Consider the following 72,089-nt stretch of genomic DNA (forward strand, 5'->3'; position numbering starts at 1 on the left):
CATGATCGGATATTGGATCTCCATAGCTGTCAACATTGATTCCCTAGATTTCCTGCTCAACGCATCAGCTACCACGTTAGACTTCCTTGGGTGGTAACTGATAGTGCAGTCAAAATCCTTAATTAACTCCAACTACCTTCTCTGCCTCATGTTCAATTCCTTCTATGTGAAAAAGTATTTCAAACTCTTGTGGTCAGAAAAGATCTCACACCGCTCGTCATATAGGTAATGTCTCCAAATCTTCAATGCATGTACAACTGCAGTCAATTCAAGATCATGGGTAAAATAATTCGTTTCATATTCTTTTAACTGTCTGAAAGCATATGCCACCACCCTGTCATGCTGCATTAACACACAGTCAAGTCCTTTCAAGGATGCATCATTGTAAATGACATAACCCTCGCCCCCTGACGAGATGATCAATATTGGTGTTATGACTAGCCTCTGCTTCAATTCTAGGAAACTCTGCTCACAGCTGTCGTCTCACTCAAATCTAACATTCTTCCTAGTCAGTCGTGTTAGAGATCCTGATAATACTGAGAATCCCTCAACGAAACGACGATAATACCCAGTTAGCCCCAAGAAACTCCTGATTTCCTTGACATTCCTCGGTCTAACCCAATTTACAACCGCCTCAATCTTACTAAGATCCATAGAAATACCATCTCCAGAAATAACATGTCCCAAAAACATGACATTCTCAAGCCAAAAGTCACATTTACTGAATTTAGCGTTCAACTTCTTTTCTCGAAGTGTCTACGGAACCTGCCTCAAGTGCATCTCATGCTCCTCATAGCTCCTCGAATAAACTAGTACATCATCAATAAAAACAACAACAAACTAATCTAGATATGGATGAAAGATCATATTCATCAAATCCATAAATATAGCAGAAACATTCATCAGACCAAATAGCATAACAAGGAACTCATAATGCCCGTACCTGGTCTTGAAAGTCGTCTTCGAGACATCTTTGGCTTTCACTTTTACTTGATGATAGTCGAATCTGAGGCCAATCTTCAAATACACCCGTGTACCTTGGAGCTGGTCAAACAAATCATCTATACGGGATAGAAGATATTTATTCATGACTGTCACTTTATTAATTTCCCTATAATCTATACACATCCTCATAGACCCGTTTTTCTTCTTTACAAACAAAACTTGAACTCCTCACGGTGATACACTGGGCCGTATAAAGTCCTTATCAAGCAAATCTTGCAGCTAATTTTTCAATTCTGCCAATTCTACTGGCACCATTCGGTAAAGTATTTTAGAAATTGGCGTTGTACCTAGAAGTATATCAATAGGAAAATCTACCTCGCGATCAGGTGGCAAGTCTGGTAACTCATCTGGAAACACATCTGTAAACTCTTTTACTATAGGCATGCTAGCAAGTTTCAATTTATTCTTTGACATCTCCTTCACAACTGTCATTAACCCCTGACAACCACTCAGTAATAGGCGTGCTAGCAAGTTTCAATTTATTCTCTGACATCTCCTTCACAACTGTCATTAACCCCTGACAACCACTCAGTAGTAGTCTTCTGGCCTGGATAGCTGAAACTAGCTGAGACAGGGATTGCACTCACGACCCTACGAACTTGAATTCTGTTCGTCCTGGAGGTCTGAATATCACTTCTCGTGAATGACACTCTATGTTGGCAAAATTAGCCGTTAGTCAATCCATACCGAAGATCACATCGAATCCATGCATATCCAGCACTATTAAATCGGCCAATAAGATTTTTCCCTGAATCTCTACTAAACAACCCTAGAGCATCCTATTACACCTCACTGCTATCCCAGTTGGTGTAGATACCAACAGTTCAGTATCTAACAACTATGTTTTTGTCTCACATAGTCTAGTGCACTCCGAAGACACAAACGAGTGTGTAGCTCCTGAATCAAAACAATGCAATAACTTTAAAAGAAAGCATACTAACCATACCTGTCACCACGTCACCAGCTGTCTCACCATCACTCAGGGTCAGAGCGAACACTCTGGCTGGAGCCATATTCCTCTGCTGGCCCCCATGTGGTGCTTGGTAACCTCCTCAGTACGGTCTAGGAGCAAGAGCTGCATTTAATGGTGTAGGAAAATCTCGCACCATATGCCCCGGTCTACCGCAGCAATAGCAGACCACTCCACCTGCTCGACACTCTCCCCAGTGTCTCCTCCCACAAGTCTGGCAGATTGGAGGACCCTGCACTACCTGAACCTCACGACCTCCAGTCTCCTGCCTCCATCATCTACCATGGTTTCCTCTCCTCCACTAATTCTGTCTAGGATCCTGCTGATAGCTCGAAGATGCAGATTTCTTCTTCTGTCTTTACTCCTCCGCATCCAGACGTTGATAGCCCGAAGATGCAGATTTCTTCTTCTGTCCTTACTCCTCCGCATCCAGACGTTCACCAACCTCCGCTAAGGCTGCCCGGTCGACTAACTCAGCAAAATCCTGAATCTGCAGCACTACCACCTACTTGAAGATACCTCGCCTCAAACCTCTCTCAAACGGTCTCGCCTTTTTCGTCTTATGAGGAACAATATATGGAGTCAAGCAAGAGAGCTCGATAAAACACGTCCAATACTGCTAGATTGATAACTGTCCCTACTTCAAACTCAGGAACTCTTCCACTTTAACCTCCTTGACAATAGTTGGAAAATAACTGTCAAAGAACAACTATTTAAACCGGTCTCATGTCATTACTATCGGCGTCGTCCTCTGTTGCTCCTACAATCTCACAGCAGTACACCACCTCTCGGCCTCCCCTATCAGTTTATAGGTGGAGAAGAGGACTCTCTGTTCTTCCGTGCACTGCAACACAACCAAGACTTTCTCAATCTCCAGCATCCAGTTCTCGATGACTGCAGGATCGACCCCTCCTAAAAATGTTGAAGGATTCATCTTCGTAAACTTCTCGATAGTGCATCCATGGCCAACCAACGGACCACCCTGCTCCTTAGAGCTTCTAGCAATCTCAGTCCTAACCTGCTGAGTCATGCAACGTAATACCGCGTCAGAGTCAGTCCCACCTGCACCTAAGGGCCCTACCCGATCACTGCCGCTCGCATGCGCACTACCTCCTCCTGGATCCATCCCGAAAAAGAAAAAATGCAAGTTAGTAATCCTATCCTTATAATTTAACCACTTAACTTAGCCTCTTATCTCAACACTCTCAACTTATTTCTAACCCACAGTCCTACATTGACTCACTCGAAAAATGAGCAGCTCGGAAGCTATTCCAAGTATAGGAGTTATGTCGTGTAATATTAAGCCCAAGGGCTAGATCGTCTCCTCAGGGAATGCGTTTTAATCTCAAAATTTACGTTCTTCCAATCAAAATTAAAAAGGTACTGAACTCAGTTCAGATTCGGGATTTTCAAAATTGTAGAGACCTAATTTAACAAATTAAATACACACGCAAATTAAAGTCCTAAAACTAGCATGCACTAAATTAAATAACAATAACGAAAATCCTAGTCTACTTAAGGAAACACTGAAACACGCTTAATTAAAGATGACAACTTTGAATAAAGAATTATAACACGCAGGAATGGAAACTCAATCAAACACACACACGCGCGGAATAAAAATCAAATCTTTAACATGAACTAAAAATTACGAACCAAAATCACAATTTAAATGCAGACTAAAAACTGAACTTTTATTACGAACCAAGAACTCGAAACAAAGTTTAACTATCAATTGACTTAAATGAAAATAAAACACAATAAAAACATAACTAAAAGGAACTAAAGGAATGATAAATAAATAAAAGGAGTTAAATTAAATCCATCCAATCTAATAATAACATTAATTAAAAGAAACATAAATAAATAAATATTAAACTCCACTAAACAAATTAAAATAACTTAACACTCATTCAAACAATCTTTCAAAATTCTAACAAACAACTAAAGGAGAGAAGAAATATATTGTTGCAATTGAAAACAAAAGAAAGAAAAGAAAAGAATAAAGAAGAAAGAGAGAGAGAGAGAGAGAGAGAGAGAGAGGTGGCCATGGCAGCAGATGCAGCTGCTGTGTGTGAGTTTGGAGCTGCTGTGTTGCTACTCTGCTGGAGGAGAGCTGGAGCAGGGGAAGCTGGTGCACGGGCTGCTGCTGTGGGTGCTGGTATGGGGCTGCTGCTATGGCAGCAGCAGAGTGCTCGGCTGGTATTGCTACTGTGCCGTGAAGCTGCTGCGGCTGTAATGGTGTTTGTTGCGGGGAGTTGCAGAGGGAAGAGGAAGCTGAGTGAGAGAGAGGCTGAAAAACAAAGAGGTTAGAGAAAGAAGAAAAGTAGAGGAAGATAAGGTGAAGGAAAGAAATAACTGAGATGCAGAGAGAAGGAAAGATTGAAAAAGAAGAAGAACAAAAACATGAAAGAAATAAAAGAAAGAAGGAAAAGGAAGAAGAGAAAGGAGAGGGGGAGCCCTCGTGGGCTGCTGTGTGTGGGGAAGAAACAAAAGAATAAAAAGGGGAAATTGGATGCCCTAGGATTCGTGAAGCCACGACCCGACCCGTTCGGAAAGAGTTGACCCGTATTGTTATATTTTTTCATTTTTTTCATTCTCTATTCATTGCAAATCTGACTCTTCTGGAGCCCGTATCTCATAAAACTCAAGACACGAAAGTTGTAGATAATCCTTTCCTCTTTCTCCAAAAATTTGAATCGTCTCGATCGGAGTTCAGACGGAAAAGTTATGCATGAAATACGAACAAGTGTCGATTTTGGTTTCCGGGAATTTTCCTGCGACAAAAAATTATCAAAACTTCATAAATAGTGCAATATAGTTCAAGGATGATAATTTTGGTACTTTATTAAAATATTGGACAATTTTAGAAATTTAATTAAAAATATAAACCATAAAGTTCGGGTTAAGTTGCCCAATTACGCAGTTTTGACGCGTAATCATACATTCTAGGAACATACCCGACAATAGTTTACTATGATTTTCCTAAAATCATCACCCCAGGAAAAACACAGAAACCATCACGGAAGTCTTGCCTCTAGACTGTAGAACAAAACCTTAAATCATTTTCCTATACTCTAGTATCGTTTCCGCTACATTCTAAAGTTTACAAAACCTAACAACCTAAGCTATGGTACCAAACTGTAACGACCTGCTTAATTTTCATATATATATATATATATATATATATATATATATATATATTTCTTTTTATAATAAAACCAATATAGTAAATCCAGCATATCATAATCAACCTGAACCCATGGGTACCAGGTATATATCAGAAACACAATGCGAAAGCCTAAGCAGCACAAAACATTAAATCGTAATTAACCTATAAAACCATCTACTATGTCATCCATCACAATACCAGAGTTACTTTATCCATTACATTTACATATAAAACCACTTAAAAGAATCCTAGGGTTACTTCCCACAAAAATCCATCTGACCCTATCACAAAATACATACCCTACAGAGATGGTAGATCAACCGTAACTATCTCAGCGGGGCTTTATCCGCTCTCCTATCAGGAGCTCCTGAAATGTTGTAAAATTTGGGGTGAGACACCTCTCAGTAAAGGAAATAAACTAATACTAGTGTGTGGCAACATGAGTTTTTCTGTGATATACATATAATCATATACATAAACATAACCAGTAAAACTGTATATATCATTTCTGGGAAAAACATGTATAATCATAGCATAGCAGAACATACAAGATTTCTTTAAGCATAATTCATCTCATATAATAATAAGAAGAAGAAAACAACCCTAGTAGGTTAGCTAACCGTTGTCTCGTATTACTCCCACATGACTGGATTGTGTGGCTCAAAGACGGGACTTGACAATGGTTAGCCGACCACAACCAAGTCAAAATTACAGTCAGTAAGTCCGATGGGTCTGCCAAACCTGGTCCGTACACTAGGGGCGTCCACACTTCTTAAAACCACATCGACTATCCGTCCTCACGCTACTCCATACAGCAGCGTTAACACAATATCATGATGATCATGAACACATAGCAGCGGTATCGTGCAAGCACTAGCCTAAACCAAGCCAACCAAGTTCTGATAACGTATAGCATATAATCAAACTATGATACATGGTTATTTCATACTAATATTTACCAAGTTAATATCATCACATCATTTTGCATATATATATATATATACATCATGAAAATCATCGGCCCGTACGATGGCATTTCATATTTTTACCATAGTTCGCCCCGTACGCCGACAAATCATATCCATAGTTCAACTCGTACGCCGGCAATCATATTCATAGTTTAGCCCGTACTCCGGCAAAACATGTAAAATTCTTGGCTCGTACACCGATTTTTCATTATAAAAATCCATATCATTATCATATTCTCAGGAAACAGTTATTTATAACAAATTCTACTCATGCCACACAAAATGAGTATTTTGTATATTTCAAACATATCGTCATTTTTAACAGTATTTTCCAACATCATGCATAAATATATATAAATACATATATTCCCTTGAAATCAAATGCTATTAAATCATGCTTATAATTTTCATAATCAACTAGCTTAATTTATCCCCTTACCTGGTTCCTGAAAAACCCATAAGAAAAACAGTCTTGCACCTGCAGGGTTTCCCGTTCAACACCCTGAAAATGACATTTTCCAGAATTAAACTTCAGTATTTCTATACGTACTATGCTTTCTACAACTGCTAAGAAGTCAAATACTGAGTAGAAAGCCTTACCCTGAATCTGGGATGGATTTCGAACTAACCCCACCAACAATCCACTCTAGTAGATATGCAGAGAACTTCCCTAAGAGTGTCGTGTTGGCTTCGGATCGTCGATTCGGCGGAGAACGGACCTAGAAACTAAGAGACAAGAGAGAGAAACCGAAGAGAAAAGAGAGAGAACTGTTCTGCGCGTAAAATCTATCGAAAAATCACGTTTAGAGCTATTTATACACTAGCCCTCGTCGACGAGCCACGTCACCTCGTCGACGAGGTCATGAAGATTTTTCATCGATGAATGCTGACCCTCGTCGACGAAATTAAGAGATGAGAGAAATGGTCTCTCAGTACTTTCTCGTCGACGAAACGCGCCCTCGTCGACGAGCCCAATGTGTAACTTCATCGACGAACACGATTCCTTTTTCAATTCCATTTTATTATTTAAAATACCATAATTTCTCTGGGTCATTACAGTCTCCCTTTTAGCACTTGGAGACTTGCACCAAGTCCAAGCAACACCGCTTGAACTTGTTGATGGCAATTTTAGCTTCTACCATCAATCCCGATACAATTGTAAATGCAATACTAGAAGACTTCACCTTAGGCTTTCAATAAGACTATCCCACAACAGTAAACACAAAAGTTGCTGCAAGTCTTATATCACCAAAGCCCCCCGCATAGTCTTCAACAAAACTAACAACTGATGGTCCACTATGTTGCCTACTGAAACACTCCATTACACAATCATGGAGGACCTTTGACATATCCCGAACATCATAACCCATCCTTGGGTACCGAACGGTAGATATTTCACAACGATTCTCCATAAAATTTCCCTGAGACAACAAATAAAGTCTCCCTGTGGTTCCATCTATAGAGCCACCCTGAGATAACGTCAATCTCCCCGTAGCCCTATTCACAAAACCACCCTGAGATAATACCAATCTCCCTATAGTTTTGTCCATGCGAATAAGCAAACCAATACCCATCTTGGCCGTACCCAACACATTTATTTCAAAACCTTTCAACAGAGTTTCCAACTGATCAGCCTCAATCAAAGCCTTTCTAACCAATAACATGTTATTCACACACAAGAGATACATCACTCTAGAACATCCTATCATCCTCTCCCAAACTAGAAGCTTCACCAACTCACACACCTGAGTTAGTGGTCTGATAGTACACATGAGCTCACCATGATTCTACTGGTCTCCCGAGCTGAAACTCGCTGCAATATGAACTATGTCATCTCTGCCCTAAGTCTATTGCTCCACCTGCATCACATACTCATTCATACCGTGATACTGTTGACCCGAGATAGAACTCCCCGCATTTCTACCCTGAGTTCCTAACTCCACCTGAATAACATGATTGCTACTATTGCAGTTTTCTAGCATTTGTTTCTCTTCCTTTACCTAAGTACGCTACCCCATGACTTTATCACCAAATGTCATATCGTCGATCACCCCTTTGTTTTCCATAGGATCACCCATCTTGCACCCACCTTTCTTATACCCTAGAAAAGTGTATTGTCCGAACATCACACCAAGCCGAGATCCTCTATCACTAGAATAGTGCACTAGTGGACATCCACTCACAACCCAGTAATCTACCATAAATCCTGTCCACAATTCACTTGCAACTTTCCCATCTAGCGATATCTTTGGCAATCGGTCACACGAGAAACGCGCCATACTCACTAACTTCATCAAGAAGTACCCTGCAAGCCCTGCATATAACCTGCCCTGTTCACAACACTTCTTAAAAGAAACCAACATACTCAGCCTCAATGTTTGACTTGAGAATCTCTCTTTTGGTCTGGTTCTCTACCTCAGCCACTGCATGAAGTACACCAAAACCCTTTGTGATAACTTCACGAAATACATATGTCTATCCCCTGATGATATCATCATTGGTTCCCAAACATCTGAATATATGTAGTCACCAATATGTTTTAACTGCATATGCCACAAGATATTCGACTCAGATTTAACAATTGCAACTCCACCTACAACCGTAACATCCTGCAGTGCATAGATATTTCCCGCTACTTTATCTCCTTTCATCACTATCAAATTACCTTCACACACTTTCGTTCCTCCACATTCAGACTTGTAACAATATCCATTACAGTTTAAAGTTCCCAATGAAATACCATTCTTCCTTAGACCCGATTCATGCTTTACATCACATATGGTTCTTACAACACCATTATACATTTTTAATTTTGACATTTCCAATAACAAACAATTTACATGAAATATCATTTTTCATCAAAATACAACTAGTATAAACTGACTTGTAAATGTCAAACCATTTTCTAAGATAAAAGCATCTAGTATCTAAGATCCAAGAATCACCCGTGAAGCTCTCAGAACTCAATGAAACACGTAACATATCTCTATCACTACATTCTGAGTCTTTCTCCACTATACTTGTAGATTTTGACGAACCCTTAGACATATATCGGCATTCCCATTTTCACCAAACTAATGCTGGAGAATTCTTATCCATGACGTGATACAACACGTCCTTAGCCAAACAAAAACGAAGGATTTTCCCAATTCATTCCAAGTCGTTGCATCCATACTATCCAGTTGAATTTTGTATAAACCTTTCACCAAACCTTGTTGCATTAAGAGATCCTTCAAAGTAAAGGCCATACAACATGCTCTGATACCAATTGTTGTGAAAATATAGCCACTTCCAATAATGCACAGCGAAACAACAATATTGTTGTAAAATGATCAATCATACACTTGCAACAATATCAATGGCGAATACAGAATCATTCCACAACCATAGCAACATAAAGAAAACAATAATAAAGGCAACGACACCAAGAATTACATGATTCGGCAAAACCTACATCCACATAAGCAATCGCCAAGAGATTTCACTATGAAAATCAAAGATTACACACTGCAACGATCTTCTCTCCTTCTCTTACTCTCTCTCATTCTCTTACATATCAAAATATGCCTAGAAGAACATATATAATAAGCCCTCAGAGGTTCCCTCCAATAACCCAACCACCCCAACATTGAAATTCAAAATTTGAATTTCTTCTCGCAGCCCAGGCGTACTCATCAAAGAGAACAGGGGATTCATCGACGAGTCAAAGAAGCCTATTCATCAACTAATCTATCCTCTCGTCAACGAGTCTTCTGCTATAAGATTTTCTAACTCTCGGTATCTACTCATTGACGAGCACAGGGCACTCGTCGACGAGTCTTCTGCTGCTCTGCACTAACATATGTTTTTTACCTCCCTTTTGTTTATAAGCCCCCCACGAAGTATAAGAGCCACATCATAAACAACAGTGGCAAACGTCAGGGAGGTTTGTGCTACTTTTGAAACCTCAAGGGAGGTCAATGGAATTTTGGAAACTTCAAAGGAGATCTCTGTCCTTTTGTCAAATCTTTTAAGAGGTGAGTGTCTTTTGCCCTAAATACAACTTCCAGTCTAAGAATGCCACTGAATTGAAAAAAGTATCTCACTAATTATATTCTCTTTTCACTTCCCTACTTTCATTCTTGTCAAATTCCCACCTTTTTACCAATTAATAGAACAATTTGATAATTGTTTGACCCAGCCCCTTACCAATTAAAAACAGTGTGACAACTATTTGACTTATCCATTTCACAACAATAGTGTTAATAAATGTAAGGGTTAAATAAACATTCAAAAATACGGAACTAATGATAGAAGGCATCACAAAGTAATCATACAATACCCTTAATACAAAACATTATAATCCAAGGATTATCAATTACAGAAGGCCAACTACATATCCAAATAAAATGGAAAAAAAAAATGAAACAGATATATGTTGTTGCACTGAAAGGTCCAAAATTTCTCTTGCTCAACTTCTTTGAGATTGTATATGACTAATGTAGAGAGAGCAATAGCCAAGTGATGTCTTCATCAAGAGCAAGCTCTTCCTTCGTGATTTAGGAAAAATCACTACACGAGCACTACACGAGCACAAATGTAGGCCTTGAGCTCTAAAATAGAAATATGTTGTTGCTCTGAAAGGTCCAAAATTTCTCTCACTCAACATCTTTGAGATTGTATATGACTAATTAGAGAGAGCAACAACCAAGTGCTTCACTACAAGATGTTCCTTCATGATTCAGGAAAAATCACTACACGAGCACAAATGTAGGCCTTGAGCTCCTTGTTCCACTCCATGTCATCGTACATTGTTCTACACGCCAATATGTTAGGGTTGAAATTGAAAGGAACGCCAGCTCATTGAAGAAGATGGTGGCTAGGGTCTGTCACTACCTAAAGAGATGCACATTTATATCCAATTGGGAATAAGAATATTGGTTTGCAAATTGGCATAGGAATCAGTGGCCTTAACCCGATTTGTATCACTTAAAAATAGGTAAGTACTTAGTCGTATCCATGCATCATAAGTCAAGCTTGTTTAAAGAATTATGCTTGCCTGTGACCACTTGCCTTGTGTATGTGGGATGGGTAACCATAATGTAAATAGTAGAATAGGTTTTATTCATTGAGTGTGATAGTGCCCTAGTGTAAAATGGGAGAATGACTCAATTAGTTTTATGTTTTCTAGTGCCAAAGCTAAAGTCATATAAAAGGTTCTTTATGGGAAGGTGAGTGCACATCAATCATTGTAAAACTAATTAACATGTGTAAATAGGCTAGCCTTCTTGCCTTCTTCACTAAACACAGGATGCCTTCAGAGGTGTTTATAATGAATTGCTTTACTTATAGTTTGCCATGTGACTCTCATTTTCTTCCATGAATGTTTACTACTTCCGCTTTACATTTGATGTTTATGAATTTGGTTATGTGGTGAAACTAGGATATTCTATCAGATGACTAGTTAAGCAAGAGTGCTACAACTAGTACCGCATGGTTCTTCATAAGGTGTGAAGTGTTCATCCCGTGCCAATTGATATCAGAGCCTAACTATCATTTTGTGAATTTAGTTCCTTTATATTGTGGGATTGTGTGAAGAATCAATAAGAAACCCCGCCAACCAATACCGAGAGAATTAAAAAACTAGAAGCGTGAGTTGAGACAACCAACAATGTAGCCATGGAGTTGGCTATAGACTTGTTGAATGTGTTGATGTTTTAAAAATACCATAAAAATATCAACAAGGTTCTATTATGGAGATGTTAGAGGACTTCCACACTACACTACAAACTTTATAGATCCAGATGGGAAATCTTAGTGCCAAGATGAACCTGATGGTTTGTGTTATAGGGAATCCCAATTCTATGAGGGTAGAGTACAGAAGAAAAAGGGAGCTAGAACCCCAAAAGTATAGGGGTGCTCGTTGTACTAAGAAGTTAGAGAACTTATTTTACATAGAACAATACTCTCACCAAGCCATTAAGTACGACAAGATATTGAATGTATAGTATATAATTAATGGTTGAGAAGACTTGAATAGAGAACTCAAGGCCCCATTCTTTCCTAAAATTGGGTACAATGCTCGGTGCATGCTGTGAGACCCCAAACACGCTACTACAATTAAGGAGTATGTGAAGACAATTCTCTACTTTGAAGTCAGATATCCATAACATGTTAGAAAAAATATAAGCTATTTTATTTTCTTAAAAGGGTTGAAACCATGGGCAAAACAAGAACTTCATTGATAAAGAGTTCAAGACTTGCATATTGAATAGGTTGTTACAGAATGTTTGATTGACTATGCTAGAAGAGAGTTCCACAATTAGCACAAAGAGGGGAATGTTGGATGGAAAAAACAAAAAATCTTTCAAGAAGGGCAAACCTAAAGGTGGGGGAGTTGACACCAAGGCAACAACTTTAACAAAAGTTTCTTTGTCTTAGTCTTTCAACACATCCAATGTTAAGGGTTAGCTCGCATGCTCTTTATGTCAAGGCTTTTATAGAGTTGATGATTGCCCTCACAAGCCATCATTCAATGCCTTTGCAAGCTTCCATTGTGGAGGGGACACAAGGAGATGATGAGAATAAGGAAAAAAAACCTTGATGATGGGTGCAATGGGTTACTAAAGGCATTGGAGAGGTAGGTAAAACAACCAAAAGTTACCCAGGTGAAAGGATTAATGTTTGTGGATCTATGAATCAATAGGAAGAGCAACCATGCTATGACGGAAACCGGGGCTACCCATAACTTTGTCTCATAGACGAAAGTGTAGAGACTTAGGAAGAATGAAAGCGTTGAACTTGACAGCTCAACTTACTTAGGAGTAGCAAGCAACGGTGAAACTTGGACAATGGGCAGCACATGTGAATTTCATAATCATGCCAATGGATGATTTTCAAGTGATACTTGGAATGAAATTCTAGAGAGAAACTAAGGTGGTACCAATGTCATTTACATATTCCCTTTGTCATAGGAGACCCCTATAACATGGTGAAGCAATTGTGAAGAAATGAGATGACAAGAAGTTTCTCTCAACTATGCAACTCATGAAAGGGTTGAGAATAGGTGAAAATAAATATCACATCATGTTGGTGGCAAACGAAGATGTAGGCCAAGGGTAGATGCTCACTACCATCCAAGATGTGTTTAATAAATATAAAGTTGTTATGTTGGATAAGCTACCGCACAACTTGCCTTTATAATAGGGTGTGGAGCATAAGATTGAGATGTACTAAGGGTGAAGCCTCCTACTAAAGAGTCTATACTGAATGACACCTCCAAAGTTAGCAGAGTTGAAGAAGCAACTTGATAAATTATTGTAAATGGCCATATATGTCCTTCTAAAGCACCATTTGGAGCATCGATGTTATTTCAAAGGAAACATGATGAGAGCATGCGGATGTGTACAAACTACAACACACTCAACAACATAATTGTGCACAAGTATCCCATTCAATTGATTGTTCATTTGTTTGATCAACTATAAATCATGCCATGTAATTCACCAAACTTGACTTGCAATTAGACTATTATCATGTGAGGACTTACCTTGAAATGCACCAAACTTGGAAAAGGTAAATTTTAGCTCGTAAACACCCAATAACTTTTAAAAGTTTCATATAAATCCAAAACATATTTTTTGAAAAGTTGAAAAAAATAAATGATTTACTAAACATGTCTTATATAACTTCTGCTTTTAAAAGTTCATAGAAAAAAAAGGGTCAAACTTGTCCTAAAATAAACTAACCTTTCACAAGAATTGTTAAAAAAAATGCAACATTTAAAAAAGGACACAAACTTTTCTTTTTATTTAAATATAATTGCATCCTGAATCCTTGATCATTTCTTGTAAAAATAAAAGGTAAGTTGATGCACATTCTTTTTTAGCACATAGATATAGAAGTGTAATAGGATTTGAAAACTTAACACATTAAATACTCGAGACATTTTATAGGGGTATTGTTCAATGAAATAATTTCATATTGATAAATATTGATGTTCTTATTAAAACTTATCAAAGATTGAAACATGCAAGTATTTTATTTTTTTTAACATCAAGATATCTCCCATTGAGTAGGTCAATTACATTATTAAATTTAAACATCAAACTACAGTATGGAATCAACTAATGAAAGGATAGAAGGATATATAAGTATCATTATATTTAAATATTAGAAGAGATTGGAATCCCAATACATACATTTACGTACATACATATACATATAAAACCAAACTTCCAAATGTGTTTTTAAAGCAATCTTGAACTTAATAATAAGGAAGTTTTACCCCTCGTCGTCGCTGCCGCCCCCGCCGTTCGTCTCCGTTGTCAGACCAGATCTGTTCATTCCCACGATCTTTGAAAGGAAGTTCCTTGAAGCCCTAGCTCTCGCGATTCAGATCTGCAATGGCGGCGATGACCCAATCCCCACAGCCCGCACGCCGTCGCACGACCACCATTGGCCACATTGCTGCCGATCGCCACTCAAGCCGCACCGATATCACTTGTGCCAGCTGTGGTCGCCGTTCCTTCGGATCTGGCTCTTTGTGGCTCTGCACACCGAAGCAAAGGTTGCAGAGGGTTGTGGTCGCCGTTCCTTCGGATCTGGCTCTTTGTGGCTCTGCACACCAAAGCAAAGGTTGCAGAGGGTGGTTTTTCTGGGATTGCAGAGGAGTTTTACGAAGACGGTGGTGGGACGACAGCGATTTCGAAAAATCTTGCGACGACAACGAAGGGACTCTCAGCCCTTGAGACGACAACGACTAGGTGTTGTTTCGAGGTTTCGTAGAAGAGAGTCAGACGGTGCCACTTCCGAGATTTGCAGAGGAGAACTCCCAAGCCTCCTCCTGCTGTGAGAATTTCGCTAGAGAGGAGTCATCAGCTGCAACTACGGTCGCCCACATCGCTGCCTACTGGTTTTCCAAGACTTTGAATTTTGGCAAGCTTTCTTCTGCCACTACTCTGAATCATTCTAAATCAGCCATGAGATATCCAGTTGATGTTGATGGAGATATTGGTTTTATATTCTTGGAGGCTGAGATGAACAAAGTGGCGGCAAATTTTAGGTTTGCGTTGGTTCTGAAATTTTTTCGATCTAGACCATCCATTGATGTTATTCGTTTGAATATTATAAAGTCGTGGGGCCTTTTGGAGATCCCTTCTGTTAGTTTCATGGATGATTTTCACGTACTGGTTCAGATGAAGAATGAACAAGATTTTCTTCATGGATGGTCTCATGAAGGAAGGATTTTGGCTGGATTTCTGTTTCGTCTTTTTCGATGGACAAAGGATTTCAACCTAAGCAGGAACCATCCTTGGCCCCTTAATGGGTATTTCTCACTGGTCTTCCGATGCACATGTACAGACCTGATTGCTTACAAATTCTAGCCATGAGGTTTGGTTGATACCTGGGAACTGACAATGCTATGCTTAATCGAACTAAGGCTACGGGTGCGAGAATGTGCGTGGAGGTGGATTTATTGACAGATCAAGTGAATGCTTTCCCGATTGTTGTTTCTGCAAATCAGAAAATTTGGCAGGAAGTGAGGTACGAAAAGTAAGGATTTTATTATGGGAAATGTCATAGACAGGGGCATTCAAAGGTGGTATGCCGAGGGGGTGAAAGGAAACAAAAAATTGGGGATAGAAATAAGGATACGGAATATGGTAGACAAGAAAATCGACAAGAAGTTTGGCGTGTGAAGAAATTGGATAAAGGGAAGAAAGTTCAAAGAGAATTGATAGATCCATGCATTGTCAAAGAACCTGTAGAGGGGGCTCAAGCTCAAGAGGGTGCAACGACATCACAAATTTTGCCAATGATTGAGACAGTTCCACAATGTGGGATTGAAGAGGGGGAGTTTGTTCCTGAAGATTCGAGGCCTAAAGTGGAGACTTTGCAGCGAAATATAAATCAATATAAGATTGTGCAGAGGGAGGAGAGTGTTGAACCAGTCTTGGGTGCTCTTGATGCTGATATTCTGATAGTGGAAGATGGCATAGTAGTACGTGATTAGTTGATGACATCTAGTAATATGGTTACAGAAATTTTGGAACAAGAGTGTACCTTCATGGCCAGGTGTGTCCCACATAATTGTGAATCGGATATGGAGGTGGAGACAAATAATTTAGAGAAACTCCCTTTGGAAAAAGGCTTTTTTTTCGGATGATGATTTACATGTTCCGATTGTTAAGTTGAAAGATATTAATGGGCAAAGTGAGAAGAAGTTTCAACGGGTTATTACCCATCCAAAGAAACTTGATTTATGATTAATACAATTCTAGTATGGAATGTGCGGGGTTTAGGCACGTCGAAAAATCATTTACATAAGTTAATGAGGAATTTTTCGCCTTCTAGTTTGGTTCTTTCAGAGCCATTTTCTGATGAAAGTCTAATGTCGCAATGGGCTAACTTTCTAAATTTTCCGAATTTTTGTGCAAATGCTTTAGTGGGGGGTAAATTTTGGATATTTTCGGAAGAGGAAGTGCACTTTGAGTTACAACATATGTCTGATCAAGTTATTTCGGGTATTTTTAGTTCTATGGACCAGATTTTCTTGGCTTCTTTTGTTTATGCTAAATGTCGTCAAACAAATAGCCGGGAACTTTGGAATGATATGTAAAGAGGGATGATTTCCCTTGGTTAGTGGCGGGAGATTTTAATATTATCCGTTCATATTCAAAACGTATTGGTGGTCATATGAGGCCGTTATCGGTTATGGAGGAATTTAACAATTGCTTGGATAATTGTGGTCTTATGGAATTAGTTGGTACTGGCAACAACATGTCTTGGTGTAATGGTCACAGTGGTAATTCTCGGAGTTGGGCAAAACTGGATAGAGTGCTCTATAATTCGAATCTTCTCCAAGTTTTGCCAAATATTTATTTTGAGTATGGAAAGAGGAGAACTTCAGATCATAACTCATTGATTATTCGATTTCATAGAAATCTGCATCGGTATGGTCCTTCTCCCTTCAGGTATCAGAATATGTGAAGCACGCACCAGTCTTTTAAGTCTTGCGTGGAGGAAGCCTGGAGGGAGGAGTCTCATGGTTCGGGTTTAGTTAGACTTGCTGGTAAATTGAAACATACGAAAGTTGCAATTTGAAACTGGAACAAACAGGTTTTTGGACATATACAACAAAACATTAAAAAATTTAAGGAAAGTATGGAGGCTCTAAAGGCTCAGCTTCAGGAAAGGTATTCGCTAGAAATGGAGGAAGATTTTTTTCTTACTAAACTCGAGCTGGAAGCATGGGAAAAGAGGGAAGAGATTCATATTTCTCAGCTAGCCAAAAAGAAATGGTTGGAGGCGGGGGATAACAATATAAAGTTCTTTCATGCATTTGTGAACCAAAAGAGGAAGAAGACTATGATTCATTCATTGAAACTTCCAAATGGAGAAGTGTTGGATTCTATGGAAGCTGTTCATGAGGGTGCAGTAAGGTATTTTCGAACTTTCTTAACAAGTGTAAGACCCAATCGAACAACTAACCTTGTTGATATAATATCTCCTATGGTTTCTGAAGAGGAGAATATTGATCTTTGTTGTGAACCGTCTAAGGTGGAGATAAGGGATGTTATTCTTTCTATCCCGAGAAATAGTAGGCCAGGTCCGGATGGTTTTGGCTCGGCTTTTTTCCAGGATTGCTGGGATATTGTAAAAGACGTGATCAATGCAGCTAGAGATTTTTTTGCTGGGTCCCCTCTTCCTAGATTTTATTCTGCATCTTACATTGTTTTAATCCCAAAAGTTCAGAATCCTTAGAGTTTTGACAAGTTTAGGCCTATTAGTCTTTGTAGTGTTATCTACAAAATTTTTTCAAAAATTATTATTGCAAGGATGACAGGTTTATTGTCTGCTTTGATTTCTCCGGAACAGGAAGCTTTCATTCCTGGTAGAAGTATATTTGAAAATATTTCTTTGGCACAAGAAATGGTTCATTCTCTGCATAAGAAGTCTAATGGTGGGAATGTAATGATCAAAGTGGACATAGCTAAGACATATGATAGGGTAGATTGGGATTTTTTAAACTTGGTTCTAGAAAGCTTTGATTTCTCACGAAGATTATGTGGTTTAGTGGCGGAATGTGTTTCCTCTTCTTGGTTCTTCATTATGATGAATGGCACTTATAAAGGTTTCTTTAAACCTTCTCGAGGGCTTCACCAAGGAGATCCTTTATCTCCTTATCTATTTATTATTTTATAGGAAGTTCTCTCTCAGCTTCTAAAGAAAAAATTTATGGAGAATAAGATAGGGATTTACTATCATCCTCGTGGGGTGCCTTTGGTATCTCACCTTCTCTATGCGGATGACATTCTTATTTTTGCCAATGGCAAGAGAAGTTCCATTCGAATGCTTATTAAGACTTTGAAGAAGTATGAGGATTGGTCTGGTCAATTGATAAATAAAGAAAAGTCAAGTATTTTTTTGTCAAAGAGAATTACTTTTACTTGGAAGAGATCTCTATTAAGGACTACTGGCTTTGTGGAAGGAGGTTTTCCTGCTACATATTTGGGTGTTCCTTTGGTATCGGGTCGTCTTACGGCCTGTATTTTAAAACCCCTAGTTGATAAATTGAGAAAAAAGATAGCGGGTTAGAAATTTAAGCTTTTATCTCAAGGGGGCTGCCTAATTTTAATTAAGCATGTATTATCTTCGACGGCAGTTCATCAATTGGCGGTATTGGACTTTCCTACTACTGTCTTCAAAAAGATAAATTCTATGTTATCGAAATTTTTTTGGAGTGGAGTAAATGACAAAAGGAAAAGGAATTGGTGTTCTTGGTCTAATATATGTAAGCCTGTTTGTGAGGGTGGTTTGGATGTTAGGGATTTGGAGGAGGTAAAAAAATCATTGCATATGAAGTTTGTGTGGAGATTGTTAACTATGGATAATCTGTGGACTCAATTCTTTAAAGCTAAATATTTGTATAAGAAACACCACTTGAGAGACATGAAACTAGAGAAAGGAACCAGATTTTGGAGATCGATTGTTTGTGTGATTCCTGAAGTTTTAGAGCATGTTTGTGTTCAAATTAAAGATGGGTCGGCTTCTTTCTAGTTTGATCATTGGTTAGCCTCCGACCCCTTTGTGCTAAGGTTCAGGAAATCAGTAACCATAAGCTTCGAACTCGAGATTGTTGGGACAGAGATGGGTGGAATGTTGATTTATTAATGGATCTGTTGGGTGAAGATCAGGCTGAGGAAGTAATGAACTCTACCATTTCTTGCAAGGAGGGTCCAGATATAGTAATTTGGGAACCTTCAACATATGGGAAATTCACCATGGCAAGTGCTTGGGAAATTATAAGGGAGCATAAAGAGGAATTCTCAGTTGCAAAATGGATCTAGCATCCTATGTTGCCAAAAAGGGTGTCAATTTGTATGTTGAAGTCTTGGTTTGTTTGTCTTCCGGTTGATACTCGTATTAAAGAAGTAGGTGTCCAGATGGCCTCTCGATGTGATTGTTGTTCAAATGCCAAGATTGAATCTCTAGACTATCTGTTTTGCACCGGATCTTTTGCTCAGGAGGTATGGAAAAAAGCAGATGAGGCGTTGGGTGTTAGTTGTATGACAACGAGTACTTGGAAAGGCAGAGTTAATGTCTGGTTTAGTTATGCAAGACGGGCCTCACAGTTAGGCATTTTGGTAGGTCTTATACCTAGTCTCATCATTTGGAGACTCTGGACTCGTCGATGTAGAGTCAGGATGGAATCAATTCATGATTCGGTGAGAACTGTGTGGCTTGATATTAAATATTGGCTGAGATCCATTTCAGACAAGTTAAATGAATGTGCACCTGCTTCTTGCACGGATATTGCAGTCCTTCGTGCTTTGAATATTCAAGTAAAAAATGTGGGGGTCCGCCTTCCTCGTGTAGTCAGATGGTGTAAACCTAGGATAGGTTGGGTTAAATTGAATGTGGATGGGAGCTGTAGAGGTAACCCAGGGAATTGTGGTGGTGGAGGCGTGATAAGAGATGAAAAAGGTTTATTTAAAGCAGTTTTTTTCTCATTATTGGGTTATGGAACAAATAACATGGCTAAATTGAAGGCGATTATTTTAGGGATTAATCTATGCAAAGATCTCGGATTTGATCAAATGGAGATTGCATGTGACTCTGCTTTGTTGGTTCAGTGGATAAATTCTGGGAAGTGCTCAGTTTGAAACTTATGGGATTTGTGGGAAGAACTTATGCTAGCATTAAGAGGCATACAGTTTAAAGTGGAACATGTTTACAGGGAGGCGAATAAAAGTGCAGATTTTTTTACCAAATAGGGTGAATATGGTATTTCTTGATCATATAATTGCCAAGATGATCTTCCTCAGTAAGTCAGGGGAATGATTTAATTGGATTTGTTGGGTTTTCCTTCTTTGCGTTCATGATGTTTTGTGTTATTATACTTTTTTGTGGTTTAGTTTCTTAGTTTTTTTGGTTGCTGGTGTTCGGTTTTTTGGTTTAGTTTATGTTGGTTAAGTTAGTTTTAGGATCTTGAAATTTGCTTTTGTTGTCCCAAAGTCTCAAAATTGTAACCATGGTTTTCCTCCGCCATAAGTGAGGGGTTTTCTAATAAAGTTAGGAGGTGCCGCCCTCTTTTACCCAAAAAAAAAAAAATGTGTTTTTAAAGGAAAACACATCAATAAAAGGGAAAATGAAAAAAATAAAAAGAAAAAATTATATTAATATTTCTTAATTAGTAATTTTATATTAGCAAGGCATCAAAGGGATGCCATCCTATGGTACAAAACATCAACCACTCTATAGAGTGTCGCAAACATTAAGGATTACATTAAGATCATTAACAATTTGCCCACTTAGCTAGGTAGAAACAACAACAATCCATTGCTCTTTGCAAATCTGAAGCAAAGTAGCTATATCTACTCTTATTTCTTTTTTTCTAAGAACACCAAAAATGGTGAGAGGGATGAAATTCAAAGCCTTTCGCTTCTTCTTGGTGGCTCTAATGCCTTTCCAAGCTCAAATCTCCCCTCCAACAGAACTTGTAGTAATCTACAGACATCTTAGTCAAGGATAGAACCATATTCCATAAGTTCCTTGTTTAGGGTTAGTGGAGAAGAATATGATTAATTGATTTTGAATCAACCATACAAAGAAAACACCTATTTGTGACCCCTTTTCTGCAAATAGACAAGGGTTAAAATATTTCCATATGTGGACTCCTAAACTAAAAAGGCAACCTTTGAAGGGGTTATTGTCCTCTAAATATGAATCCAAGGGGAGTTGTTGCAATTTGTTCCCATCGAGTAGAGCTTCTTGTAGAAAGATTTAACAATGAAAACATCATTTTTGTCCAAAGACATTTTGGTTCATTGGGGATGTTTTGGTAAATGAAATTATAGAGAATTCTGTAAAAGTCAAAGAGTACATGAAGTTCCCAATCTACCACATTTTCCAAAAAAAATCCCTAATTAATGACTTGGAGATGATGATTGATAAAGGCATTTTTGTTGGAAATGATATGATCCCAAGAGAGGGTGAATTGGAATTTTAAAATATTTTGGTCAAAGTAAACATTTTTCGATTCACCACAGATCATATCTCATTTGATATTACAGCGTGTGCATAAAATAATTAAACTATGAGTGTGAATATACATGTGCAACATATCTCATTTAAATAAAAGTGTGCATGCAAATAATTAGAACTATGAATAAACAAGCATACACATATGAAAATTTAAAGTACAGTAATAAAATGAGAGAGAGAGAGAGAGAGAGAGAGAGAGAGAGAGAGAGAGAGAGAGAGAGAGAGAGAGAGAGAGAGAGAGCAACACACGATATTTGTTATCAAGATTCAGCCAAACCAGCTTACGTCCCCACCTTGGGCATACCCTCAAAGGATTACACTATCCCTACTCACTTAAATGGGTGAAGCAAAATTCGTTACATCGTCTCCTTACGAGGGAAAACCTCAGCTCAATTACTACGATGAGCCCAACTAATCTCCCTTACGAGGCGGATACTCCCCAGTTCAATTTTCGAACTAAACCGAACCAGTCTCACTTACAGGGATAAGACTTTTCAATTCAATTTCGGGTTGAGCTCAATCGATACAGTAAAAATATTCTTATACATAATAAAATACTTCTAAATACAAATAAAGATGTATACGTCTAAACTCAAAATGCACTCTCTAATAATATGAAATATGCTCAGGGAGTAAAGGTATTTTACTCAAAATAATATTTTCAATATTTGAAAAAGGTGTATATGATAAGCACATAAAAATTTAAACCCTAATAAGATTTTCTCAAACAAAATATTTTTCAATAAAGGATATAGGAAAACCTATGGTTTTTAGCTCAAAAAAAATTTTGTCAATTAGCACAAGTGAGCTTATGAATCTTTGCAACGAGTTGTGCAAAGATTCACAATGCCATAAACAATTTCCCCACAAGAATATTTATCAAAGAAAATATGGGAGAAACCCTAAGTATACTCTCCAAATGATTTTAAAATAAAAGCTAGAGTGAGAGTATATTCTATGGATACAAACTAAATGCCCAAAACAAAATAATCTCTTCTAAAAGGATTTTTCAAAAGAAAGATTGAAAGAGAGTATGAGAGAGTTTAAAACTTTAACCCCAAAAATATTTTTGAAATAGAAATTGAAATGAGGAAACTTTGATTACAAAATATTTGAGAAAATTTTAAAGCTAATTTAAAAAATGAAAGGGGTATTTATAGTTTTTTTTGAAAAAGTGACCTTTGGGAACATGGAGGTCATTTTGAAAAAAAATTAATGATGTTTAATTAAAATTAACTTCAATTAAATGCGATAAAAAATTGGCAACCCGAGAGGTTCGATCGATTGAGGCCAAGGGCCGGTCACCCAAGCCAAGGCGATTTGCGAAACCTTCATAGGTTTGGTCGCCCGGTCTTAATTTCGATTTGCCGAATGGATACGTTCGGTCGATCGAGGGTATTTTGAACTGATAGTTCGGTCAGCCGAGGCAGGTAGGAACCAAGGGCATTAACAATTAATATTTTCCCAAAAAATCTAACGTCGGTCGACCTAAGTCTTTGCAAACCCTATTTTTGACCTTAAGTTATTTTAAAAACCTTTGTAAGAGTTTAGCTTTTAAAAGAAAGGTTTTAAGTTTAAGTTGGGTCCCCTAAGGTCAGGTTTGGATCCCTACGATCAGACTATGGTCATTCTAAGTTTTTAATGCAGATGCATGCATTATTACAGACCAAATTATAAAAATTAAATGCATATACAATTAAAAACAAATGTCTTCGTCTTCTTTTTGCTCTTCAAGACTCCATAAAAGCGCCTAAGTGTATACTCTTCTCGTCCCTCCTGACTTCCATTTCCAGTTCACTTATGTGTGTGTTGAATTATAATTTGTTCAATCACTAAATACACACATAAGTAACTTGTGTTTTGTCAGCATCAAAATAGGGATCAGACTCAAAAAGTTAACAATTTTTGTCACCGACTAAGCTATAGATGAAAGGAAAAGTAGCTCTAAGATTATTAATCTTACGCCATACACATGCCAAAAGTAAACATTAACCCTATTTGCAACTTCAAATTTCACAAATTGGAAAAATCATCCCATCCTTTCTTGATGAATTTCTAAACTCCCACTCCATAGGGTCCCTTACTAATGTTTGTTGTCAAACCATTATACTTGAGCCCATATTTAGAAACAATAATATCCCACCAAAAGTGATATTTCTCCTTCATGAACCTTCATAACCACTTCCCAAGGAGGGCTTTATTGAAAGTGAAGAAAGATTTCAACCCCAAACCTCCCAAACATATGGATTTTTTAACCATTCCCCATATAACAAGGTGATATTTAAACTCCTCTCCTAAACTTGCCTAAAGAAATCTTCTCTAAATTCTCTCTAATCTCCTAGCAACTGAGGTTGATAAAGGAAGGAGGGACAAGAAATATATTGAAAGATTCATCAAAGTGCTCCTCATGATAAGGGTGAGTCTACCTCCTTTTGAGAAATTTTTTTTGATCCTACCTATCTCCTTCCAAACTTCTCAATAATGGGGTCCCATGCTCTTTTATCTTTGAATTTGGCTCCGAGAGAAAGACCAAGGTAATTAATGGGAAAGGATCTCATCTTGCAACCGAGAAGACCAACAAGAATGGCGGGACAAGACATATATTGAAAGATTCATTGAAGTGCTCCTCATGATAAGGGTGAGTTTACCACCATTTGAGAAATTTTTTTTTATCCTACCTATCTCCTTCCAAACTTCTCAATAATGGGGTCCCATGCTCTTTTATCTTTGAATTTGGCTCCAAGAGGGAGACCAAGGCAATTAATGGGAAAGGATCTCATCTTGCAACCGAGAAGACCAGCGAGGAAGGCCCGCCAAATGTTCTCTCCAATTAGAATAAGTTCACATTTACCAAGGTTCACTTTCAAGCTTGAAACAACCCGAAACCCTAACAAAATTGGAGGTTAAGGATATGAAGGGGGAATATCTTCGCAAAAAAAATGATAGTATCGTCTACGAAAAGGAGATTATAAACTTTTGTAAGCCTTCCCTCACTAGTGAAAGTAAACGAGAACTCAAAGCAAACCCTTTATGTACACTTATTTTTATTCAAAATACCCAAGACAATGTACATCTAGTCTCCACATTAGTCATTCATCTATTGAACATATTCTTAATAACATCTATATACCTATTACGTACTCCTTTTTTTTCTTTATTTATTAAAAAAAAATACTCCATACAACTTTCCTATTACCCTATCACAAGCCATTGTAGGAGTGCTAGGCAAATGAAGGCACAAAGGGTATTTGGAGCCCAGGCACAAGGTGAAGGCATGTACCTCACACATTTATTAAAATTGTCTATAAAAAGCTCTATATAATGTACTTTTGATTATAAACACATTAGTATTAATATTTGAATGTTAAATATCAAACTATTCGCCTAACAAAATGTGTGTGTGTGTGTGTGTGTGTGTTTATATATATATATATATATATACATCAAACTATTCAATAATAAAACAAAAATAAATATTGTAATTAAAATTTTCAATAATATGCAAAGTTCATGCCATAAATTCCACAAAATAGGAGTGGCTTTGACTAAGAAATTCTAGAACACCCAAAATTCACGCCAAAAATTCCAAATAACAAAAGAAGAAATGCTTCCATAAAAAAATAGGATAGTTTCCAAATAAAAAAGCTAAAAAATTAAATAAATAAATAAATAAAATAACCACTAAGCCTTGAGTCCCACCAGGTAGATTCACTATAGGAATCATTTTCTACCAATTTCCACAATCTTAGACAATGTCATCTAATAAATTGAGGGTTGTCAATTCCAATTTATTCTAGACCTATCCCTACCCCTTCTATCTCTATTAACAATAACTTACTCCACCTCACTAGTCATTATTTGACCTTTGTTGTAAGTGCTCAAACCATCCCAACTATGCATCCCTTATCTTATCTTCTATAAGTGTTATGTCTAAATTACTATGAACATATTCATCCCTTAACTTATCACTTAGAGTCATACCACTCATCCACCTAAGCATTGTCATTTCATCAACTTTTACTTTTTTGGACATGTTTTCAGTTTCCCAACATTTTGATCCGCATAATGTAGTTGCTCTTATAGCAGTCTAATAAAACTTCTCTTTTAATTTAAAGAGTATCCTACATTCACAAAATACACTCAATGCACTTCTCCATTTTACCTGACCTACTTTAACCATATATATTAAATCTTTTGTTTCTCTTCAACTTGCATAACAAATGAAGGCGCCGAAATCTTTTATTACTATTAATTTCTTGACCATCACGTTTAATCTTTTATTCAATATTCATTCCACCATGACCAAAAAATAAAAGGTTTCATACAGTATGCCCTATTTTTACTTACCTTAAAACCTCTAGATTCTAAAGTTTCTCTTTCTATAATTCTAACTTAGATTTTACTCAAGCTTTGATTTTATCAATCAAGACAATATTAATTACAAACAACATTTATAATAAAAACTCATCAAAAAGGGGGCTTAAAGGCTCAACGCACCTTCAATTGAGAGACACGACAGTCTAGAAGAGGAAGAATGAGAAGAAAGAAAATGACTAAGAGCACCAAAGCCGATGTTTTAAGGAAAAGGACTAGAATCCCCAAAAAAAAAAAAACATTAAAAAAAAAATGAGTTAGCATCTCTGGCTGAGGATAGCACAAGAAGCAAGAAAAAGAAGAAGAAGAAGAAGAAGAACAACAACAACAACAAGAACACAAAAAACAAGGAAAAAAAATAGGAGAAAAGAGCGGTTGCTCTAGTGCACCTCTTGAAAGTCATCTTGCCTCAACTCTTATGAGGCGCAAGCCTCATGGCCCTAGTGCGCCTCGTGCCTAAGCAACTACTTTGTCATAGGCTTTCTCTAGGTCAATAAAAACTATGTGCAAATCCCTCTTATTTTCCCAAAAAAATAAATTCATTAATCTTCATAATAGGTATATAGCTTTCCAATCATAATAGGTGCACATCAAAGATCTACTTTGAACCCTTACCTTTTGTTTTAGTGATTGATGAACTCACTAAGAATATTTAAAACAAGATCCTAGAGTATGTTATTTGCAGATGATATTGTTTTGATCGATGAAAGCAAAGTGAAGTAGAATGTAAGTTATAACTTTGGAAAACAACTTTGGAGTCTTGAGGTTTTAAGATAAGTATAAATATTACAAAATATATGAAATGTAATTTTTGCCATGTAAGGAGGGGTATTGAAGATAAGACTAAACTTGATAAGCAAGAAAAGACCTAAAATAACATGGAATGAAAGGGTGAGGAAGGGTTTAATAGCTTTTTAGTCAAGGAGAATGCCCTCAATTGTACAAATTAATGGAAAATGATTCATGAAGCCGACCCCAACTAGTGGGACTTGAGGCTTGCTAACATTATTGTTGTTTTAGTTCGTCTCCTAGTCGTTATCCGTGATTATCTAAAACCCTTGTTTCTAACCTTAGTTTTTATTCAACTACTCTTTCCCAAAGTTCCATTATATGACTCATAAGTTTAGTTGCATGAAGATAAATCAATGCATAGCAAGGAAAATCCTTAATAACAATAAAAAACAAGTGAGTATGACTGTCAAAATTTTAGAAGCATCTATGTTTTTTGGGGCAGTCTATAAATAAATAAATATATATATATATATATATATATATATATATATATATATATATAATCATAACAAACTGCCATTCAATATTCCAATTCTGAAATCCAAATTTTAGAATAATAATTACTAAATTTAGAATTTATAGGAATTATATGAGAAAATTCAAATAAATTTGACATTAAAAGATGATGGAAGAAGAAAAAACCTGAGTAGGCCTATCCCACCATCTGTGCCCAGGTATAGAAGCAAATTTTCTACTCAAAACAAATCTTCCTAAGGGCCAAAACAAAGTAAATATAGTTAGCGTCCCATAATGATCATCTTGAACCAAATTCTATATTCAAATAAATTATAGCCACCAAATAAGACCTGGGCTTTGGCTAGAGAATGGTTCTCATCCTCGAACCCTTCAGTGAGGATTCCTCCAAATTTCAGAAAAGAGAGGGAGATTTCGGAGTATCGGTAGCAGAGGTATGGGAGGCCCCTATGGACCGCGAATGATAGGGCACCTCAAACTTTATATTAAAAAAAAAAGAGAGAGAATAAAATTTATATTATGAGTACAGAATTTTCTGCTAAAGAATATATATATATATATATATATATATATATATATATATATATAACTCACTTTAGACATGACTAAATTGAAGTTCAAAGAACTGTGTCGCCAGGAAGGTTACACATGACTTTGGAGCATATGAAGTTCTCTAAACTTTCAGTATTAGCATTGGAGATGACAGATGAGAATACTTCATTAACATATATATATATATATATATATTTGTCTCCTTGTCTTCATCTTTTGAGATTCAAAGCACTTGTGCATTTTATGTAGTTGCATTGTGGAAGTACGTTTTGTTCATTTTGAAGAACACACGCAATTAAAAATGAAACAAAGCAATTCAGCAAGCAAAGCCCACTAAAATTGCCATCCAAATAGAGAGGAGGAGAAGTAGCAGAAGTAGAAGAAGAAAGGGGAATAAAACTAACTGTCAACAATCCATCTTCAGGCATGCATTTCATTTGGGTGAGGAGAAGAAGTAGAAGAAGAAAGAGGAAAAAACTATAAACAATCCATCTTCAGGCATGCATTTCATTTGCGTAGGTAACTATCTAATTTACATATGAAATTTTTAAACAACTTCCCTTAAAGATGTATTTACACAAAAGATATAAAAATAGCAAAGATGAAAGCAAAGTGCATCATGCCATAAATTCTAGAAAGTGGGGAATGATGTATATTGTGAGCATAGTTTCAGGGCAGAGAGGCCGTTTCTGTAAACAGTAGGAAACTAAGAACAATGGCATAACACTGACGTTCATGAGCCCTTCTTTTAATGACATCCTGCCAACAAAAGAAGATTCAAAAAAGTTAGGAATATTATGAAGAAACAAAGAGTATCAAGGCAAAGATATTAATGTAGTGTTCATAGAATATGCATTATTTTCAAACCAGACAAACTACAGTGAATGAGATGCTAGAAAATAAAATGAATGATAATGCATAATGGTCCAAATTGAAAGAGTCACTCATTTCCTAATCTTAATTTATGGTAGTCAAATTTTTTTTTTTTCAAGCAAATCACTAAATCAAATCAAATGTACCCAAGTGTAAACTGAAAACATCTCCACTTTAAACTTATTTCAGCAGCCTCCAGGCGAGTTTTGAGTTAATAAATGATTTGTCATAAACAACTACCGAACAAACAAATATTTGAATTTGAATAACTCATTATAAATTGTCAGCAAAATGACATAGGTACCATCAAGGTCATTTATTTAGGCAAAACTTGATGTATTAGAAAAAAAAAAATTTAGTTCTTGTAGGAAAAGTAAATTATTTTCAAAGATATGTTTACTAAAATAACTTCAGAATGCAGCTGAACCAGTCCCACTGCTTAAAGCAATTGACAATAATAAACCATGCAATTGATCGACCTCTCTTTTCCTGTGTAAGCATCTTGTTATGGTGCGTATCCCTTAACAAAGCAAATACTCTATAGCACTGGTCCTGCTAGAAATAGAACAATATATATGTAGTTTTAAGAAACTCATAAACTCAAAAGGATCCGATGTCAGGCTAAACCAAGTGACCTATAAGCCATGTTGTAGATTGTTGACACTGCTTTTTTATGCTTTCATAGGTTATTAATGCATTTTATAAAATAATATTAGTGAGAGGAAAAAGGAAATATCTTTGAATACATTGTTCATGCTTTCCTTTCATTTAGGAAGTCTTTTTTCATGTTGCTTTAGCTTTGACACAAATAAAATATGCCAGACACACAGTTCTCCAATAACTAAGAGTCATAAAAAGCTTTCCACAAATTTGGCACATTTTGTTGCTATTAATAGAGACAGAGCACTTTCAAGGACTATGTTTCGAAAATGTTTTCAGGGAATAACAAAAAACACATCTTTTTGTTTTAAATACTCTTTTGAACTTTCTGTGCTCTTCCTCTGTCCTACCAAATTCTATGTCTCCATAAAGCAAATTAAAATTTTCATCTTTTCCTGTTTAGGATAACGCTTTACAATTCTGAACAACTTCCTTTTCTCCCCTGCCTGAAGAGCTGTGATATTTTTCTTTACCCATAGACAATCCTTAATGGCACATTTCATGTAATATATTAATTTCAAATACTCTAATAGCTAATGTAAAGTTTGAAATATTATTCACAATGTAAAGTTTGAATCCAAAACCCATTCCAAAAAGTAAATTCAGAAAGGTATTGTAATTCTTTCTTAATGCCTTAATTTCTAAGAAAGTCAGTCCCAATTACACAAATTGAACAGGCCAAATATACCAAATAGGTTAATCCTTATCAAAGACAATGAAAAAAAAAGAATAAATTAAAGTGATTAAAAAGAAAAGGGCCATGCAACCAATCATAGAAAAAAGCAAGCTCTAAAATCGAGTGGGGCTGGGTATCCTTTGTGAAGGTGAACCTGGAGAAGGCTGGATGCAATGATGCATGCATATGTTCATTAGGGAGGCCACGAACAAAAATCTGAGAGTTAGTGGTTTGTATTTTTATTTTTATTTTTCAAATTAATAGAAGGTCGAGGGCCTATGAACAACATTGATCGGTTCCTTTGTTAAGATGCTTTGGCAGAAAAACTTTCCAAATTTTTCGTCAAGAATTTCTATTCCATTATTAGTAGCGGACCCATGTTATTTTACACTGGGAATTCATTAGGAAAGCCAGGGCTCTCAAAATAATTGTTTCTTTTCTTCCTCTGAGGCTACCTAAGAAGCCATCTTCATCGAGGAAAATCATCAGAGGAAAGGTGAGCTGGTGGGGGACCAATGTTTCATGTGCAGAAAAGATGTGCAAAATCCCAACCATTTGTTGTTCCATTGTTGGTTGTCTGGGACATTTGAAACTTAGTTCAATGATTTAGGGTGGTTTTGATTATTCTAGGAAGCCTGCTTTTAGTGTCATTGGATGGAGAGAGAGAGAGAGAAGTGGTTTTGAAGGATAGAACTACCTGCACAGAACCTCAGGAAGCAGTCATGAACTAGTTATTTTTTTGGAGATCTGGCAATTTTTAGCCAGACATATAGAGGACTATCACTGCCATTTGGCCAACTATTTGGAAAACCTACTTTACGCATAACTAGGGTGCATATATGAAACTTTGTTTGCTTGTATTCTTTTTAGTTCTAGGTTTTAATGTGTGATTATGTATTTAGTTAACTGCAGTGTATATATATTAGGGTCTGTTCGATTGTGGAAAACAGTTTTCATTTTCCATTTTCAGTTTTTCTAAAGAATTACAAACTTAAGATCATGTATCCACTGTTATGGACAGTGAGAGGTGGAAACGAATCACTATTTTCTTCCGCACTTTCATTTGATGTGGGGATATGACATGCATGCTAGTTATTGACAAGGATAGTAGCATGAATGTGATCTCCAAAGCTACTCTAGGAAGATTGAACCTTAAGGGAGAGCCACATCTCCATCCTTCTAAAGTGAATATGGTAAATAGAAAAAATCTACTTGTCATTGTGAGGTGCCTTGTACCCATTCAAATATGACATGACAAAGATAGGGCTTATTGTGATGTACTCCTAATAAAACCTATGCCCTATTAGGGTGTCCATGGTTGTATGATCACAAAGTGAACAATCATGGTAGGGAAAATAAGATGATCTTGACCCTTACTAAGCCCACTCCCAAGGATCCCAAAACTTAGTAACAATATAGCACTTGGTGTTCTAGTCCAAAGAAGCATGCACTTACTAGATCAAAGGGCTTTTGAGCGAGACAACCTAGAAAATAGGTCTATCTTAGCAATCATTGCCCAAAAAGTTCCTTCTAAGGATCTAGAGTTTCCAAGTGAGTACCCACCTGAAGCAAGGGAATTGTTAGTTGAGTTCTTTGATATAGTACCCGATGAGCTTCCTAGCAAGCTACCCACTTATGCGAGACATTCAACATGACATAGATCTCATCCCATGCTCACAATTACCTAACTTATCCTATTAGATGAACCCTAAATAATGCGCAGAGAGAAGAACTCTTTGTCAAGAGCTTTGTGAGACATAGCCTCGGTCTTTGTGCAACACCATCTCTTCTAACACAAAAAAAATTATGGATATTGGAAGATGTGTGTAGATAGTAGAGCCATCAATAAAATAACTATCAAGTAGAGCTTTTAAAGAGGTGACTAAAGAACCTATATTTAGGCATCCAAACTTTAGTAGAGTTTCCGTAGGATGGCTTACCATACCTCTAGGGGTAAGAATAAGTAGAGTTTTGAGTCAGTAAGGACATCCTATAGCACTTTTTAGTGCAAAACTCTCAAATGCTAAATAAAGATATGACAGATATGATTAAAGAGTTCTTTGTCGTAATGAGATATCTTCAACATTGGAGATATTATTAGTTACCCTGGGACTTCATACTCTTGTCGAATTGTTTGCTTCCGCAATATCTGATTTCATAAAAGAAGTTGCTAAGCACAAATATCTGGGTTCATAGAAGAAGTTGAGTGCTAAGCATGGTTGTGTAGAGTTTTTCTCAATGAGTATACTTGAGAATAAGGTACTTGATTACCTCAGTACAATAGAACTGATTCCCCATATCATGAGAGTCGAGGTCCTCGAGTCTGAATGTTTGAAGGATTAGTATTCTACTTGTCCTAATTTTGAGCTTCTCTTCAAGAGGTGAATAAGGTCATCATAGAGATTTTGGATTTTATCATCCATACGTGTTGCCTATTTAGAGATACTAGGTTATGCATTCCCCGTTCTTCTTTTAGAGAGTCTTAGTTTGAGAGTAGGATGTGTGATGGGTTAGCTGGTCATTTAAGGAGGTATAAAACCACTGCATTAGTCGAGGACAAGTTTTGTTGCCCTTCCATGAAGAGGGATGTTGCTGGGATAGTGTCTCAATGTCATACATATCAGCTAGCCAAATCTAGAAGACATAACAAATTTCTTTATACTACTCTTCCATTGCCACACACACCTTGGACAGACCCAAGTACGGATTTTTTTTCTTAGACTCCCCAAAACAATGTGAAAACATGATTCCATATTTGTTTTTGTTGGTAGGTTTTCCAAGATGGCATGAGTTATCCTATATAATAGGGCTTCTGATGCATCTCATTTGGCTAAATTGCTTTTTAAGAGGTCATCAAATTGTATGGTTTGCCAGCTTCCATAATGTTTGATAGAGATATCAAGTTTTTAACTTTTGGAAGACACTTTAGAAAATATGTGGGACTCACTTGATGCTCTCTTCTGCTTGCCATCCTTGAACTAATGGTCAAGCGAAGGTTGTAAATTGTAGTCTTGCTGATCCACTTAGGTGTGTGATGGGAGAAAAGTAGGGCAATTGGAACTTGGTGCCACCAACTTTTGAGTCTGCTTATAATAATTCTAAATAGGTCCACAAGTAAAAGATCTTTTGAGTTTATATTTGATCACAAACCCCATGCACCCATTGATCTTGTTCCTTTGCCACTAGATGCCTACGTTTCAAAGACCAAGTCCTTTGTTCATCACATTTATGAGTTGCATGTCGAGAATAGGCAAAAATTTAATGAGTAATATGGGTTATAAACTTGCCACGCATGTGCATCGTATAGCTATAGACTTTAATGTGGCTAAAAAATGTCATGGTTCGCATTTGGAAAGCTCCATGCACGTGCTAGTGGCCCTTTCTCCATGTTTAACAAACTTGGACCTATGGCAAATTTACCTAATTTTCCTACTCAAATGATCATTGGGCGAGTTTTTAATGTGGAGGATTTGACACCTTAGCAAGGTACCTTTGAGCCTCGTGCTTTTTCATATGGTACTCATGCAGGGACAACAATTCCTTAGCTTCCTTTCATTTCTCGGTCATGGGAGATAGTGGAGTCTATTTTGGACAATGAGTTTGTAATATGTCCTCAGGGTGGTCTCAATGGTACTGGGTTTAGTGGAGAGAATGTTCCAATTCAGATATTACATGACTTACCATGGATGTTGTCCAAGAATGCATTGTAAGTTATTTGATTCATATTTATAGTCACGATTTCTGGAGCAGAGCTTCTAAGGAAGCATGACATAGGATTGCCTACATCCTTTAGGCCGCCCATTTGACACGCTTATTTTGGGCGTATATTTAGGAAATTATGTTTGTATTCAACATTTCTTTTTATTCTGTAATTTCTTGCTCTGCTTGGGGTCTTTAAATATGCGTTTGCTAGTTGCAAGTATAAATACTTGGCTTGTGAGTTGTTTGGAACAGTTATTAAAATTGAATTCAGAATTTCCACTGTTGTCCCCACTCTCATCTAGGATTCTCTCCTCTTCTCCTTCTTCCTTCTTCTTTCTTCTCTTTTTGTTCTTATCTATGCTTCTCAATTTCTAAATTTTGCTTCAATTCCAGTTCTGCTTTCTTATTCTCTCCATTGTCTTTAATCCTTGCTCTTCTCCCCATTCTTCTCTTCTTCTTTCTATATCTCTCTTCTAATTCTCTCTCTTTCTTATTCTGAATTTCTATTCCAAAAAAGCGATCCCTTACAAAAATGTGAAAGCTAGGACCCATTCTACCTCTTTTGCCTTGAAATAACAAACTACGTCAAGAGATTTGGGTAAACTGGGAATGCTCAGTCAGCATGTTTGAAACAACTTCCAAGATTTTCAGAGGATAGATCAATTCAATTTCTCATTGTTTTCTAGGTGTTAGAAAATAAGAATAACACAAACCCTATCTTTGCGAGAGATTTTGAATTTGGATTTTGTGTGGATTTGAAAAAATGTAATATAAAATTATATTAAATTTTATCTGAATCCGCCCAAATCCAAATCTAAAACCGGAAATCCATACTCCTAAACTGCAACCTAAATATTTGGTGTTTGGGAGCATTAAATTTAGATATTGGAATTGAATTGTTTTAGATTTAAATAAGATATAACATTGCACTAAATTTTTTTCAAATCTATACAAATCTAAATCCAAATCCCAAAATTCATACCCCAAAACTTTTTAAGGAAATAAAAATTACATTATGCATTTAATATGCTGTCAACAACCATAACCATAAAAGCAAAAAAAACAAAGAAGCACTCCCACCGCAAATAGCCCACTACATAAAGAAAGGCGACAGGAAGCACGGAAATGAAGTTGGCGAAGGATAATGAAACGTTAAAACATGATTTCATGCTTAAATGCGCAATTGAAGAGAATAAAATGGCGAGTTCAGTAGTTACATAGCATACCCGTGGAGATGGATTTGAGCCCTAGAACTGCGAAGGCAGATGCGCAGAGCTAAGGTATCAGGTCCTGGCCATTCGGCTCAGTGGCAAAGACTACTGTGTTGGGACTCGGGAGGTGTCAACAAGATCTCTGATGGTTACCCCAATCGGTTTTTCGCTCAATAGGCAAAATTTTACTGAAAATAAGGGATGGTTTGGTATCACAAAATTATAAAAATGAATTATAAAATTTAAAATACAAATAAAAACAAACCAACAACTTATTTAATTAATATTTTAAAATTTAATATAAAATAAAATTTTGATTAAATAAATATTTGTTTTTTTCCTTAATAACTAAAATTTAGTTCAAACAATAAGTTAAAAAATATAAATTAAAAAAATTATAATAAAAATTATTATATTATTTTACTCAATTATTGTATTTTAAAATTGCTTTATTGTACACAACATTTGAAAAGTAGTAAAAATATTTTTTAAAATAATTTTTATTTTTTTGAAATTTATGATTTTTTATTTTATTATATTTTAAAACAATTTATCTGAAATTCAGAATAAAAAATTCACCACTTGAGCATTAAGTAAACAAAAAAGTAATGGTTATAAATATTCAAAGTCACAAATCACAATTTAGAAATTGCCATGTTTTCATTAATATTTTCATTTGGAGAAGTCATATATTAATATTTCTATAAAATAATTTTTTTTAATTTCTTATTTATAATGATATAAATATTAAACTTAATATTTTATGTAATTTTAATCAGTGTATTCTAATTTGATCATATCTTATAGTTTTAAACTTTTTCTTAGCCTTACATTTACGTGGTGTCATAATAGTATCTATGTTCGATGTTTATATTTTATAATTTTAAATAAAATATAATTTTTTATAAATAATTTTAAATATTCACATTTTAATATTTATAATTTTTTAAAAATTCTAAAAAATAGTAAAGATTACTAAAATATGCTATATAACATTATTTAAAGAAATCACGTGCAATGTAGTGACTTTTTTTACTAGTTTTTATTTCAAAAGAAAAAAAACAGGTTTTCACAAGATGAATTTAAGGTTTTTCCATTCTCCCAAATACAATTTTTTGGATGCAATGAAGATATATGTAATATAAGCATTTCTAGTAATAGCAATAACAATAGTAATAAATTTTAATAATTATTATTATCATTTTTAATAATAAAATAATTTCAGTAGTAATTTTCTTGTTTTTCTTTGTTTGATATTGGGCATAGATGAGTAAAATATCATCTTAAAAATATTTTTATTTAAATATATTTTTAAATTATAAAATAATTCCCTTGATGAACAAAAAAGAAGAACAAATTTTATTATTTTTTTTAAAAGTAACACTCTTACTTTTACTAGGAAATTATTTTTTTCTTGCTTTCCCAAAAAAAAAAAAAAATGAAGAAGGAGAAGAAGGTTGTGTTTGGGAAGTTAGATTTAAAGTATATTTAGATATGTGTGGCTTTGAAAATAAATTTTTTTTTAAATTTTTCAAATTCACAAATCTAAAATTAATGCCTAAATTCTAAGCTTCTAAATAAATAAATCATTAATTAATTAAATTTTTCACCTTTCTTAAGACATTTTTTTGTTCTCAGATAATTTATTTATTTGATTATTTGGATGGGAAAGCAATAATTTTTTTTTGTTTTTAATGTTAATCAAACTTGATTTGGATCAATCTGAAGCCAGGAGTGCGTATAGGGTGGTCCCGGTGCCGTTCCCGATTAGGAAAACCTTAAAACATATGTTTATCGAAAACTAAGAAAGAAGATGGATAAACTAGTTCAAAGTATCATGAACAAAGGAAAATTCTTAAAAGAAGATAAGAATAAACAAGAAGAAATAAGCAAAAGATCTGATAAAAAAGAGTTACAAATATCACTTGGCAAAATTGAAAGAAGATTATCGAATTGGAATGGTAAAAGTTTACCAAGTCAAGATTTAAACAAGATCTGGAAGATGACTAGATCAGAAAGCAAAATTATTAAAAATAAAGGATCAATAGAAAAGGATGAAGAATATTTTATAAAAATTATTAACAAATCAGATCTTTTGCTTGTTTCTTCTTGTTTATTCTTATCTTCTTGTTTATTCTTATCTTCTTTTAAGAATTTTCCTTTGTTCATGATACTTTGAACTAGTTTATCCATCTTCTTTCTTAGTTTTCGATAAAAATATGTTTTAAGGTTTTCCTAATCGGGAACGGCACCGGGACCACCCTATACGCACTCCTGGCTTCGGCGGGCTGACCAACGGATTTTTACTACCTTACCAACGCTCAGCGAAAATCAAAACATATATTTTATAAAAAAACTTTGAAAGAGCAATGAATAAAACTTGCTCTGATACCAGATATTAGGGCAAATCGCAATGATGAATCATTATACAAGTTGTTAACACTTGACATTCAAACTAAAGGTTACAATATGAACTCAAGAAGTTCAAATCTTGAACTTATTTATCAAATCTATTATAAGGCAACAACTTCAATAATATTACCAAATTCACTTCAAACAAGTGAAAAAGGAGAAACACTTATGTTACAAGCCAATTATAATAGAAAATCATTTGCCTCTCATCCCAAGAAACTTCTATGGAATGAGATTCAGGCCGGAGGAGATTGAGAATTCACAAACTTAAATGAAACAGATCATCAAATTATTCCAGAAACACAAAAGACAATTGCCACAAGAATTATTCAAGATCAAGAAGGAAATGTTAAAATTAACTTTCAATCTTTACTCACAAGAAGTCATAGTCTTGGACAAACTTCGAGACAACCAATCGATTTAGGAAGAAAAAGTATTTCAAGTCTTTACACTTATGTTGAACCAAATCAAACAAATCTTAAGTTAAAAGGAGTTGATTTTGGTCCTGAAATACCTCAAGGATATTATCAAGAGATCCCTGAATCAAATTCTCCAACAGAATCACAAATCTTAACAGAAGAACAGAGAGAAAACCTTTATGAAGAAAACCATTGAAGCAATGTTATGGTTATTAATGAATTTATTCCTGATATGAAACTTATTGAGAAAGATTTCAATCATGAACTTAATAAGAAAAACAGACAGTTATTTATTAAAAAATTTAATAAAGAAGAAAGAGAACAAATTAAGATAGAATGGTTTAAAAAGATGGAACAGACAAAAGAAAATATTCCTTTCTTCAAATTTGTCAAAGACAGACAAACAATTAATGTTATACAAAATCCCGTTAAAAACTAGAAGACAACTGATAATTATTTTGTCAAAGCAATTCATCCTCCAGAAAATTCAATTAGGTTTAATTACAAAGGAACAGAAATTCTAGCTTCTCCTTTTAAAGAATCAAAAGGAAAGACAGAAGTTGATCAATTAATTAGTCAAAATAATTACACAAATCAGATGTTAAGATCAATAGCTACTCAATCAACAAGGATTGAAGAACAACTTGAGAACCTTGTTGAAATTAAAGGCGATAGCACTTATGAAAAAGGAGAATCAAGTAAATCAAAAGAAAGACTTGAAGAATCAATTAAATTTAACATTGTTGATCATAATCTTAAGAATTTTAACTTTGACAAACAGAATGAATTACTTATCAAAAGAATTGATGAGTTAGTTGGTCAAACCTCAAATCTTAAAATTAATACAATAACCAAAGAAGAAGCAATTAATGCTCTTGAGTCAAACTTTACGGAAGAAACCTTTGACATAAATAAAATCAAAGACTGGAAAAGTCAAAGTCAAAGAACTTATTACAAGAAACTCACACCACCAAGTCTTTTATCAGAAGAATCAAATGATCTTCTTCCTCAAAGAAACTTTCAAGGAAATGAAATTCATGAATGGAGAATTGATGGTCTTACTGAACATCAACTTCATTCCTTTTTACATCAAATGGCTATGGCAGCGACTGCCTATAGACTTCATTCAAATAAAGCAAGTGAGGAACAAATTGTTTCTCTCCTTACTCATGGTTTTACTGGAACCCTTAGAGAATGGTGGGATCATTATCTCACTGCCTTTGAAAAAAAACAAATTTACGAATCAAAGAAAGTTAAGGAAGAAAATGGAATCCCTACTCAAGAAAGTGATGCAGTTGCAGCACTAATTTGGTCAATCTTTAGACAATTCATTGGTGAACAAAGTAGCCAACATGAGAAGAACAGTGTTACTCTTCTTAACCTTACTTGTCCAAAATTATCAGACTTTCAATGGTACAAAGATATTTTTATTGCCAAAGTCATGGGTAGACCAGATGGAAGATCTGGTTTCTGGAAAGAAAAATTTATTAGTAGATTACCAAAACTCTTTGCTCAGAGAGTAAGAGATCGTGTTAAAGAGACCTTAGGAACAAATTACGAATCAATTACTTATGGTCAAATTGTTTGTACAATTAATCATGAAGGTCTTAAATTATGCAATAAGCTCAAAATCAATCCCAAATGAAGACTGAGTTCAAAAGAAACAAAGGTGAACTTGGAGATTTCTGTACTCAATATGGTTACGAGAAAATTCAAGCACCTTCAAGAAAACACTTAAAGAAAAATTTTAAGAAGCATAAACCATCAAAACATTATAAAAATTACGATAAAAAACACTATAAAAGAAAGAAGAAAAATTATGCAGAAACTTCAAAACCTACTAGAGAAAAACCCAAAAAATTTAAGAATCAAAAAACCTATTTCAAGTGTGGAAAGAAAGGTCATTATGCAAGAGACTGCAGAGTTAAGCAAGATATCAAAGAACTTAATATTGGAAGAAAATTAAGAAGACAAATGCTTAACTTAATCATTGAAAGTAATTCTGAATCTGAAAACACTTTAGAACCTTATTCATCATCTTCAGATAAGGAATTTATCAATGAAATTAATTCAAGTTCAGAATTTTCAGATCAAACCTCATCTTCAGAAGAATCTTGTCAAGAAGACTTAGGGTTTTGTTCTTGTAATAAATGTTCAAAATCAGTCAATGTTATTTCAAAATCAAATGAAATCATTCTTGAAATGATTGAATATATTCAAGCTCCAGAAATAAGAAATAAATATTTACAAAAATTAAAAAGAAACTTAGAAAATGATAAATTACCAAAAATCAAAGAAGGTTATAATCTTGAAGAGATATTTAACAGATTCAAAGACAAAGAAACTTTGCCAAAAGAAAATTTATCCATTCAAGACTTACAAAGAGAAGTCAATCAAACTAAAGAAGAAATTAAGAAGTTAAAAGAACAAAGTGAAGAATTTAAGCAAGAAATACTTCATTTAAATACAAAAGTTGACAAGATTAATTATAAAGGAAAAGAGAAAATCAATTCAGATGATGAAGATGATTTTCAAATTAATCAAGGATTTTTTCATTATTTATCAAAAGTAAATATTCATAAATGGTATTCAGAAATTAAAATTTTTATTAATAAAGATTTTGTTCTCAAAGGATGTGCCATGTTTGACACAGGAGCAGACTTAAACTGTTTACAAGAAGGTCTTGTACCTTCCTGTTACTACGAAAAAACAAAAGTACAATTATTCAGTGCAACAAATTCTACACTTAAAATACAATACAAAATTTCTAATGCTCATATTTGTAAAGATAACATTTGCCTCAAAACCACTTTCGTACTTGTCAAAAATATGCAACAAGAAATTATTCTTGGAACACCATTTTTTACCATGATTTATCCTTTTACAGTTAATGAAAACGGTATTCTTACTTCAATCAGTGATCAAAGTATTACATTTGAATTTGTTGACAAAATGCATGAAAAAGAAATTAACACACTTAAAGATTTAGGAATAAGTAAAATAAACCTTATTCAAAATAAGCAAAAACATATTAAATCTTTATCAAGGGAAATTTATCATAAAAAAATTGAATAACAAATTCAAAACTCAGAAATCAAGACACAAATTGATTTATTCAAAGAAAAACTTAAAAAAGAAGTTTGTTCAGATCTCCCAAATGCTTTTTGGGACAGAAAGAAACATTTAGTCAAAATACCTTATGTCAAAATTTTTGATGAAGAAAAAATACCTACAAAAGCAAGACCAATACAAATGAATAAAGAATTACTCAAATATTGCAAAAAAGAAATTCAAGAACTACTTAATAAAAAATTTATTAGAAAAAGTAAATCTCCTTGGAGCTGTGCAGCCTTCTATGTTCAGAATCAAGCTGAAATAGAAAGAGGTGCTCCAAGACTTGTTATTAATTACAAACCTTTAAACAAAACTTTACAATGGATTAGGTATCCAATACCTAACAAAAGAGATTTACTAAATAGACTTAATATTGCTTCAATATACTCAAAATTTGATATGAAATCAGGATTTTGGCAAATGCAAATAGCTGAAGAAGATAAGTACAAAACTGCATTTACAGTACCATTTGGACACTACGAATGGAATGTAATGCCCTTTGGACTCAAAAATGCTCCTTCAGAATTCCAAAACATTATGAACAAAATTTTTAACAATTTTACAAATTTTACAATTGTATACATCGACGATGTCCTTGTATACTCTAAGTCAATCAGTCAACACTTCAAACACTTCAATATTTTTTACAATGTTGTTAAAAGAAATGGTTTAGTCGTCTCTAAACCAAAGATCAAGTTATTCCAAACCAACATTAGATTTCTTGGTCATCAGATTTATCAAAATAAAATCACCCCAATACAAAGATCCCTAGATTTTGCTGATAAATTTCCAAATAAAATTATTAACAAAAATCAATTACAAAGGTTCTTAGGATGCTAAAATTATGTTGCAGATTTTATTCCAATTATAAGAATATTAATCAAACCACTATTTAAAAGACTTAAGAAGAATCCTCCAATTTGGAATGAAGAATGCACCTAGATTGTTATCAAGGTCAAAACCTTAGTCAAAACCTTACCAAACCTTAGTCAAAACCTTACCATGCCTTAGTCTTCCTGACCCAGAAGCCTTTATGATTGTTGAAATAGATGCCTCTAATGAAGGATTCGGAGGTGTTCTTAAACAGAAGGTTGCTTCAAAAGAAACCTTGGTTAGATTTCACTCAGGAGCCTGGTCAGGTCCTCAAATTAATTACTCTACTATTAAAAAGGAATGCTTTCAATCGTTTTATGCATTCAAAAATTCCAAGACAATTTGATTAACAAAGAATTTTTACTCCGAATTGATTGTGCTAGTGCAAAAAACATTATTGAAAAAGATGTTAAAAATCTTGTTTCAAAACAAATTTTCGTAAGATGGCAAGCAATTCTTTTAGTTTTTGATTTTCAAATTGAATTTATTAAAGGAACATCTAATTCAATTCCAGATTTTTTAACAAGAGAATTCCTACAGGGAAATTATGGCAAGAAGACAAGTTGCAAGTGACTTTTATTCGAAGGCCTCTTCCTCAAAAGCCTCAGAAAGAATTCCTTTATCAAATAGATTTTCCCCTCTTGAGAGACCCAATAAACCTCAAACTCCTAGCTTCAAAGACATTATGGAAGGAAGAGTGATCTCTCCTCACCCTTCTCCTTCAAAGAGTGCTCCAAAAGGTTACTTTACTAACAACGTTTATGAAGATTTTTTTTAATTGGAATGGGAAGCATCCCAGCAATTCAAAGTTATCAAAAAATGCTTCTTTAGAGGATGTCATTCTGACACTCCCGACATTATCAAAGACAGAAGATTTTATGAATTAATTCTTATTGAAACCAACTCTGTTATCATTGATCACACCTTTGATCTTCAAGATCCTCAAAAGATAAATTTTTCAAAATTGAAAATTATCAAAGTTATTTCTCCTTCTGAATGGGGACAACATCCTCGAACTTCAAAAGATTTTAAAGGAATTTATATTCCTCAAACCTATGATTATCAAGACTATCAGAAGGCTTGGTATTTTGCTTTTTACGTAAGAAATTTTACTCACTCTTGGTTCATCCATTTTGACCAAAAAATTATTAAAAATTTTCCAAAATGGTTCTTCACCTGGTTTTCTTACTTTGGTGCTAAAGCAGGGATTTTTCCAAATGACATTCAAAAGGATTTTAATTTATTTAGAAAAAATTTTAAATTACCTTTAGATTACTCAAAAGGACGTCTTGAGGAGACTGCTTGCCTCCTTTTCTTCTGTTCATTTTTTATGATCACCTGGATTTTCTGCTGGGATTATGTTCTGATTTGCCCAGCTGATAGCTTATTTGGTCATTCCAAATCATTACGAAGAATCTTCAAAATCCATTGGTGGGATAAATTCATTATGCCTGAAGGCAAAGTTCGTGCCTGACTTTCAAAATCAGAAGTTCCTATTACTCAAAAGGAAAAGAAGATTGTTCTTGAAAACGATGATACCATGTCAACAGTTTCTTCAAGAAAGTCCAAATCTTTGACAAAGTCAAAATTACTCAAGATGATTGCTTAACTCAATTTAGATGAGTCAGGATCCGAACCTGACTCGCCAACCGCTCCGAATTTCAAACTACTAGGATCCGATATTGAATCCTGGTACAAATTTATGAATGACCCCGAGGAAATTCCTCGAAAGAAACTTAAACAGAAGATGCTCTTTTATTCAAGACTGACAGGTCATCCTGTCCCCTTATGATGTGTTTTTTATTCAAGACTGACAGACCATCCTGTCCTCTTCTCAAAGTCCTTATCAAGACTTTTGCAGCTGTTAACCACTTGGTCCAGCTTGTAAATTATGAGTGCGTAAGGATTGAGTGTTTTACACCTGTCCACCATTTTGGGTCAGGGTTGTATTTTCTTTTATATTTTATCTAAAGGTGGTGGTTTCCCACACAAATGCAGCCGTCCATATGGTGTCACCTTTATTTAAAATATTTTGTTTTGTTGTGTTAGCTCGCGTGTCCTGTAAGGAATCTGCGATTGTTAGTGGACAATGGGACCCAATGAGCACCCGTACTATCTTTCCCTGACTCCAAATCATTTCAAGTCCGAGCCAATTTGTCTATAAATAAGGAGTTCAGCATTAGTTGGACCATTCCATTCTCCCAAATACAATTTTTTGGATGCAATGAAGATATATGTAATATAAACATTTCTAGTAATAGCAATAACAATAGTAATAAATTTTAATAATTATTATTATCATTTTTAATAATAAAATAATTTCAGTAGTAATTTTCTTGTTTTTCTTTGTTTGATATTGGGCATAGATGAATAAAATATCATCTTAAAAATATTTTTATTTAAATATATTTTTAAATTATAAAATAATTCCCTTGCTGAACAAAAAAGAAGAACAAATTTTATTATTTTTTTTTAAAAGTAACACTCTTACTTTTACTAGGAAATTATTTTTTTCTTGCTTTCCCAAAAAAAAAAAAAAAAAAAATGAAGAAGGAGAAGAAGGTTGTGTTTGGGAAGTTAGATTTAAAGTATATTTAGATATGTGTGGCTTTGAAAATAAATTTTTTTTTTTAATTTTTCAAATTCACAAATCTAAATTTAATGCCTAAATTCTAAGCTTCTAAATAAATAAATAAATAATTAATTAAAATTTTCACCTTTCTTAAGACATTTTTTTGTTCTCAGATAATTTATTTATTTGATTATTTGGATGGGGAAGCAATAATTTTTTTTTGTTTTTAATGTTAATCAAACTTGATTTGGAAGTATAAAGTTCTAATTTAGATTGAAAACTATGTGAAATTCTTCAAAACTTAATACAATTTTACATATGTGTTATTTAAAGTCATATAACTTAAAATTAAAGGCTAAAATGTTATTTTTGAACCCAACACTATTAATAATTTATAAAAATATTTTTTGTAGTCTTAGTTTATAGGTAACTTTTATTATTATTATTATTATTATTATTATTATTATTATTATTATTATTTATGGTTACTCTTGGTTATTATTAGTCTGCAACTGCTCATTACTATTTGTAGTTTATGATTTAGAGGAAAATTATGACTATATGCAAAGCAAATGCAGATAATATAATTTAAATTGTTAGCCTTCATTTACATCGAAAATTTGTGTGAAAGAACATAAAATAAGACGAGAGAAAATTCATTTGTATTGTGTTTGTTCTTTGTATAGTAAAAAATGTTTTTCAAATACAATGAAGATTTTAAAAATAAAGATTATTGTCATCCAACTTGAATGACTCATTTTGGTTGCCAACATATTTACTAATCGTTTAAAAATAAAATAAGTATAGACAGTTAAATCATTGGTTCCCTAACTTACATATTTATTTTAGAAAATAGAAACGCTACTTTATTTTAGTTTTAAAAAGGTAAAATAAATGAAAACTTTTTTGAAAAGAAATTAGGTTGGAATATCAGTAAATAGGAAAGGTAATTCTTTCAATTCTTCTTTGATAAAATTAAAAAAAAAAAAAAAGTAATATGTTATAGCAACCATTTTATATTACTATACTTATTTTATATGTGGGTACCTTTCTTTATAGAAAACAATTTTTTTAGAATAATTATAAAACACAACAAAGAGTTGCAGTATCAATTAGTTGACCACCGCCTGTAGATGCCTGCTACAATTTTCATTCCATTTGTTTATTATTTTCATAAATCTTCCATTTATTAACCCATTTGGAAAAGGTTTTCGTGAGATCTATATAGCAAATTTAATCTCGTGAAAAACCTATGACTTTCTGCCTCTCCAAAATGAACATCTATTCATGCAAATATAGAAAATGAAGGGAAGTAAAAAGGAAAAAGATTGTTGGTTTTTGGTTGTGTTGAAAATTAAACTTGACGGTGGGGCGGTGTCAGCAAAACTCGATCAAAAGCTGCTCCACCAACCTAGCCCGATATTGTTAAATTTTCTAAACTGCAGGAAACTTACTCCACCTACTAACCAATTTTGTTGAAATTAATATCAACCTACCATTCATCCTTTGCTATAAATAGATGTGTGTATGTGTGTAATGTAAAATGTGGTGTAGAGAGGGTGAATAACCAGTGAGAGATTTTGAATTGAGATTTTCCTCTGTAATTTTTTTAGATTAAAATCAACTTTGTGCAATTCCTCACTAAGTTTCAATCACAACCAATGATTGAGTGAGTCTCCTCCACCCATCAGTGGTATCAGAGCATCAGGTTTGCCGGAATTCGCCAAACAGAGGCGAACAAAGGGGAAATTCGAATTTTTTCCTAGATTTGAAGTTGCTCAAAATCCAAAATTAAGTATATCATTGTAAAATTCGCGTTGAGATGAGTCCCGAGGTGGAAACCATGTCTTAAATAGAGTCCTAGAGCCCCCACATGCTCCGCCAATGAATTCAGCGTCAACGACACGCGCCTCACGCGTCGGGGAAACTATTTACCGGTAACGTCATGCGCTGCATGCATCCTCACGCGTCTTCTCCTCCTGATTGACGTGATCCGACCCAAAAACCCTATCCGCAACCTGACCTAGCAAACAGCAACTCGGAACTGGCCCCGTGAGCACAACCCGACCCGGCTACCAACCCGCATCCAGTCGCCGACACGCGGCACGCGCAGAATCTGCCACGTATCCTTACGGTAATATCTGAAGTCGTTAAACTCCATTAAGTCAACCCTTTTTAAAAAAAACCCGTCTAGAATTCCTTTTACCCTTAAATAACCTCAGTTACTACAATTAAAAAATATGACAAATCGAGAGTTTCGGTCGATTATATTTTAAGTTTGGTTGACCCAATTGATAAGTACGGTCGACTGAGGCACTTTTGAACTACAGATATAGTCGACTGAATTAAGGCGATTTTGAAAACGTTCAAGGTTCGGTTGACTATATTTGAAATTCAGTGTGTTATTCATACGGTTCGGTCGACTCAATCAAAAATGAACTAGAAGTTTGGTAGACTAAGTTGTTGGGAGTCAGACACGTGCCAGTTCGGTCGACTATGGAAGATACGTTCAAAAACATTCGATCGACTGAACCTTGGTCAAAATGTTGACCATTGAATGGTTCGGTTGACTGAGATGAATATAACTACCTGGGTTCAGTCGACTAAGACCCTTTCAAATATTATTTTAGGTCTTAATTCTTACTAGAGTTTACCCCTGATACATATGATATGATTTGTAAGATAGAGGAGATTCGTGTAAGTGATGTGTAGGGACCTAGGGTCGATCTAAGGTCATTAAGCTTATAGTCCTACCATGCATGTAATACATTAATTATTACTGCCATTTGATTATCACGGACCTGAATTAATTTAAACATAAAATACAAATGTAAACAATTTGGTCTTCATTTCCTCAAAGTCACCATACGCCACCAGGTGATATAATTCTTTTCCATTTCATGTGTAGAGTGATCATGCACACAAACTCAAGGCATAGATTAAATACTAAGATATTTGTCATTATCAAAACGGGATATGACCAATAAGGTTAACACAAAGTAAATGGTTAATACATAATTATTCCACAACCATAGCAATATAAAGAGAGTAAAGATAAGAGCAACGACACCAGGAATTACGTGATTCGGCAAAGACTACATCCATGGGAGCAATCGGCAAGAGATTTACTATGAAAATCAATGATACACACTTAATGATATTCTCTCCTTCTCTCACCCCTATTTCACTCTCTCACATATCAAAATACGCCCAGAAGAACATATATAGAACAAGCCCTTGAAGGTTTCCCTCCGAATCTCCAATTGTCACATCGTTCAAATTCAAAATTCAAATAACTTCTCATAGCCCAGGTGCACTCGTCGACGAGTATAGGGGATTCGTCGACGAGACATGTAGTGACCCGAAGAATAATAGCATTTTAGTAATAATAAGAGGGATGAAAATAGATACAGAAACAAAAGGAGGTCGTAGACCTCCTCAACAACATTGCATTTTGGGGATAATTTTTAATTTTAGGGAATTGCCAAGACTCATCGACGAATACAGCGGTTCGTCGACGAGTGTAGAAGAAAATTGGTTGACGAATACAGGGATTCATCAACGAGAAAATACCGAGCGAGGTTTTTGGCTGCTCTGAATTTCATCGATGAATACAGGGCTTCGTCGACAAATTTAATGAAGGACTTGTCGATGAGGTTACGTGTCTCATCGACGAATCTGACCCTATAAATAGCTAAAAATCTGATTTTTATTCACTTTTGACGCTTCTCTCTCTCTCTCTCTCTCTCTCTCTCTCTCCAACGTCTCTCTCTCTCCCTTCTCTCTTCGTTTCTGGCCTCGTTAGTCACCGGATCGAAGATTTGAGACTACCACGACGCTCCCGGCGAAGTTCTCTACAAGTCTTCCAGAGCTGATCATGGGGAAAACAAAGTTGGATTTCATCCCAAATTCAGGGTAAGGCCTTTTAGTCCCTTTTTGGCCTTATGATAGTTATAGAAAATGATGTAGGTGGAGAAATACTGATATTATGCTCTAACATATGTTGGTTTCAGGGTGTTGTGTAGGAGGCCCTACGGGAGTTAAGCTAGTACTCCATAGGGGCTTTCTAGTAGTCAGGTAAGAGAAATATGTTGTGCTAGGTATTTTTAAAATATTATACAGTTTATTAAATGATGAAAATTATGTATTACAGTATCGTGTGACTTGTGAATATGAACATAGTACGAATATATGTTTTACGATATTTCAGTATTCTAATTTTACGATATTTCAGTATCATGATTTTATGAATCTCAATACCATGATTACACGAATATCAGTATTATGATTATGCAGTTTCAGTATTATGATTATGCAGTTTCAGTGTTATGATCATACAATTCTCAGTATTATGATGTATGAATTATAGTACAGTTATACAGCATCATGGTTATTATTTCAGAATCATGGTAATTCAGATAGTTGTATATAGAAATATATTATATAGTATCAGACCCTATTAGACTTGCAGCTACAGAGCACGGTCTTGTTGCTACAGATATTATGTTACTTTATGTGTGCAACCACCTACTTAGATAATACGTGGTAAGGTCGATCACCTAGGCCCTGAAGAGGACAGGCTCCCCATCCAGATATGGGTTGAGGAGGGCAGATCAATCGATGGAGTATAGTGATTTATTCCTAGTTCGCCAGCCAGGGTAAATCCTATCTACGGGCCGCACAACCCTGTCATGAGGGGGTAAGTCATGACACACAGATAGCCACAAGGAACATTTTCAATTATTATTAAATATGTATATATTTGTAGAAACAGGGCACATACTTACTTATACTAGAAGTATTTTGAATAATAAACTACAATACTGTCATGTTAAGCGATAGGGACAGGGGTGGTGGATTTTATCACTTATACTTTGTTTATATATTCAGTTATACATGTTTATTTGAAAATAGATTTCATGATATAGTAACTCATTTGCCACATACTAGTAATAGTGTATTTCGTCTTACTAAGCGTTGGCTCATCCCAGTGTTGAATTATTTTTCAGGTGATCCAGGTAGGTGAGCAGACCAAGCTTGCAGATAGAGGGACTTCTGTAGTGCCTTGTCAGAGAATGAGTATATTTTGGGAGTGTTTATGTATAACCCTAGCTAGTTGAGGGTATTTTTGGGGAACAAATATATGTACATATTTTGGGAAACATGTAGTATTCTGGTATTGTGTGGTATTGTATATATATATATATGTTCAAATGATCATGTCTATGTGATTTATACTTCTCGCTGCTTAGGTTTATGATTGGGTTTTTCCCCCAGCATGGTATCAGAGCATATAAAATATCATAGTATAAAAAAAAAATACCCAGTTAATTAAGCAGGTCGTTACAAGACAAAGAAGCCTACTCATCGACAAATCTATCCTCTCGCCAATGAATCTCTAACTCTGAGATTTTTTGGCTCTCCGTATCTCCTCATCGACGAACACAGGGCATTTGTCAACGAGTTTTCTGCTGCCAGCACAAAAATACATCTCTCACATGTTCTCCTTCCTTTGTTTGTGATCCCACTAAGTATAAGAGCCACACATAAATATAACAAGAAGAAAACTCTTTGCAGCTACTGCTTGAAATCATTGACGGTTAGGCCCCAAACCATCAATGGTTTGCCCTTCTTAGCTGCACCTTGTTTTTGTCCCTTTGTCCCTCGCGTCACATAACTTTATCCAGTACATGTGATTCACTCTAAATATAAGCCACATTCCTAACAGGTTTTCTAGTGATCCTCGAAACATCATACTTGACCTTTCTTCAGATGGTTTCAATCCTTTTAGTAACATGAACAACTTGTATAGCGTGTGACTATTTATGATGATGCCATACAATTATCTACCATGACGATGTATGAAAGAACTATTAATTACATGTCTTTACTTATTCCTGGACCGAGAGCACCTGGTAATGATATTGATGTTAACCTGAGGTCGTTAATTAATGAGTTGAAATAACTATGAGAAAAAGGAGTGAAGACATTTGATATGGAAACTGGGAAACATTTTGGTTGCATGATGCACTGTTGTGGACAATTAATGATTTCTCCGCTTTCGAAAATCTATCGGGTGGAGCACCAAAGGATACTTAGCATGCCCTGTGTGTAATAAGGATCTTAGGTCCTTATCCTTGAAGCATGGATGAAAGTTATACTTTATGTGTCATTGTCATTTTCTACCACCTGGACATCTTTGGAAGACTCATTCTAATAGAAACTTTAATGGAAAATCTAAACAAAGGTTGCTGCCAAATGGACTAAGTGGGAAGAGATATTAAACTAGTTGAAGTTGATAAGACATCTTACGAGGTTGTTATTGTAGAGATCCAAACCATAATAAGCTGGGTTCGTCGACAAAGGAGTCACGTTCTGTGACGACCTGCTTATTTTTCCTATATATATATATATATATATTTATATATTACATATTACAAAATCACCAATCCCAACTCAGCAGATCATAATCCACCTGGACACGTGGATACTAGGGATACATTAGAACACAAAATGGAAGCCTAAGCAGCAGGAAACATACAATAACAATATTATAAAGGCGAAACATCCATCACATTACCATAAATACCAGAGTCACTAAATCCACTATATTTCAGTATATACATCCCAAAAACAAGATCTAGGGACATTTCCCACAAAATCCAACTGTCCCTACTAAAACTTACCCTTCAAAGAGGGTAGATAAACAACACTAGATCAGCGGAGCTTTTCCCACTCTCCTATCCGCGGCTCATAAAAAGTTTATAAAATTTTGTGGTGAGACACCTCTCAGTAAGGGAAATAAACTAATACCAGTGTGTGACAACATAAGTATTTCGTGTTATACATATACCATACAGAACATATTCAGTAACTGTTTTGTCAAATCTAGGAAAACATATATATCATCAAAACATGGTAGAACATACTGCATTTTCATAAACATATTTCGTATCATATAATAATAATAATACAAAAATATTCTTGGTAGGTTAGCTGACTGTTGTCATGTATTACCCCCACATGACTGGGTTGTGTGGCTCGAAGGCGGGACCTGACAATGGTTGGTCGACCATTGCCAAGTCAAAAGTACAGTCTGTAAGTCTGATGGGTCTACCAGACCTGGTCCGTACACCAGGGGTGCTCACACACTTCTTAAAAACCACATTGACCATCCAATCTCAAACCACTCCGTATAGTGGCGTTAACACAGATATTATGATCATGATAACCATGGACACATAGTAACGGTACCATGCAAGTGCTAGCCTATACCAAGTCAACCAGGTTCTGATATCATATAACATATACTGAAACTGTGACACATGGATATCTCATATCATTAATTATCAAATCAATCATATCATTTTGCATATATACGTATATCATGAAAATCATTGGCTTGTATGCCGGTATTACACATTTTATCATAGCTCGACTTGTACGCCGACAAATCATAGCACAACCCGTATACTGACAAATCACATCCATAGCTCGGCTCGTACGTCGGAAAATCATATCATAGCACAGTCCATACGCTGGTAAATCACATCCATAGTACGTATATCCATAGCTCAGCCCGTACGCTGACAAATCATACACATAGCACGACCCGTACGCTAACAAAACATATAAAACTCTCGGCCCATACGCCGATTTTCCATTATAAAAATTCGTATCATTAATACATTCCCAGAAACAGTATTTCATATTAATTTCTACTCATGCCACACTAAATAGGTTTTTCATATATTTAACATATCATCACTTTCAACAGCATTTTCCCAAATATAAATCATATATATAAACATATTTATTTCCCTAAAATCAAATGCTATATATATGCATTTTCTTAAAGAGAATTAACTTAGTTTATCCCCTTACCTGATTCATGAAAAGCCCCTAAGAAAATCTGTCCCACACCCACAGGGTTCCCAACTCAACACCCTAGAAACAACATTCCCCAGAACTAAAGTTCAGTATTTCTATGTGTATAGCACTTTCTACAACTATCAAGTAACCAAATACTGAGTAGAAACCCTTACCCTGGATTTGGGATGGTTTCCACTTCAGCCTCGCCGACGATCCACTCAGACAGACTTGCAAAAGAACTTTCCCAGGAGCATCGTGGTGGCTTCAAATCGTCGAACCGGCGAAAATCTGGCCCAAAATCAAAGAGAGAAAGAGGAAGGATCGAAGGGGAGAGAGAGAAGAGGGTTGCGGCCAATTTTCTGCATTTAAAATCAGTTTAGGGCTATTTATACTGTGGGATTCATCGACGAGCCACGTCATCTCGTTGACAAGTCCTTAAGTAATTTCATCGACGAACCCTACCCTTCGTCGACGAAACTCAGAATAACCCAAATTCTTCTCTCGGTATTTTCTCGTCGATGAATCCTATCCTCGTTGACGAGCTCCTGTTATACCCTCATCGATGAGTCCCCTGTATTCGTCGACGAGGAGCTGAAAATTTCTTGGGATTTATCCTATCCAAAATGCAATGTTGTCGATGAACACTGACTGCCTCCTTCTGTTTCTGATTTCCATTTCTATTTCTTTTATTATTTAAATACCATTATTCTTTGAGTCATTACACGTTCGTCGATGAAATTCAGAGCCTTGTCGATGAGCAAATACCAAGCGGGTCAGAGAAATATCCGGAATTTGGGCTTAATGACGAAAGGATGGCTTCGTCGACGAGCTGTGTGGCGAATTCGTCAACAAAGATGTCGTCTCGTCGACGAGTTTGACATGGTCAAAGGTTCTATAAATATCCAGTTTTGTTGCTTAGAAGCTAAGTTTCTTCCCAAAGCTCTCTCTCTTTCTCTAAACCAGAAAAAACTCTCTCTCTCTCTCTTTAAGGTTCTTCGCCGTTCGACATCCATTTCTAAAAATGAAGGTTCCTACAGGGATCAGAGGAGAAAGTTCTACAACTTAAGCAGATCGGATCGTTGTTTTGAAGATTTTTGGGTTTTCCCAAAAATCAAGGTAAGGATCTGATTTCAATTTCGATTGAATATTTGAATAGTAGTCGAAATTATAGTAAGATTATATTCTGTGGCTTTTAAATTTGGAGGATCCCGGGTTGTCGGTTTGGATCGGTTTCGTACGTAGTTTCTTGTCAAGTTTAAGGTAAGGGGAATTTGATTACAGCAGTATTTTTGGAAAACTAAACTGCTAAAAAGTTAGGTTATGCTTATATGTATGATTTAACTGCTTATTTGCTAAATTCTACCGAGTAAAAATGCCGATTTTATGATTTTATGTTTTTTGGTAAAAACGAGGATTTGGGTCTATGATCTCCAAATTTTACGAAAATCACTTATTTGCATTTATACTGTAGTAGGATATGCTTGAATCCTTTACTTTTCCATTTAAATGGTATTTACTGGATTTTTATCATTTAGCGGATTATTTTTGGATTAAACTCGTGCGATATATGTTGAAATAGAAATGTATGAATTTTCCATACTATGTATATGAGATATGGGAACTGAAGTTCCATTTTGCTTTAATGAAATGTGGAAAATAGAGGCCGGTTATACATCGAGTTGTATATGTAAAAAGGGTAAACTGAGTGGATAGGTGCCGACTTGTACCCGATGTGATTCTATGAATTTGTGAAAATACTGAAATTGCACAGGTTACAATATTTTTCTATAAATTGTATATATGATACTAAAACCACAACTTGCTACCAAAAGAAGTTGAAAAAAACTTTAGTGATGGGGTTGAAAAATACTCTAAACTATTATAAGCACGGTTCCGATGCTGGTAGTACAGTACAACCATATATGAGGGATTAGTATGGGTACGTTAGATGGTCGACCTGCGAGGTGTTAGTAAGATGCTGGTAAAAAAAACCAGGGGGTGGTCGGACTATAAAAGATGTTCGATTTTGTCTGCACGAATAGGTCATTGTCAGAGGTATCAGTGCACAACTCGTGCCACGGGGGTAAAAAGGTAAATTTTCATACCAAGCTAGAAGTGTTCTAATAATCACATGCATGATTTAAATACTTGAATATGCAGATAAATTTTATATGTTACAGTATTATAAACAAATGTTCCATATGTATGAGTTTTTATGAAAATATGCATATATGCAGTCACACACTATTGTAACACATTCTTCCTTATTGAGAGGTGTCTTACCCCATTATACAACCTTTGTTTTTAGGTCCATCAGGACGTCGGTCCAAGTAGCTAGAGGGACTGGGGAGATTGTTTTTGGTTTAACTTACGTAAGCGTTCCAATCATGTATCAAACTTTATGTACGTGAGGATGTAATAGTAAACTCTGGTATAAGTCTAGCAAAAATCCCAATGAATGTTTATGTTTTTCTGCAACATTTACATTGTAATTATGTATGGTTTACCCCTGTATGTCCTTATTTAAGGTGGGTTGTATATGTATCTTGAACAGGTACAAGTATTTTGTATTTGGGTTAACGGTGCTGGTTCGTAAAAAGGGTTGGGTCGTTATAGTTGGTATTAGAGCCCTTAACCAGTCGGAAGTGTGTTTTGATACATGCTGTCTTGTTAGGGATATGTTCAGGACTTAGAAGTTGTTAGTTTTGTAGTCTCTAATATACCAGAGTATAGACCAAGGATAAGACCTTGAATTTTGCTTTGTATATCTGGAGATGTAAATTTATTGATATACTTCTGTGTTTTTTTGGATTAGTCGAAAGGTTCAGAAAATCATAACAATCCATCGACAATTTTGTTTCCTAGTAGAAGGGTGGAATTTGAGTTAGAATGATAATGTAAAATTAGTGGAGTATGTTAATATTGGGAATATGAATTTGAGGGATTGAGTCTATAGTATGATGGTACCAGTCGATGCTTAGGCTATTACCTTTCTAATGGATTCTTGTAATTCTTTTTAGGATGGAATCCAAGGATATTACTGCCAACGTTGGAGGCAGTAGTAGTGAGTGTACCGGCCCTGAGGCTGGTAACGACTCTACTAGCGTATTGTGGGAGTTTGCACAGTAGCTTATGGCTGAGGTAGTGCAAATGAATAGGGGGTAGGATCGTCTTACGACTGAGTTGGGTTGCTCTATTGAGCAGTTCAGCAGGTTGAAGCCCTCGGTCTTTGTGGGCAGTGCAGATTTAGTTCGTGTTGAGAATTGGATCCAGGAGATCAAGAAAATCTTGGATGTTTTGAACTACATTGAGAGGTAGAAAGTCACCTTCGCCACATTCAATTTTGCAAGGAAGGCTGAGAGATGGTGGGTGTTTGTAAAGCAGATGGAGGAGCACCGACCGATACCAATAGCATTTATGTGGGCTCGATTCAAAGAGCACTTCTTTGAACGTTATTTTTCGGCGACGGTTAGAAATGCGAAGATGGCGGAATTCATGAACTGACGTAGGAGTCGCTGACAGTGCAGCAGTACGCTGCCAAATTCCAGGAGTTGTCCCGATTCATTCCATTTGTGATTCCCGATGAAGTGAAGAAGGCCTGGAAATTTCAGAGGGGTCTAAGTAGTAAGATCCCTAAGCAGACAAGGATCTTGCAGTTGCAATACTACGTTGGTTGATAAAGCCACGATAGTAGAGGAGTGTTTGCTAGAGGACGCAGAGGTTCAGGTCTTGAAGAAAAGGCCATCGCCTCCTACTTCTTCGTCTGGGGCAGGACAGGGTAATTGGAAGAAGAATAGTGGTGGTATGTCCCAGAATACCACACGACTTCAACGTTGCTCTTTATATGGTAAGAAACACCATGGGCAATGTTGGTTGTCTAGGAGGGCTTATATGCAGTGTGGTAGGCAAGGACATCATATGAGAGACTTTCAGATGCATAGGAATAGTGGAACCTCGCAGCAGCCATACAGGGGTAATACTCAGGCACAGCGTGGTGGTCAGCAAGGGGGTATGGCCCAAGCCAGGGTGTATTCTGTGACTCCAGCCGATGCTGATAACTCGGGCGATGTTGTCACAGGTATCATTTACATGCTTTATCATAAAGATGTTGTATTATTTGATTTTGGGGCAATGCATTCTTTTATTTCCCATGGATTTGTGAAATTGTGTGGATTAGAGGTGCAACGGTTAGATTATGAACTTAGAGTAGCTACACCGTTCGGGTCTGCAGTCGGGTGTAGCAGTGTAGTTTGTAACTTTCAGGTTGAAATACAAGGGAGGATGCTACCAGTTGACCTTGTGATGTATGACATGTTTGACTTTGATATCATCTCTGGGATAAACTAGTTTTCATCCAATTATGCTAGTATTGACTGCCACAGGAGGGAGGTGTTGTTCAGAACGCCTGGAGAACAGGAAATTCAGTTTTTAGGGTCGTGTGTGTGTTCTGTACCACGAATCCTTTCTGCTATGCAAGCTAGAAGGTTACTCCTTAGAGGATGCCAAGGGTATCTGTCGTTTGTGAAAGACACGCCAGTAGAGGAACGGAAACTGGAGATAATTGTTGTAGTGCGCGAGTTCCCTGATGTATTTCTAGAGGACTTTCCAAGCTTACCTCCAGATCGTGAAGTGGAATTTGCCATAGAATTAGCTCCAGGTACGGCACCGATATCGAAATCTCCGTATCATATGGCTCCAATCGAATTGAGAGAGTTGAAAGAACAACATTAGGAGCTGCTAAACAAGGGGTACATTCGACCCAGTTTTCTCCTTAGGGAGCATCGGTGTTATTTGTAAAGAAGAAGGATGAGTCGATGAGGATGTGCATTGACTACCAAGAACTGAATAAGGTGACGATAAAGAATAAGTATTCGCTACCCAGGATTGATGATTTGTTTGATCAACTCTAGGGCACGCGGGTCTTCTCCAAGATTGACCTACGGTCTGGGTATCATCAGCTGAAGGTGAAAGTAGAGGACGTCTCGAAAACTACATTTCGAACCCGGTATGGCCATTTTGAATTTATGATTATGCCTTTTGGTTTGACTAATGCACTTGCAGCATTTATCGATTTAATGAAGAGGGTCTTCCACGAATATCTAGACTAGTTCGTTGTGGTATTTATCAATGGTATCCTAGTGTATTCTAGGAGTGCTGCAGAGCATGAAGTTCATTTGAGGCTAGTATTGCAAATGCTTAAGGATAAGAGGTTGTATGCTAAACTGAAGACGTGCAAGTTCTAACTGAAACAGATTGCATTTCTGGGGTACATGGTGCCTAAAGAAGGTATATTCGTGGACCCAAGTCAAATTGAAGCAGTAGTGGACTGGGCGAGACCGAAGAATGTTCATGAGGTCATAAGTTTTTTGGGTCTTGCAAGTTACTACCGTCGATTTTTGGAAGGGTTCTCCAATTTAGCAGGTCCTTTGACGAGACTCACGTGGAAGAATGTGAGGTATGATTGGATAGATGAGTGCGAGCTGAGTTTCCAGGAGCTGAAACGACGACTGATCACTACTCTAGTTCTAACTTTTCCATCCAATGATGGTGGCTTTGTTATTTATAGTGATGCTTCAAAAAAGGGCCTTGGTTGTGTTCTAATGTAACACGGAAAGGTAGTTGCTTACCCTTCTTGTCAAATCAAAGAATACGAGAAGAACTACTCGACGTATGATATGGAGTTAGCAGCGGTAGTGTTTGCACTGAAAAGTTGGAGGCACTACTTGTACGGTGAAAGGTGTGAGATTTTTACCGACCATAAAAATCATAAATACTTTTTCACCCAAAAGTAGATCAACATGAGACAACGCAGGTGGCTTGAGTTGATTAAAGACTACGACTGTATTATTAGCTATCATCCAAGAAAGACTAATGTGGTAGTTTATGCTCTGAGTCAGAAGCCTGTTGATGTGTCAGTATCAGCAGTGGAGGTTCAGCATCAGATCTGTATGAACCCTGAAAGGTTGAGTTTGGAGGTAGTAGAAGGAAACCATCAGGCTATCCTTGCTAGCTTGGTGCTACAGCCAACCTTGTAGGAGAGGATCTGTGTGGCGCAGAAGGAGGATCCCGAGTTGGTTGAGGTTATGGAAGGAATTCTAAAGGAGTTGAAGCCAAATTTTAGTGGCTCTGGCGATGGGGTATTAAGATTTCACGGTAGGGTTTGTGTACCAAATGATGCCGTGATTAAACGGGTCATTCTGGAGGAGGTGCATCGTTCACTCTACACTGTACATCCTGGAAGTATGAAAATGTACTCGGATTTGAGGGAATTTTTCTGCTGGTCCAACATGAAAAGAGAGATCACCCGTTTTGTAGAGCAGTGCCTGACATATCAGCGGATCAAAGAAGAACATTAGAGGCCGGCAGGACCACTTCAGCCACTTGATGTTCTCGAGTGGAAGTGGGAACATGTCTCGATGGATTTTGTGACAAGTTTACCTGCGGCGGTGCATAGGAAGAATACCATATGGGTTATAGTGGATCGGCTGAAGAAAACTGCACATTTCATTCCAATCAAAGTTAATTACTCTTTAAATAGGCTGGCAGAACTTAATGTGCGGGAGGTGGTACGACTCCATGGTGTATTTCTATTGTTTCAGATCGGGATCTACGTTTTACATCTCGTTTCTGGAAGAGTTTATAGGATGCCTTGGGATCACGACTGACGTTGAGTACGTCTTTTCACCCGTAGATGGATGGACAGTCAGAGAGGACTATTCAGATGTTAGAGGATATGTTGCAGGCTTGTGTACTGGATTTCGGTGATAGTTGGATACGATATCTACCGTTTGTTGAATTTGCCTATAACAACAGTTACCAGGCAAGCATAGAGATGGAACCTTATGAGGCTTTGTATAGTCGTCAGTGTCGATCTCCGTTATACTGGGATCAGGTAGGTGAGCGGCAGATACTGGGTCCAGAATTAGTTCAGTAGACCTCTGCAAAGGTCAAATTAATCAGGGAAAGAATCAAGACAGTTCAAAGTTAACAGAAGAGTTATGCTGATACTCGTCGACGAGTGTTGGAATTTGAAGTAGAAGATATGCTATTCCTGAGAATTGCTCCAATGAAAGGGGTGATGAGGTTCGGGAAGAAGGGGAAGCTAAGTCCTCGGTATATCGGGCCTTTTGAGATCCTTGAAAGGATACGTTTAGTTGCTTATCGAGTGGCTCTACCTCCAACATTATCCAGAGTCCATGATGTATGTCACGTGTCTATACTGAGGAAGTACGTACCACATCCATCACACGTACTGAGTTACGAATATCTAGAGATCAATGATGCCTTATCGTATGAGGAAGTATTGGTGCAGATATTGGATTGGAAGGTGCAGCAGTTACGGACTAAGGAAATACCTCTCGTGAAGGTATTATGGCGTAACCATGCAGTAGAGGAAGCTTCATGGGAATTAGAATTCAAAATACGCTAGAAGTACCCGCAGTTACTTGATAGTACGTAGGTATATAGTAGTGTAGATGGTATAGATTAAATGATATGATCTTTGGGAGAGTCTTGTTTATATATGTAATCTTCCAATGTATCTTTTGTGTAACCACTGTATTCCTCCGCCATATGTGAAGGTATGTAATGAATTTAGGCCGAAGTCGCTTTGTAGGTGACTGTCAACTCTTTTCTAAAGCAGAATTACAAGAAAAGTTTATGTTTAGCGACGGTTAGTAAATTTTGAGGATGAAATTCTTATAAGGAGGGAAGATTGTAAAGACCCAAACCGTAATAAGCTAGGTTCATCGACGAAGGAGTCACGTTTGTCGACGAAGTCCTTTAGAGCCTCGTCGACGAGCAAATACCGAGCGGGTCAGAGAAATATCCGGAATTTGGGCTCGGCGACGAAGGGATGGCTTCGTCAACGAGCTGTGTGGCAGATTCGTCGACGAAGACGCAGCCTCGTCGACGAGTTTGACTCGGTCAAAGGCTCTATAAATATCTATTTTGGTTGTTTAGAAGTTAAGTTTCTTCCCAAAGCTTTCTCTCTCTTTTTAAACTGGCGAAAACTCTCTCTCTCTCTCTCTCTAAGGTTCTTCGTCATTCGACGTCCGTTTCTAAAAACGGAGGTTCGTGTGGGGATCAGAGGAAAAAGTTCTACAACTTTAGCAGATCAGATCATTGTTTTGAAGATTTTTGGGTTTTCCTAAAAATTGAGGTAAGGATCTGATTTCAATTTCTATTGAATATTTGGATAGTAGTTGAAATTATAGTAAGATTATGTTCTATGATTTTTAGCTTTTGAGGATCTCGGGTTGTCCGTTTGGATCGGTTTCGTATGTAGTTTCGTCTCAAGTTTAAGGTAAGGGGAATTTGATTACAACAGTATTTTTGGAAAACTAAACCGCTAAAAAGTTAGGTTATGCTTATATGTATGATTTAACTGCTTATTTTCTAAATTCTACTGAGTAAAAATTTTGGTTTTACGATTTTACAATTTTTGGTAAAAATGAGGATTTTGGCGTATGATCTCCAAATTTTACGAAAATCACTTATTTGCATTTATACTATAGTAGGAGATGCTTGAATCCTTTATTTTTCTATTTAAATGGTGTTTAGTGGATTTTTATCATTTAGTGGGTTATTTTTGGATTAAACTCATGTGATACATGTTGAAATGGAAATATATGAATTTTCTATACTATGTATATGAGATGTGGGAACTAAAGTTCCATTTTGCTTTAATGAAATGTGGAAAACAGAGGCCGGTTATACACCAAGTTGTATCTGTAAAAAGGGTAAACCGAGTGGATAGGGGCCGGTTTGTACCCTATGTGATTATCTGAATTTGAGAAAATACTAGAATTGCACGTGTTACTATATTTTGTTATAAATTGTATATATGATATTGGAACCACAGCTTGCTACCAAAAGAAGTTGAAAAAAACTTTAGTGATGGGGTTGAAAAATACTCTAAACTATTATAAGCACGGTTACGATGCTGGCAGCACAGTGCAACCATACATGAGGGATCAGTATGGGTATGTTAAATGGTCGACCTGCGAGAAGTTAGTCAGCTACTGGTTAAAAAAAACCAGGGGGCGGTCGGACTATAAAAGATGCTCGGCTTTGTCTGCAAGAATAGGATACTGTCCGAGGTATCAGTGCACAACCCGTGCCACAGGGTTAAACAGGCAAATTGTCATACCAAGCTAGAAGTGTTTTAATAATCATATGCATGATTTAAATACTTGAATGTGCAGATAAATTTTATATGTTACAGTATTATAAACAAATGTTTCATACGTATGAGTTTTTATGAAAATATGCATATATGCAGTCACACACTGTTGTAACACATTTTTCCTTATTGAGAGGTGTCTTACCCCATTATACAACCTTTGTTTTCAGGTCCATCAGAACGTCAGTTCTAGTAGCTAGAGGGATTGGGGAGATTGTTTTTTATTTAGCTTACGTAAGCGTTCCAATCATGTATCAAACTTAGATGAAGTTTTTATTTTTGAGGGTTGTAATAACATGTTATATTTTATGTCAAACTTTATGTACTTGAGGATGTAATAGTAAACTCTGGTATAAGTCTAACAAAAATCTCAGTGAATGTTTATGTTTTCCCTCAATATTTACATTGTAATTATGTATGGTTTATACCCGTATGTCCCTGTTTAGGACGGGTTGTCTATATATCTTGAACATGTACAAGTATTTTGTATTTGGGTTAAAGGTGCTGGTCCGTAAAAAGGGCCGAGTCGTTACAGTTATAATCTCACATTAGGCATGTACCAATAAGGTCTTGGTCATTGATGATGAACTAAACTTCAACCTTATGAGCTATCTTTTATGAAATAATAATAATAATAATAATAATAATAAGTTGGGCCATTTTTTATGACACAAAAACATAAGGTTCGATGGGTCAAATAAGGGTACACTACAACAAAATTAATTAGAAGGAGACCCTGCACATTCCATCATATCTATACACCTGAATAATGTGTATACATTGCCAAAGCTAACCATCTTAAATTAAAATATAATTCGTGAAAGTTTGTATGCTATGCTAGCAAAGTCCACCAAAATAAATATAATCAACAATTGAAGACCAAACTCCTTGATTGCATTTTTAAATTTTTTTAACAAAATTAAAAGACCATTATGTTTAACTAAGCAAAGCAGTCAATATTTAAAATTTATTCATATTTTATTTTCATTGTTATCCTTCTTCTCCCTTTGACAACCCCTTCGCATCGACATTTTTTATATTTTAATGTGAATTCTTAAAAATTAAAAGATCGTGCAATAAAATAACTAATTCCATATTTAGTACATTAAAATGAAACAAATGGAGAGTGAAATAAAGTAAAAAAAATTATATGACAAATTTATAAACTGTAAAAATCAATTTCATTCCATCAACATCTATCAAACAAATTATAAGATCAACCCCAGCATGCCAAATCCTATCCATGACAATGGCGTCCCACCAATCTGGATACAACAGGGTGCTTATCCATTGCCAATCTGGTGACTGGTGTGCCTGCAGCGGCATACAATATTAGAGCAACGGTTTTAAAAGGATAAATAATTACCCAGTTGGACTGCGACGGCGTGACCACTCAAACCGCCCCAAGCCCAGCCTCCTTCCCTTCAATTCCCTTTCACCACCTAACGCCCGCAGCACCGGCACGCAGTTTTTTTTTTTAGGAGGCCGCCGGGCGCCATCAATCTCGCCTTTGAACCCTAAAATTTTCAATTAATTGCGAAGTGGAAGCGACAACAAGTTGTGCTTAATTATGACCGTCTGATCATCCTATGATGATGCAAGTTCTGACTTCTTCTGATATGGAGATAAGGGTTTGCGGGTGTTTTGATGGGGCAAGCAAAGCAAATTATTTTAGTTTGAGGAAACAATATATGAACTCATCTTATTTTATTTTTTAGAAGATTAAATTTCTATAGGTTGATTGTTTGGTGCAATGGATGGATATAAGGGAACCTTTCACATTCAAATGGGTCTGTAGAAGGGTTTTGAAATACAAGAGAGCCGTTGATCTTGATTAGAATTTAGAATTAAGAAACATCGAGCTTTCTAGACACCATGGTTATTTTTTTCTTTTTTTTATTTGATGTGATTTTCTATTTGGATTTTTGACTTTGGGACAAACGATTGATATGTATTGTTTTAATTATAAATTAGTGTAGGAAAGTATTCATTGCATTTAGAAACACACAAGTCGGTCAATACCAATGAACACATGCTACTTGATATCAATTAAATGTTAATCTATACTCGTAAATATTTTTTTTTTTTTTCAAGAAAAGCATATTATATGACTTACTACACAACCCTATTTTATAGCATGCTTTTTAAAATCTAGGTATATGCATAATGTCAAGATTCTAGGTAGGTATTATTGAAGAGATAAAGTGACACTAGATGAGTAGATGCATACACCAGTGTTATATTGCATTATCAAATAAATGAACTAGCATCCTAATTGACTGCATGATAGGTAAGAATAATAATTTAAAATAAAACTAAGATAGTGTCTGGGAGCATGAATTTCGCGCTTTTGGTTTGAATTTAATTATATGAAATTGGAAGAGAGTTAACATAATTTATTTTGTACCATGTTTTGTCTGAATCAATACGGATCCAAATATAAGGTCCAAAATTCATGCTCCCAATATAAGATAAAAATTTTTGACTTTGGATCTCAATCGAATGGACAAAAGAAGAAAAAGAAAAAAGTTAAATCTTACTTCACTGTCGATTACTTGAACAAAGCAAAACATGCAGTGCAAGCAATTCATTCCATGTGATCTTCTGCATTTGGTGTGTTAATGAAGCCGGTGGATCATATCACATTCGTGTGACAATAATTTGGAGCAAGAAGATTTTGTATGATTTGGGTCCACTATTTTTGTTCTCATTGGCTTGAGAAACCCATACAGTAGAATCAGTAATTTTTTTTTTTTTTTTTAAGGGCAACATGTCGTAGATATAATTAAATAAATGGCGTGAAACCAACCTCGAATCATGATAATGATTCCATTATTTTGGCCTCAGTTAAGCAATAGCATCATTACCTATTCTATCATTCAATCCTGCTTCCTGCATACACCACCCTGCACCAACATCCCAAAAGCTAGCCCTAAACTAGCTTAACAATCACATTTCATCTAAAAAAATTATTAAAATCGCGAGTCCATGACATGAGCAATTTAACTTATTCAATTAATTTAACCCAAACCACAGCTGTCTTTGAAAAATAAATAAATAAATAAATATTTGCCCACAACCACCAAACCAAAACCAGTTGAAAGCATAAAATTCAATGCACAAATGATGATGTGAGATTTGGTGAGATGTAAAGGGGAAGGGGTGGATGTAGTTTGAACAGAGCTTTCACATACCTTTCATGGTCTTCGTGCGGGTTTGCGTTCAAGTCTCCCTCTCCTTCCCGTGGCTTAGCTTCAAAGACCTGGACTCCCCCCAATCCATTTACGCCACGTCACCTCTCTCTCTCTCTCTCTCTCTCTCTCTCTCTCTCTCTCTCTAACATTAACCCTCTTTCTCTCTCACCCTTTTTAACCCAACCCACCCCCTCTATCTCCTTCATTCTTCTTCTTCTTCTTCTTCTTCTTCTTCTTCTTCTTCTTCTCTCTCTCTCTCTCTCTCTCTCTCTCTCTCTCTCTCTCTCTCTCTCAAATTAAGACACAGTGCCTGCAGACAGAAGCAGATCATCATCAGAGAAATGGAGGGTCTCATTCCCTTTGTGTACAGAGCAATAGTTCAGTACAAGAATGGAGCAGGAGGAGGGGGGCAAGGCTCCATCGGGACATGGTTCGGTCACGAATCCCCTTCGGCTTCTTACATCAGACTCCCGGGCGATTCGGGTCGGTTCCAAACATCCGATATCCAACTTTTCAGGCCCGAATATGGCTTCGCGCCCGCTTCGTCAGCTTCCAGGACTCCTTCCTCGACCACCCAGATCATCGTCTCCACCGGGGTCCAGTCGCCGGTCCGCCGTTTCGCTTCTCGCCGGATGGTCGCCTGACCGGCGCACTTAAAAGAGTGGGTTATTTTATTTCGCTTATGGCGCGATAACCAAAACGTGGACGTGTCAAAGTGGTGCATGGCTATGGCCGATATTAATTGTATCTAGAGAAATTGTGTATGCATGGCAAGGTGTTTTGGTTTGTGTTTATTGTTATTGCATTGCATGTTAGTTTGAAGTATTATAAGTGCGTGGAATGCCAAAGGGCGCATGCACTTTAATCTGTGTTCTTCTTATGAAGCATGAAGAATATTTAAGATAGCTTTGTGTAAATATTACTGTTCGTAATGTTTCATGGTCAAAGAGGCCATGCCCTATGATAATTGTAAATTCAATTTACCAAGTGTTTTTGTATCCAAGTTTCATTTATTTTTTAAGGGCATGAGAAGGGTTTTCTTTTTTCTTTTTTCTTTTTTCTTTTTTTAAAAGAAAATTCTTCTTAGGCTATTATACGAACCTATGTAATTAGGGCTACCGTATGTCTTTGGAGCAGTACATATATTTATTATATATTAGCGCAACATCTATTTGTATGACCAACTAATATTATTTATTTTAAATTATTTTGAGCATGCACTATTTCTATGTTGTATATTTTCAAAATTTTATAATTTTAGTTTTAAAAATAACTATATATTGTTATTTTTACTATCGTATCCTTTTATTAGAGAACATTTGTAAGCAATTATGCATAAGAAAATTTTCTCTATGTTTGGAGAGATCTTGAATTAGGATTTACATTGGATTTGGACAAGGCAAGATGTAATACAAAATTGTATTGAAATTTGTTCAAATCCACAAGAATTCAAATTTAATGTCCGAAATTCATACTTTCAAACACAGAGTTTACGAATTTAAAAAATAAAACCAAAAGTGACTATAAATTGAGTTCCCTTTTTATTAGTAATATATTTATAGTTTTTGAATCTTAGAAAATCAATTTCCAAAAGAGTTGCGATCAAATAACCTCCAACGGTTTGAATTATTATAATATTTGTTCGTTTTTCATTACCTTTCATTCTTTTGTAAGTCGTTCATGTTTATCCACATGGAAGTAATTCAACGGGTTGTTTTGTTCCACAAGTTTAGTTTTGTAAATTATATTTACAAAGGTTTCTTTATGTAAATTTTGTTGGATTGTCAAATTAAACTTTCGACTCATAAAAATGTCACAATTTACTCCTCAAAATTCAACATTCAATCAAGGAGAAATTGACTTTTCTTTATTTGAAACAAAACAAGAGTTGTCATTAAATTAACTATAAAATTTATTGAATTAATAAGATAAGATTAAATTCATCATTAGAAAGAGAGGGAGAGAGAGAGAGAGAGAGAGAGAGAGAGAGGAGAGAGAGAGAGAGAGAGAGAGAGAGAGAGAGAGGAGTTGGTCTACATAATAGAATTAGCTTTTGGGTCACTTGTAACTCTTCTTGTAGTCCAAAAATGTCTCTTTCACCTTGGAAATTCCTAATTTGCTAGCCAGCTAGTACACTTTCTTTGTGAATTTTTCCAAAAATCAACTAATGGAACTATGTACTTTATATTTATCACGAGAATAATTTATTCTTGACATTATCCAATGATCATTTGTCATGATGAGAGAGTAATCTCATTGTCTTTGGTTATGTTGATGGAACTTAGGACCCTAAGATTGTGACTATGAGATCGCAACTTATAATCCAAACAACAACAATATATATATATATATATATATATATATATATATAGGCACGTTCAATATATCTTAAAAATCATAGATTATGTGAGTGAGCGTACAACAATAAATATATGTAGGCACATCAAATATGTCTTAAAGATCATAGATTGTGTGAGCGCGCGCATGTTTCAGTGTCTAAGGAGGATCGAGGAGGAGGTGGAGTGCTGACTTAAAAAGAATGAGAACAAAGGTGGGGGGGGGGGCTGGGGGAAGGAAAATAGGGGTTACATGCCACTCAAGATTAGAACAAGTAAATGATATAATATATTATAATATATCCATACTATAACATTAATTAAAAAATCAAAAAGGAAAAAACATGAAATAAATCAAGCAACAGTAGGGGCAACCGTCGATTGTAAGACTTTAACCGTCGATGGTTTGGAGTAGTATTTAAGACAAATTGCCTTTTACCTTAAATTGTCGACGGTTTGGTTCGGCACACCCAGCGCAGATTTCAAATTTTGAAAGGTGGACTTTAATATGGTTGAGGTTTGGAGGAATACCTCTGAAAACTCTCTCTCTCTCTCTCTCTCTCTCTCTATATATATATATATATATATATATGTCATATATGATGTATTTAGAGTAATGATCAATGGTTGAAAGAGTTGAGAGGATTGATGTAATGTTCTTGTAATTTGGACAAGAAGATAGTGACTTCTTACTGTTTGTTTTCGTGGATGTAGGCATTGTCGAACCACGTAATTTCTTGTGTCTTTGTGATTATTATTACTTTCATATACTTGTTGTGGTTGTGGATTGTTCTGTATATTCATCATTAAAGTATTGCATTGTGTGTTTGATCCTTTACACAAATATATCCCGCTGTGCAATTTGGGTTTTTTATGACAATCTTATTACCACCCCACAAGATGCCCCCAAATCCACGTTGCCGCTCTCCCATGCTTCCACTCATACGAAGTGAATGCCTATGTTCATCTGATCATTTGACCTTGACTACATCATCTGAGACGAAGTTGCTCAGAAACAAGACAAAAAGTTGGTTCCTAATCAAGACCCAACACCACCTAAATTGAGATTCGATCTCGAGAGGTTCACTAACGAGAAGACACCAAGGTTGCAGATAAAGACCTTAGAGATATTAATGTTTTATGACGTAATGCATAACTCGACAATTGCATCTTGTCTCGACATCGACACATTTTTTTTTTTTTTCTCTCCAATGAGGTTAGATATGGGATATTTTTTAAATAAAAAAAGGATAAGGCTAGTCTTGTCCTTTTCCTTGAATTTTTTGACAAGAAAAACTCATAAAAAAAAATTGCATTTTAGGTTTTTAATTTTTTTTTGCTTTTTATGTTGTCAAATTGTAGTGTTGATTTTACTTTTACACTATTATATGACTTATAGATGATGGATGATTACTTTGATTTTAATTTAGCTTAATTAGTGATTTTAATATATGTTGAAATAAATTATTGAGAAATAATTCTTACACTTGTCAATTGCCATATTTTATATTAATGTTTAGATTCGCTCAACCATTGAGAAACTATTACATTGGTGACTCATTAATTTTGTTTCAGTTATTAATTTCAACTATTTAACTTTTGAAAGATCCAACTTTCATAGATAACCTATCGTACATGATTTTAATGACTCTTTGATTTTAGTTCCATCAGATTGGTACCTCCTCCCATATGTAATTTTCACGAGTGTTGTGCTTCATTTCACATTATTGAATAAGGCCACTTATTAGTGCTTTCTTTTGTTCCCTCCGCAACCCCCCTCTATTATAAGTATTAAATTAAATTTTCCTAATAGGGACATGTCCCAACTCCCATACATCGAATATGTTAATTTTGAATATAGAAAATAAATTTATTTAAAAATTATTAATATTAATTTTAAATTAATAACATGCATGTATCTTTTGATATAAAAAGTCTTATGGCTAAATTACTAAATTTAGATAATTCCATAAAAATAGAATAGAAAATTTAAATTACAAAAATAATTTAATCTCTTTGAATTTATCAAAAGAAATGGTCTATGATCACATAAATTGGGGGAAAATGATTCATACAGTCGACTCCACTTAGTGAGACGAATGCCTGATTTTGTTGTTAAGAAATATAGAATTTTAAGGAGGCTTCATTGTTTTACTACACAAGCAAGCATAAAGGAGGATCATTAAATTAAACTTAACCCATAAATATTATTTGACTATAATATAGGTATATTCTCAATATGGTGCCAAATTGTTAAATGAAAATTATGAAAATTTTGAGTTTCTAATATTCCTACATTACAATCAAATTTATTGAAGGTTTAATATAAAAAAGGAATAATGTCAAATTTATGTACTCGATACTTAGCTAACTTCATTGTTGAATTTTTTGTTTTTGAAAATTCATGTTATTTTTTAATTAGGTAATTTAATATCAATTCTTATTGGGTTAAAAAATTATGAGTTGTCAAAATTTTGATAATCCATACTTCATTTCATAGCCTAAGTTTCATCGTTTAATTATATGGAGGTTTTAAACAGTAATCAACTAATTTATAATACGATTTTAAAATATTAATTGTTATATTTATTGTTTCATAAATTAATTCAATAATAATTACCATTTACAAGATTTATTAATTTGCCTTCGGAGTTTGGGCATGGTGGAAAAGGGCTTGTCCAAGGTCCAGAGTTCTAGTTTACTAGAAACAGAATTATTAATTCATTTGTTTTTAACGATTACAAAAATATTAATTCAATTTACTATTTATGGGAGTTTTCAAAATATTAATTATTTTATTTATTGTCTCATATACTAATTCACTTATTAACAAAAATTATAGAAATGATTAATTTAATTACTACTAAATTATTAAATCATTATTTATAGAAATTACAAATTTAAATCATGAAAATATTAATTCAATTATCATATTAACAATTCAAGAAATAAATTATAATTTTGTAAGGAGATCTTATCGGTCGGTTTTAGTAGATAAATATAAAGGCAGACTTTTAAATTAAATTTAAACCATGATAATTATTTGACTATAATATATATATATATATAAGGATATTTATGTTAGACTTTAGTTTAAATTGCTAAAATAACTCTAATAAATTTTGACTTTGTAATATCCCTACACTATAGCCAAATTTATTGAAAACTTAAAGATATAGAATGGATGCTGTATTTTATGCTTAACTAACTTAATTGTTGAAGTTGGATGCATAAGGGAAGGGTGGAGAGTTGGGCGGGAAAACTTTTCTCTTGGTGTATTGTTGCAACAATGAAGCTTTGAACACCAAATCAATTCCCTTGTGGTTTGTTGATCATATGCACACTTTCTAATCAATTTTATGTTTGACTCAACGTCGATTTGTGTGTTAGTTCATTTTATTATGGCATTTATTATTACTAGGGTTAATATAAGTTTGGGAAAATTCATGACATCTGGATATGGTAATCTTTTATTGATTTTGCTGGTATCTGTGTCATCCGAAAATCTAGTTGAAATTTGAAAAGTGGATGTCCAACTTCCGTATTGGTGACTTTGCTAAGATAATGCATCCCAACCCACTTGAAAGTGAAATCAAACGTTATATAGGTACATATTTTTCTATTATTTTAGGCTTTTCTAGAATGCAAAATCTAAGGAAGCACATAGTATAGACTCGAAAGAAAGCTTGAATTGGAGAGATTTGTTTAATGATGATGAAAGGGGGTTTGATGAATTTAAACTGTGCAAACCGAAGAATTTGGATGGGAGAATTTTAGTGGGCCCTCTGAGGGATATTTTTAACCAAGGTTCTTCTAAATGAAATTATGCATTGGTTGGGCAATGTCTTGGTAAACCTCCCTCCTATGTTCCTACTATTATTGAAAACTTTTGGAAGAAGGCTAGTATGATGGAGATCTTTCTCTATTTCTTCCGGTGTCTTTCTATTTAATTAAATTTGCTTAACAATACTGATAAATGATGATTTTATAAAATGAGCTTTATGGGCGACATTTCACAATATACCTTCAATGTAATGGACTACTGATAGTTAGAGTTGTTGAAGATTAAACTTGAAAAGTGGGACGGTGGCAACAAAACTTGACGGCGGCAGCTCCACCAACCCCAGCCCACTGTTGTTAAATTGCAGTGGAGAGTCGGCCACCAACCTTACCAACCAGCCCACCATTGTTGATTATACTATCCTAACAATTGCAATAAATAGATTTGTGTGTGTGTGTAATATAATGTGTGGTGTAGAGAGATGCATTAACCAGTGAGAAGAAGTATTTTGTGTATTTTAAATTCCTCTGTAATTTTTTTTTTTTTTCAGATTGAAATCAATGTGCAATTCCTCACTGAGTTTCAATCATAGTTAGTGATTGAGTAAGTCCCCTCCACCTATCAGTGGTATCATAGCGTCCACGTTTGCTGAAAAGCGCCAAATAGAGGCGAACAGAGGGAAATTTGATTTTTTCCCTAGATTTGAAGTTGCTCAAAATCCAAAATTGAGCATACCATTGTGAAATTCGCATCGAGATGATTCCAAAGGTGAAAACCATGCTTTAAACGAAGTTCGGGAGCCCCCACACGCGCCTTCACGTGTCGACAAACGAAACAACGTCCTTCACATGCTCCGCATGTGCCGGCGAGGACACTGACCGCCGACATCACGTGCCGCACGCACCCACATGCATCTTCTTCACCCGGCTGGTGTGATCCAACCTGGAAACCCAATCTGCGAACTGGCCCACCAACTAGTAACCCGGATCCTCACCTGCGAGCATGACCCAACCCGGCTGATCGACCCGTGTCCAAACGCTGATAGGCAGCTCGCCCAGAAGCCACCACATGGCCCTAATGGTAATCACTCACGTTGTTTAATCCGTTAAAGTCCGTTAAGTTAAACCGGTTCAAATTTTTTTTGACCGGTTCAGTGATTTTTAAACTTGTTCTTTGCAACCAAAAACTGGTTCCTAAGGTTTTTTGACCTTCTGAACACATTGGTGGCATCCGATTTGCCAAAATCAATCTTTATCACTCTGTGTTTTGATATATTAAATCCGATGGTGAATGGTGCTACCCAAGCGGTCATTCCAAAGTTGACATGAAAGAATTATTACAACTGGTCTATTCAAATGAGAGCCCTACTAGGTGC

General features: G+C 35.6%; 2 long non-coding RNA genes across 2 annotated transcripts; both read right to left on the reverse strand.

The window, feature by feature from the left end:
• Nucleotides 1–5,269: 5,269 nt before the first annotated feature.
• Nucleotides 5,270–27,752, reverse strand: LOC131159849 (uncharacterized). Its single transcript, XR_009137874.1, has 3 exons — nucleotides 27,616–27,752; nucleotides 27,452–27,519; nucleotides 5,270–5,514 (listed from the first exon to the last, which is right to left on the reverse strand). It is a non-coding gene; the product is annotated as an uncharacterized LOC131159849 (long non-coding RNA).
• A 561-nt stretch (nucleotides 27,753–28,313) lies between these two features.
• Nucleotides 28,314–35,173, reverse strand: LOC131159850 (uncharacterized). The gene is made up of 2 exons (XR_009137875.1): nucleotides 34,973–35,173; nucleotides 28,314–28,594 (listed from the first exon to the last, which is right to left on the reverse strand). It is a non-coding gene; the product is annotated as an uncharacterized LOC131159850 (long non-coding RNA).
• Nucleotides 35,174–72,089: the final 36,916 nt, after the last annotated feature.

The sequence above is a fragment of the Malania oleifera genome, chromosome 7 (genome assembly GCF_029873635.1).
Source record: "Malania oleifera isolate guangnan ecotype guangnan chromosome 7, ASM2987363v1, whole genome shotgun sequence".
NCBI classification, from domain to species: domain Eukaryota; kingdom Viridiplantae; phylum Streptophyta; class Magnoliopsida; order Santalales; family Ximeniaceae; genus Malania; species Malania oleifera.